This window comes from Triticum aestivum, chromosome 5A, assembly GCF_018294505.1.
Source record: "Triticum aestivum cultivar Chinese Spring chromosome 5A, IWGSC CS RefSeq v2.1, whole genome shotgun sequence".
NCBI lineage: Eukaryota > Viridiplantae > Streptophyta > Magnoliopsida > Poales > Poaceae > Triticum > Triticum aestivum.
This window is the reverse complement of record NC_057806.1, coordinates 675,024,022-675,095,256: the sequence shown is the minus strand read 5'-3', so window position 1 is coordinate 675,095,256 and position 71,235 is coordinate 675,024,022. Positions and strand designations below refer to the sequence as shown.

Genomic DNA, 71,235 nt, shown 5'->3' with positions numbered 1-71,235 from the left:
CATAATACATGTGTGAATACATAGACAAACATAGTGTCACTAGTATGCCTCTACTTGACTAGCTCATTGATCAAAGATGGTTAAGTTTCCTAACCATAGACATGAGTTGTTATTTGATCAATGGGATCACATCATTAGGAGAATGATGTGACTGACTTGACTCATTCCGTTAGCTTAGCACTTGATCGTTTGTTTACCGCTATTGCTTTCTTCATGACTTATACATGTTCTTATGACTATGAGATTATGCAACTCCCGAATACCGGAGGAACACTTTGTGTGCTACCAAATGTCACAACATAGCTGGGTGATCATAAAGGTGCTCTACATGTGTCTGCGATGGTACTTGTTGAGTTGGCATAGATCAAGATTAGGATTTTTCACTCTGATTGTCGGAGAGGTATCTCTGGGCCCTCTCGGTAATACACATCACTATAAGCCTTGCAAGCATGATAACTAATGAGTTAGTTAAGGGGTGATGTATTACGGAACGAGTAAAGAGACTTGCCGGTAATGAGATTGAACTAGGTATTGGATACCGACGATCGAATCTCGGGCAAGTAACATACCGATGACAAAGAGAACAACGTATAGTGTTGTGCGGTTTGACCGATAAAGATCTTCGTAGAATATGTAGGAACCAATATGAGCATCCAGGTTCCGCTATTGGTTATTGACCGGAGACATGTCTCGGTCATGTCTACATAGTTCTCGAACCCATAGGGTCCGCACGCTTAAAGTTCGATGACGGTTATATTATGAGTTTATGTGTTTTGATGTACCGAAGGAAGTTCAGAGTCCTGGATGTGATCACGGACATGACGAGGAGTCTCAAAATGGCCGAGACATAAAGATTGATATATTGGAAGCCTATATTTGGATATCGGAAGTGTTCCGGGTGAAATCGGGATTTTACCGGAGTACCGGGGGTTACCGGACCCCCCCCCCGGGGGTTTAATGGGCCAAGATGGGCCTTAGTTGAGAAGAGGAGGGGCGGCCAGGGCATGGACGCGCGCCCCTCTCCCTCTAGTCTGAATTGGACAAGGAGGGGGGTGGCACCCCCCTTTCCTTCCTCTCTCCCTCTTCCTTCCCACTTCTCCTACTCCAACTAGGAAAGGAGGGAGTCCTACTCCCGGTGGGGGTAGGAATCCTCCCCAGCGTGCCTCCTCCTAGCCGCCCGCCTATCCCCCTTGCTCCTTTATATACGGGGGCAGGGGGCACCTCTAGACACACAAGTTGATCGTAAAGATCTCTCCCAGCCGTGTGCGGTGCCCCCCCTCCACCATAATCCACCATGGTCATACTGTAGCGGTGTTTAGGTGAAGCCCTGCTATGGTAGCTTCATCAACATCATCACCACGCCGTCGTGCTGACGAGACTCTTCCCCGAGCTCTACTGGATCGTGAGTTCGCGGGATGTCACCGGGCTGAACGTGTGCTGAACGCGGAGGTGTCGTACGTTCAGTACTAAGGATCGGTCGATCGTGAAGACGTACGACTACATCAACCGCGTTGTCATAACACTTTCGCTTAATGGTCTACGAGGGTAAGTGGATGACACTCTCCCCTCTCGTTGATATGCATCACCATGATCCTGTGTGTGCGTAGGATTTTTTTTTTTGAAATTACTACGTTCCTCAACAGTCTCATCATAGTCAACCCCTTGAACTTGTCGATAACCCTTAGCGACAAGCCGAGCTTTATAGATGGTCACATTGCCATCCACGTCTATCTTCTTCTTAAAGATCCATTTATTTTCTATGGCTCGCCGATCATCGGGCAAGTCAGTCAAAGTCCATACATCGTTTTCATACATGGATCCTATCTCGGATATCATGGCTTCAAGCCATTTGTTGGAATCCGGGCCCGCCATCGCTTCTTCATAGCTCGAAGGTTCACCGTTGTCTAACAACATGATTTCTAGGACAGGGTTGCCGTACCACTCTGGTGCGGAATGTGTCCTTGTGGACCTACGAAGTTCAGTAGCAACTTGATCCGAAGTTTCATGATCATCATCATTAACTTCCTCTCTAGTCAGTGCAGGCACCACATAAACATTTTCTTGAGCTGCGCTACTTTCCGGTTCAAGAGGCAGTACTTCATCAAGTTCTACTTTCCTCCCACTTAATTCTTTCGAGAGAAACTCTTTCTCTAGAAAGGATCCATTCTTGGCAACAAAGATCTTGCCTTCGGATCTAAGGTAGAAGGTATACCCACTAGTTTCCTTAGGGTATCCTATGAAGACGCATTTTTCCGACTTGGGTTCGAGCTTTTCAGGTTGAAGTTTCTTGACATAAGCATCGCATCCCCAAGCTTTCAGAAACAACAGCTTAGGTTTCTTCCCGAACCATAATTCATACGGTGTCGTCTCAACGGATTTCGACGGAGCCGTATTTAAAGTGAATGCGGCAGTCTCTAAAGCATAACCCCAAAATGATAGTGGTAGATCAGCAAGAGACATCATAGATCGCACCATATCCAATAGAGTGCAATTACAACGTTCGGACACACCATTACGCTGAGGTGTTCCAGGCGGCGTGAGCTGTGAAACAATTCCACATTTCCTTAAGTGCGTGCCAAATTCGTGACTCAAATATTCTCCCCCACGATCTGATCGTAAGAACTTTATTTTCATGTCATGTTGATTCTCAACCTCATTCTGAAATTCCTTGAACTTTTCAAAGGTCTCAGACTTGTGTTTCATTAAGTAGACATACCCATATCTACTCAAGTCATCAATGAGGGTGAGAACATACCGATAGCCACTGATACGTCTCCAACGTATCTATAATTTTTTATTGTTCCATGCTATTATATTATCAACCTTGGATGTTTTATATGCATTTATATGCTATTTTATATGATTTTTGGGACTAACCTATTAAGTTAGAGCCGAGTGCCAGTTTATGTTTTTCTCCTTGTTTTAGAGTATCGCAGAAAAGGAAAATCAAACAGAGTCCAATTGACCTGAAACTTCACGGAACTTATTTTTGGACCATAAGAAGCCCAGGGAGTATCGGAGTTGGACCAGGAGTGTCCCGGGCTGCCCACGAGGGGGGGGGGCACCCCCCTGGGCGCACCCCCTGCCTCGTGGACAACCCGGAGGTCCACCGACGTACTTCTTCCTCCCATATATACCCATATACCCTAAAAACTTCGGGGAGCACATTAGATCGGGAGTTTCGCCGCCAGAAGCCTCCGTAGCCACCGGAAACCAATCTAGACCCGTTCCGGCACCCTGCCGGAGGGGGCAATCCATGTCTGGTGGCTATCTTCATCATCTCGGTGCTCTCCATGACGAGGAGGGAGTAGTTCTCCCTCGGGGCTGAGGGTATGTACCAGTAGCTATGTGTTTGATCTCTCTCTTTCTCTCTCATGTTCTTGAGGTGGCACGATCTTGATGTATCGCGAGCTTTGCTATTATAGTTGGATCTTTTGATGTTTCTCCCCTCTACTCTCTTGTAATGGATTGAGTTTTCCCTTTGAAGTTATCTTATCGGATTGAGTCTTTAAGGATTTGAGAACACTTGATGTATGTCTTGCGTGGGATACCCGTGGTGACAATGGGTATTCTATTGATCTACTTGATGTATGTTTTGGTGATCAACTTGCGGGTTCCGCCCATGAACCTATGCATAGGGGTTGGCACACGTTTTCGTCTTGACTCTCCAGTAGAAACTTTGGGGCACTCTTTGAAGTACTTTGTGTTGGTTTGAATAGATGAATCTGAGATTGTGTGATGCATATCGTATAATCATACCTGTGGATACTTGAGGTGACATTGGAGTATCTAGGTGACATTAGGGTTTTGATTGATTTGTGTCTTAAGGTGTTATTCCAGTACGAACTCTAGGATAGATTGAACAGAAAGAATAGCTTCATGTTATTTTACTACGAACTCTTGAATGGATCGATCAGAAAGAATAACTTTGAGGTGGTTTCGTACCCTACCATAATCTCTTTGTTTGTTCTCCGCTATTAGTGACTTTGGAGTGACTCTTTGTTGCATGTTGAGGGATAGTTATGTGATCCAATTATGTTATTATTGTTGAGAGAACTTGCACTAGTGAAAGTATGAACCCTAGGCCTTGTTTCAACGCATTGCACTACCGTTTACGCTCACTTTTATCATTAGTTACCTTGCTATTTTTATATGTTCATATTACAAAAACCATTATCTACTATCCATATACCACTTGTATCACCATCTCTTTGCCGAACTAGTGCACCTATACAATTTACCATTGTATTGGGTGTGTTGGGGACACAAGAGACTCTTTGTTATTTGGTTGCAGGGTTGCTTGAGAGAGACCATCTTCATCCTACGCCTCCTACGGATTGATAAACCTTAGGTCATCCACTTGAGGGAAATTTGCTACTGTTCTACAAACCTCTGCACTTGGAGGCCCAACAACGTCTACAAGAAGAAGGTTGTGTAGTAGACATCAGCCACCGCGAGCCTCAACGCTCATTGGACCGCACACATTAGTATGTATGATTTCCAATAAGTTGGTTGCTCGCTCCATTGTTCTGGAGAACGGAGTCTTGGTCATTTTTCCCATGAGGCATGGTTCACACGTGTCAAATGATTCATAATCAAGAGACTCCAAAAGTCCATTTGCATGGAGTTTCTTCATGCGTTTGACACCAATGTGACCAAGGCGGCAGTGCCACAAGTATGTGGGACTATCATTATCAACCTTACAATTCTTGGTATTCACACTATGAATATGTGTAACATCACGTTCGAGATTAAACAAGAATAAACCATTGACCTGCGGGGCATGACCATAAAACATATCTCTCATATAAATGGAACAACCATTATTCTCGGATTTAAATGAGTAGCCATCTTGCATTAAACGAGATCCATATACAATGTTCATGCTCAAAGCTGATACTAAATAACAATTATTGAGGTTTAAAACTAATCCCATAGGTAAATGTAGAGGCAGCGTGCCAACGGCGATCACATCGACCTTGGAACCATTCCCGACGTGCATCATCACCTCGTCCTTCGCCGGTCTCCGCTTATTCCGCAGCTCCTGTTTTGAGTTACAGATATGAGCAACCACACCAGTATCAAATACCCAGGAGCTACTACGAGCGCTGGTTAGGTACACATCAATAACATGTATATCACATATACCTTTGGTATTGTCGGCCTTCTTGTCCGCTAAGTACTTGGGGCAGTTCCGCTTCTAGTGACCGTTTCCCTTGCAATAAAAGCACTCAGTCTCAGGCTTGGGTCCATTCTTTGGCTTCTTCTCGGCAGCTTTCTATCGGGCGTGGCAACTCCCTTGCCGTCCTTCTTGAAGTTCTTTTTACCCTTGCCTTTCTTGAACTTCATGGTTTTATTCACCATCAACACTTGATGTTCCTTTTTGAATATACCCCAGGAATGGTCTTTTCCATCCCCTGCATATTGAAGTTCATCACAAAGCTCTTGTAGCTACGTGGGAGCGACTGAAGGATTCTGTCAACCACCGCGTCATCCGAGAGATTAACTCCCAGCTGAGACAAGCGGTTGTGCAACCCAGACATTTTGAGTATGTGCTCGCTGACAGAACTATTCTCCTCCATCTTACAACTATAGAACTTGTCGGAGACTTCATATCTCTCGGCCCGGTCATGAGCTTGGAGAACCATTTTCAGCTCTTGGAACATCTCATATGCTCCGTGCTGCTCAAAACTCTTTTGGAGCCCCGGTTCTAAGCTGTAAAGCATGCCGCACTGAACCAGGGAGTAATCATCACTAAGCGACTGCCAGGCGTTCATAATGTCTTGAGTTGCTGGGAAACAGGTGCTTCACCTAGCGGTGCTTCAAGGACATATGCTTTCTTGGCAGCTATGAGGATAATCCTCAGGTTACGTACCCAGTCCGTGTAGTTGCTACCATCGTCTTTCAGCTTGGTTTTCTCTAGGAATGCATTGAAGTTGAGGGCAACATTAGCGTGGGCCATTTGATCTATAAGACATATTGCAAAGACTTTGAGACTATGTTCATGATAATTAAGTTCATCTAATCAAATTATTTAATGAACTCCCACTCAGATAGACATCCCTCTAGTCATCTAAGTGATACATGATCCGAGTCAACTAGATCGTGTCCGATCATCACGTGAGACGGACTAGTCATCATCGGTGAACATCTTCATGTTGATCGTATCTTCTATACGACTCATGTTCGACCTTTCGGTCTTCCGTGTTCCCAGGCCATGTCTGTACATGCTAGGCTCGTCAAGTCAACCTAAGTGTATTTCGTGTGTAAATCTGGCTTACACCCGTTGTATGCGAGCGTTAGAACCTATCACACCCGATCATCACGTGGTGCTTCGGAACAACGGACCTTAGCAACGGTGCACAATTAGGGGGAACACTTTCTTGAAATTATTGTGAGGGATCATCTTATTTAAGCTACCATCGTTCTAAGCAAATAAGATGTAAAAACATGATAAACATCTCATGCAATCAAATAGTGACATGATATGGCCAATATCATTTTGCTCCTTTTGATCCCCATCTTCGGGGCGCCATGATCATCATCGTCACCGACATGACACCATGACCTCCATCATCATGATCTCCATCATCGTGTCTTCATGAAGTTGTCTCGCCAAAAATTACTTCTACTACTATGGCTAACGGTTAGCAATAAAGTAAAGTAATTACATGACGTTTATGTTGACACGCAGGTCATAAATAAATTAAGACAACTCCTATGGCTCCTGCCGGTTGTCATACTCATCGACATGCAAGTCGTGATTCCTATTACAAGAACATGATCAATCTCATACATCACATATATCATTCATCACATCCTTTTGGACATATCACATCACACGGCATATGCTGCAAGAACAAGTTAGACGTCCTCTAATTGTTGTTGCAAGTTTTTACGTGGCTGCTATAGGTTTCTAGCAAGAACGTTTCTTACCTACGCCAAAACCACAACGTGATATGCCAATTTCTATTTACCATTCATAAGGACCCTTTTCATCGAATCCGATCCGAGTAAAGTGGGAGAGACAGACACCCGCTAGCCACCTTATGCAACTAGTGCATGTCAGTCGGTGGAACCAGTCTCACGTAAGAGTACGTGTAAGGTCGGTCCAGGCCGCTTCATCCCACGATACCGCCGAATCAAGATAAGACTAGTAAACGCAAGTAAATTGACAAAATCGACGCCAACAACAACTTTTGTTCTACTCGTGCATAGAAACTACGCATAGACCTAGCTCATGATGCCACTGTTGGGGGTCGTTGCAGAAATAAAAAAAATTCTATGCATCACCAAGATCAATCTATGGAGAGACTAGCAATGAGAGAGAGGGGAGTGTATCTTCATACCCTTGAAGATCGCGAAATGGAAGCATTACAAGAACACGGATGAAGGAGTCATACACAAAGCGATTCACATCGCGGTCGAATCCGATCTAAGCACGAACAACGGTGCCTCTGCGTTCAACACACGTGCATCCCGGTGACGTCTCCCATGCCTTGATCCAGCAAGGGGAGAGGGAGAGGTTGGGGAAGACTCTGTACAGCAATAGCACGACGGTGTGTTGGTGGTGTAGGAGCGTGGCACTCCAGCAGGTCTTCGCCAAGCACTGCGAGAGACGAGGAGGGAGAGGGGTAGGGCTGCGCCAAGATAGAGGGAGAGTCATGTCTCTGGCAGCCCCAAAACCCCCACTATATATAGGGGGAGGATAGGGGCTGCGCCCCTATCTAGGGTTCCCCCCTAGGGGCGACGGCCAGCCCTAGATGCATCTAGGGGGGCGGCCAGAGGGGGGGAGAGGGGGGCGCACCCTAGGTGGGCCTTAGGCCCATCTGAGCCTAGGGTTTCCCCTTTCTCCCCTTCCCTGCGCCTTGGGCCTCTTGTGGGAGGCGCACCAGCCGACCTAGGGGCTGGTCCCTTCCCACACTTGGCCCACGCAGGCCTCCGGGGCTGGTGGCCCCTCCCGGTGGACCCTCGAACCCTTCTGGTGGTCCCGGTACGTTACCAATAACGCCCAGAACACTTCTGGTGTCCAAAGCGGGACTTCACATATATAAATCTTTACCTCCGGACCATTCCGAAACTCCTCATGACGTCCGGGATCTCATCCGGGACTCCGAACAACATTCGGTAACCACGTACATCTATTCCCTATAACCCTAGCATCATCGAACCTTAAGTGTGTAGACCCTACGGGTTCGGGAACTATGCAGACATGGCCGAGACATCTCTCCGGCCAATAACCAACAACGGGATCTGGATACCCATGTTGGCTCCCACATGTTCCATGATGATCTCATCGGATGAACCACATGTCAAGGATTCAATCAATCCCGTATACGATTCCCTTTGTCTACCGGTATAGTACTTGCCCGAGATTCGATCGTCGGTATACCGATACCTTGTTCAATCTCGTTACGGCAAGTCTCTTTACTCGTTTCGTAACACATCATCCCGTGACCAACCCCTTAGTCACATTGAGCTCATTACGATGATGTCTTACCGAGTGGGCCCAGAGATACCTCTCCGTCATACGGAGTGAGAAATCCCAATCTCAATTCGTGCCAACCCAACAAATACTTTCGGAGATACCCGTAGTGTACCTTTATAGCCACCCAGTTACGTTGTGACGTTTGGCACACCCAAAGCATTCCTACGGTATCTGGGAGTTGCACAATCTCATGGTCTAAGGAAAAGATACTTGACATTAGAAAAGCTTTAGCAGACGAACTACACGATCTTGTGCTATGCTTAGGATTGGATCTTGTCCATCACATCATTCTCCTAATGATGTGATCCCATTATCAACGACATCCAATGTCCATGGTCAGGAAACCGTAACCATCTATTGATCAACGAGCTAGTCAACTAGAGGCTCACTAGGGACATGTTGTGGTCTATGTATTCACACATGTATTATGATTTCCGGATAACACAATTATAGCATGAACAATAGACAATTATCGTGAACAAGGAAATATAATAATAACTATTTTATTATTGCCTCTAGGGCATATTTCCAACATTTTTTCCATTCTTTGATTAGCATGTCTCCACTTCTTTGAGAAATCCAGTATGGACAGTTGAGATTCGTAGGATGACCTGGATGTGTGTTCAAAACACGAAGGCTGCCATTATGATATATCAAATGAGGCACACAATCCGTCGGGATTCTCTGTTGAAAAACATAGTAATAACTTCATAGTTAGCTATGATGTACTAGTTTTAGAAGTATGCAAAATATGCACGGATGTCTTAATAGTAAAAAATCTTACCAGGGCATCTCCATGGTAGTTACCGTAGTTCAACACGTGCACTAGTGGCACGTATTGACCATAATGTTGAGGAGTTTGATTGTAGATATTGTAATTCTCAATATCAGTACAAAATCCGACCAGATGATTTTTCTCCTGATAAGTTAATTCGGAGCCATCGGTGTAGTGGGTTTTGTCTACCATCTTCTGCACATTCTTTGAAGAATGAAAATAAGCTATCAACTATTTTGAAATAAACAATATAAATTAGCTAATAACTATGTTTGAGAAACTCACATAGCGGTAGAATTGGAGGCATATCAACAAGGACCCAAATGTCCATATTGTCTTGCTCGATTTCAGGATCACCAAGATCCATGGTGACAAGCATACCCTCACCAAAACCATACATGTTGCAAAGTGCTTCCCATTTTTTGCAACCAATATGGGTTACGCTCTCAGAATTGTACAACTTTACTTCAAAATCCACACCATAATGGGTCCTTAGGTGAATTTTCTTTGTTTCAAAACTTTCATGGTCTTCAAAACCCATCCTCTCCAAGACATAGCGTCTTGCATGGCATGGGATAAGCTAGTCAAATTGTAAATGATGAAAAGTACACGTTGAAATATTTGAAGTCGTGCTTAATTACAAAAAAATAACACTTGTCGTCATTGCGTACCGTTTCAACATCAAAGGTCTCCTCCAGCTTAATGTTGAAGCGCCGATCTTTGTCCAGGTGAGGCCTGTCGCACAGACCTCGGTCATCGTGGCACCAGTCGCACTCCCCCGGGATACTTTCGTCGTCCGAGTACGACATTTCATATGTTCATAATTCAAATATTAAACGTCTACAATTAAATATATGTACTAAAAAACCTAAGTTAGATCATTATTATTCATCACGGATTGAATATCGGTCTGTCTAGTCTTTTCTTGAAAACTCTCAACACGGGAATGAAGGAGAAGCTACCCCTGTATATGGTGGAGACTCGATAGACTTAAAGTCAACCCGAGGACTCATATTATAGGACTCATACTGACATGGAGATTTGGCTGGTCTCACCTCGAGATCGAAGGGGGGTTGGTGACGGAGACGACGGCGCGGATGATGGAGGGGGCTCCTAGATTTCTGTAAAAACAAAAAACCCTATAAGCTATCAAGTAATCAAATGCATACGCCTTGCATAGTGCTCTCCAATTTTAGCATTCAAAGTAGGAGTACATTTCCAATTTGAGCATTCAATAAGCAAAACCAAATCGTCAAATAAAGTAGTATTCAAATTAGCATGCATTCAATTATAAGCAAAACTACATCATCTCTTGCGTCCGTACATCGTCGAATATTATCACTAATACTCCTCGAATACTATCATACATATAGCATCGCTAATACAGCTAGAATCGTAGCGCCCGACAGGTATCGGCGCGGGCGGTGGACACCCAAAGAGAAGGAACCATCACAGGATCATAGCTCCAGTGAGATCTCTGAAGAACCTGCCAGGTATTGTCGAATCGGCCCTCCAACACAACCATGTAGCGACGGACGTGATCGTCCTCCTCGCTGACACAGTGACGTACCACCTCCGCGGTGTCCGGAAGCCTCAGCACCGTCACTGGCCCAGGCGACCGCCACCAAACAAGGATCGGGTCAACGACGGGTTGGCTCCTCACCAACCTACGCCCCCCGGAAGGTAGCACCTCCCAATACCAGCCCGGCGGAGCCCAGTCCCGGACATGGCCCCTCTGATCAAGCCGTCCTCCTCCATCGAGTCGATGACGAGGATGCGGAATAGGCATCATCGACGCCGATGCGGGAATAATTGCTTGAACTAAAAAACAAACTATTTCTATTAATTTTCTTGCTAAAAATAAACTACTTCTATAGTAAAATAAAGTAGTTTTATTAAATCAACTAGTTGAACTACTAAGCACTTACTATAAATAAAATAAATTAGTACTTATTAAAAATAAACTACTTCTATATATATAGTAAAATAAAGTAGTTTTATTAAATCAACTAGTTCAACTACTAATTAAGCACTTACTATAAATAAAGTAGTTTTATTAAATCAACTAGTTCAACTACTAATTAAGCATTTACTATAAATAAACTAGTTTAACTAGTTCAACTACTAATTAACCACCTCCGCGGTGTCTGGAATAAGAAAAAAAAAGCGGAGAAGAAGAAAGGATTAATAGAGGAGAAGATCGAAGAAAAAAAGAAGAAGAAAAAGAGGAGAAGAAGAAAGGAATAGAGGAGAAGAAGAAAGGAATAGAGGAGAAGAAGGAAAAATAGAAAATATTCTATTTTTTCTTCTTCTCCTCATTTTTCTTCTTCTTTTTTCCTCTTCTTATTTATTTCTCCTCTTTTTTCCTATTCTTCCTCTCCTCTTCTTATCCTTCTTCTTCTCCTTCTTCCTCTCCTTCTTTTTCTTCTTCTTCTTCTTCCTTCTTTCCTTCTTCATCTTTTCTTCCTTTTCCTTATTTTACTTTTTCCTCTACACTAACCTAAAATTGATATCTACTAACAACCTAAATAAAAAATTAATACACATATGAAAAAAACATATATAAACAAAAAAAATGCTATGAACATTATATTCATACATACATAGCCACATCCATTGATCATATAGCTACCACATACATATATACATTATATATATGAAAAAATGTAATGAACAAAAAAATAATACAAATTATATGAAAAAATGAACAGAGCCGTGGCGGCGTCAGCTCACATCGAGGGCGGCCGGCGAGGGTGACGGCGGGGGCGGCGGAGGGCGACGGCGATGGCAGCGGGGGGGGGGGGCGGAGGGCGACGACGATAGTGACGGGGGCGGCAGAGGGCGACGACGGCGGGGGGCGTAGGGCGACGGGAGACAATGTGGGCCGCGGACGGCGTCGGCGTGGGCTCGGGGGCACGGGCAATGGCGACGGCGGCGGGGCAGCCTGGCGGCGTCGAGCTCACGGCGTCGTCGGGCGGGGGGCAACTGGCGATGAAAACTAGAAATTTTCACAAGTGTTTCTTATATAGTCGAAGCATTGGTCTCGGTTCGTGGCACCAACCGGGACTAATGCCACCCTTTAGTCTCGGTTGGTGACATCAACCGGGACCAAAGGTTTCTTTTCAGAAGGGCGAGAAGCAGAGGCCTTTGGTCCCGGTTGGTGGCACCAACCGAGACTAAAGGTGCGCATTGGTACCGGTTCGTGGTACCAACCGGGACCAAAGGCCTTGCACATCAGCGTGGTGGTGGGAGTTTAGTCCCACCTCGCTAGTTGAGAGGGGAGCGCAGTGGTTTATAAGCCCCACTGCCGCACCCCTCTCGAGCTCCTCTCCATTGCAGGCTTACGGGCCTAATTATGACTGCTATGCTTGATGGGCCTACTGGGCCTTCTGCGGGCCTGAATCCTGGCCCATGGATGGGTTTCTAGTCGTATTCAGGCCGTGGTGGCCAAGTAGGTGGCATATTTTTAATTTTTTTCCTGTTTTTTGCTTTATTTATTTTGTTTTGTTTCTACTTACAACAAAAAACTTATTTATTTTACTTTATGATAATTCTTTTTGCTATTAAAGTTTCTAACAAAAAAAGTTCTTTATGAAAATTCTTTTTGCTTTTAATGATTTTGAACAGAAAATACTTTGATAATTTTAGTTGCATCCATTTTATATAACCTTAGTTTCAATAATACTAGAGGTTGCTTATAATGTTTTGAACAGAAAATACTTTGATAATTTTAGTTTCATAAATTTTATTTATGTTATTAAAGTTTATTTTATTTTGTTTCTACTTATATATTTTATTAAATTTTATATTATTTTGTTTATAATTACTTATTTATTTTATGATAATTCGTTTTGCTATTAAAGTTTGTAACAAAAAAGTTCTTTATGAAAATTCTGTGAACTCCTGACTGTTTGTGTGTTCAAAATGCACCATTCAAAGCCACATCATCAATTTTTAACCCTTTCTGACTTCATTTGTTATTTTTCATGCATTTACTGACTATTTTGAGCTATAAGACCCTGAAATTGAAAAGCATTTCAAATGAACTCTGAAAAGGTTGAAAGTTGGCATGGTATCATCATTTCATCCACATAGCATGTGCAAGAAAGTTGAGACGGTTACGTGAAAAACTGGATGCATTTCATGTACAAAACGGACAATCTCTTTCGAAGTATCAGGATTTCATACGGAAACTCGTCTGTTACAAAGGGATTTCATTCTTTAAAACTTATGTGAACTCCTGACTTTTTGTGTGTTCAAAATGCACCATTCAAAGCCACATCTTCAATTTTCAACCCTTTATGACTTCATTTATTATTTTTCATGCATTTACTAATTATTTTGAGCTAGAAGTCCCTGAAATTGAAAAGCATTTCAAATGAACTCTGAAAAGGTTGAAAGTTGGCATGGTATCATCATTTCATCCACATAGCATGTGCAAGAAAGTTGAGAGGGTTACGGGAAAAACTGGATGCACTTCCTGTACAAAACGGACAATCTCTTTCGAAGTATCAGGATTTCATACGGAAACTTGTCTGTTACTACAGGCATTTCAAATGAACTACGAAAAGGTTGAAAGTTAGCATGGTATCATCATAATAGTTGTGGAGAGAAAGTCTTCACTTTTTCTTCGCTTGTGTCCTTTCCTTATTGCGCCGTAACCATGGATAATCTTCATTATTTATCAGGATGCTTGGGTCAGCCTTGACTTTGAAGGGAGGAATTTCATGAAACTTTTCATAATCTTCGGACATGTCTGTCTTGCCCTCCACTCCCACGATGTCCCTTTTTCCTGAAAGAACTATGTGGCGCTTTGGCTCATCGTATGATGTATTCGCTTCCTTATCTTTTCTTTTTCTCGGTTTGGTAGACATGTCCTTCACATAGATAACCTGTGCCACATCATTGGCTAGGACAAATGGTTCGTCAATGTACCCAAGATTGTTCAGATCCACTGTTGTCATTCCGTACTATGGGTCTACCTGTACCCCGCCTCCTGACAGATTGACCCATTGGCACTTAAACATAGGGACCTTAAAATCATGTCCATAGTCAAGTTCCCATATGTCCACTATGTAACCATAATATGTGTCCTTTCCCCTCTCGGTTGCTGCATCAAAGCGGACACCGCTGTTTTGGTTGGTGCTCTTTTGATCTTGGGCGATCGTGCAAAATGTATTCCCATTTATCTCGTATCCTTTGTAAGTCAATACGGTCGAAGATGGTCCCCTTGACAACGAGTACAGATCATCACAAACAGTGTTGTCACCTCTGAGACGTGTTTCCAACCAACTGCTGAAAGTCCTGATGTGTTCACATGTAATCCAGTCGTCGCACTGCTCCGGGTGTTTGGAGCGCAGAATGTTCTTGTGTTCATCGACATACGGGGTCACCAAGGTAGAGTTCTGTAGAACTGTGTAGTGTGCTTGAGACCAAGAATATCCGTCCCTGCATATTATTCAGTCCCCTCCAAGCGTGCCTTTCCAATCAGTCTCCCCTCATACCGCGATTTAGGGAGACCTATCTTCTTAAGGCCAGGAATGAAGTCAACACAAAACCCAATGACAGCCTCTGTTTGATGGCCCATGGAGATGCTTCCTTCTGGCCTAGCGCGGTTACGGACATATTTCTTTAGGACTCCCATGAACCTCTCAAAGGGGTACATATTGTGTAGAAATACGGGGCCCAGAATAACAATCTCGTCAACTAGATGAACTAGGACATGTGTCATGATATTGAAGAAGGATGGTGGGAACACCAGCTCGAAACTGACAAGACATTGCACCACATCACTCCTTAGCCTTGGTATGATTTCTAGATCGATCACCTTCTGAGAGATTACATTGAGGATTGCACATAGCTTCATAATGGCTAATCGGATGTTTTTCGGTAGAAGCCCCCTCAATGCAACCGGAAGCACTTGCGTCATAATCACGTGGCAGTCATGAGACTTTAGGTTCTGCAACTTTTTCTCTGGCATATTTATCATTCCCTTTATATTCAACGAGAAGCCAGTCAGGACCTTCATACTAAGCAGGCATTCAAAGAAGATTTCCTTCTCTTCTTTGGTAAGAGCGTAGATGGCAGGACCTTCATACTGCTTTGGAGGCATGCCGTCTTTTTCGTGCAAACGTTGCAGGTCCTCCCATGCCTCAGCTGTATCTTTTGTCTTCCCATACACGCCTAAGAAGCCTAGCAGGTTCACGCAAAGGTTCTTCATCACGTGCATCATGTCGATCGAAGAGCGGGCCTCTAGGTCTTTCCAGTAGGGTAGGTCCCAAAATATAGATTTCTTCTTCCACATGGGTGCGCGTCCCTCAGCATCATTCGGAGCAGCTAGTCCGCCGGGACCCTTTCCAAAGATTACGTGTAAATCATTTACCATAGCAGGTACGTGATCACCGATATGCATGGCGGGCTTCTTCCGGTGATCTGCCTCGCCTTTGAAATGTTTGTCTTTCTTTCGACGTTGATGGTTGGTCGGAAGAAATCGACGATGGCCCAGGTACACATTCTTCCTGCATTTGTCCAGGTATATACTTTCGGTGTCAGCTAAACAGTGTGTGCATGCGTGGTATCCCTTGTTTGTCTGTCCTGAAAGGTTACTGAGAGCGGGCCAATCGTTGATGGTTACAAACAGCAACGCGTGTAGATTAAATTCCTCCTGTTTGTGCTCATCCCACGCACGTACACTGTTTCCATTCCACAGATGTAAAAGTTCTTCAACTAATGGCCTTAGGTACACATCAATGTCGTTGACGGGTTGCTTAGGGCCTTGGATGAGAACTGGCATCATAATGAACTTCCGCTTCATGCACATCCAAGGAGGAAGGTCATACATACATAGAGTCACGGGCCAGGTGCTATGATTGCTGCTCTGCTTCCGGAAAGGATTAATGCCATCCGCGCTTAAACCAAACCATATGTTCCTTGGGTTACGTGCAAACTCAACCCAGTACTCTCTCTCGAGTTTTCTCCACTGCGACCCGTCAGCGGGTGCTCTCAACTTCTCGTCTTTCTTACGGTCCTCACTGTGCCATCGCATCAACTTGGCATGCTCTTTGTTTCTGAACAGTCATTTCAACCATGGTATTATAGGAGCATACCACATCACCTTTGCAGGAACCCTCTTCCTGCGGGGCTCGCCGTCAACATCACCAGGGTCATCCCGTCTGATCTTATACCGCAATTCACCGCATACCGGGCATGCGTTCAAATCCTCGTACGCACCCCGGTAGAGGATGCAGTCATTAGGGCATGCATGTATCTTCTGCACCTCCAATCCTAGAGGGCATACGACCTTCTTTGTTGCGTACGTACTGTTGAGCAATTCGTTATCCTTTGGAAGCTTCTTCTTTAATATTTTCAGTAGCTTCTCAAATCCTTTGTCAGGCACAACATTCTCTGCCTTCCACTGTAGCAATTCCAGTACGATACCGAGCTTTGTGTTGCCATCTTCGCAATTGGGGTACAAACCTTTTTTGTGATCCTCTAACATGCAGTCGAACTTCAGCTTCTCCTTTTGACTTTCGCATTGCGTCCTTGCATCGACAATGACCCGGCGGAGATCATCATCATTAGGCATATCGTCTGGTTCCTCTTGATCTTCAGCAGCTTCCCCCGTTGCAGCATCACCATATTCAGGGGGCACATAGTTGTCATCGTCCTCTTCTTCTTCGCTGTCTTCCATCATAACCCCTATTTCTCCGTGCTTCGTCCAAACATTATAGTGTGGCATGAAACCCTTATAAAGCAGGTGGGTGTGAAGGATTTTCCGGTTAGAGTAAGACTTTGTATTTTCACATATAGGGCATGGACAACACATAAAACTATTCTGCTTGTTTGCCTCAGCCACTTCGAGAAAATTATGCACGCCCTTAATGTACTCGGAGGTGTGTGTGTCACCATACATCCATTGTCGGTTCATCTGCGTGCATTATATATAATTATGTGTGTCAAAAGTAAGAAAATCAGACAAGTATCTATCTAAAGTAAGAAAATCAGACAAGTGCCTATCTAAAGTAAAAAAACAGAAAGAAGATAAGAACAAGAGGCTCACCATGGTGGTGTCGGCGACGAGATCGGCGCAGGTGATCGACGGCGGTGAAAACGGGGATGAGGCGTGACGGACCGCTAAATCTAGACAAATCTCGGGAAAAATGGAGCTTCGAGGTCGAGCTTCGAGAGGAGAAAGCTTAACTAGTGTGGCTCGGGCATTTCATCGAACACCTCATGTGCATAGGAGGTGAGCTAGAGCACCCAAATGCCCTCCCCTCGCCGGCTAGAAAAAACAGAGCATTGTGGAGTGCTCTGCCGCGGCGACGGGTATATATAAGCAACTTATTTGTCCCGGTTCGTGACAGGAACCGGGACTAAAGCCCCCCTTTTGTACCGGTTCTAGGCACGAACTGGTACCAATGGCTGTGGGCCAGGAGCGCAGCCCATTGGCCCGGTTCCTGCCTAGAACCGAAACAAATGGATCCATACGAACCGGGACCAATGCCCACGAGGCCCCGGCCGCCCCCCTGGGCTCATGAACCGGGACTAATGCCCCCCACGGGTCCCGGTTCGTGAAGAACCAAGACTAATGGGCTGGCCAGGCCCGAACCAAAGCCATGTTTTCTACTAGTGGTTTTTGCCACGGCCCAAACCGAGCTTTCCGTACGAGGTGATTTGGGAGTCACATGAATCCCGGCGTGACACCATTAGTTCAGGATGGAACGAACATCAAGGCAGCCAAGGAGTCGAAGCAATTCACAGAAAACTAGAGTTGCTGTCAAAGAACCTCACGACATGGAATGACGAAAACTTTGGGAGTGTTAGAAAGGAAATCAAGAAGGCAAAAGCAGAACTAGAAAGGATCTGAAGTGTTCCATCAAGGACTTCTCCAAATCATCTTGAGCTGAAGCTGAATGAACGACTGGTTGAGCTTTATCATAGGGAGGAGATTATGTGGAGATAGAGATCCAGAATACAGTGGCTAGCTGCGGGTGATCGAAACACAAATTTTTTCCACATGAGAGCAAACATGAGGAGGAAGAAGAACATGATCCGAGCTCTATATAATGCGCTGGGCATACGTGTAGACAACAAGGCTGAGATGGAACAACTCGTGACAGATTTCTATAGAACTTTGTACACGACGGAAGGAGTGCAGGGGACGGATGACGTGCTACAGCATGTGCCTCGTAAAGTAACACCATAGATGAATGCTTCACTTTGCGCCCCTTACACAAATGAGGAGGTGAAGCAGGCCCTATTTCAGATATTTCCCATGAAGGCCTCAGGCCCAGATGGTTTCCCCGCACACTTCTATTCGCGTCACTGGGATATTTGTGGGGACGAAATCACTGATGTGGTGCTTCGGATTGTCCGTGGAGAGGAGAGTGCAGCCAGTATTAATGATACGGTCCTTGTGTTGATACCCAAGGTACAAAACCCCGCACTTCTTACCCAGTTTAGGCCTATTAGCCTGTGCAATGTGATTTATAAAATTGCTTCTAAAGTGGTAGCGAATAGATTAAAGTTGATATTGCCAGATATTATCTCAAAGGAGCAACCAACCTTTGTCCAAGGGAGGTTAATCACGGATAACATCATATGTGCTTATGAATGTTTGCACTTTATGAAGAGAAACAGATCCAAGACAAACAGTTTTTGTGCACTCAAGCTTGACATGATGAAGGCGTATGACAGATTAGAATGGCCTTACTTAAAGGCAATTATGGGTAAGCTTGGGTTTGATCCAGAATGGATCCATACAGTGATGAGCATGATTACTTCTGTTTCGTTCTCGGTTTTGTTTAATGGAGAGAAATTGGAGAGCTTCTCACCATCCAGAGGTATCAGGCAGGGTGATCCTATTTCCCCTTACTTATTATTGATTGCAGCGGAGGGCCTTTCATGCATTTTAAAACACAGTTCTCAGTCATTAGTGCTCGGTGTCATAAAGGTGGCACCCACGGCTCCGGCAGTGAATCACCTTTTGTTTGCAAATGACAGCCTACTGCTTTTCAAGTCTAGTGTCCAGGGGGCAAATGAGGTATCAAACCTACTTGATGCATACTGCTTGGCTTCAGGTAAAAGGGTAAACTATGATAAATCGTCCATCTTCTTCAGTAAGGGGTGCCCAGAGACCCTTAGAGTGGAGATAAAGAATATACTAAATGTGCAGAATGAATCTCTGAGTGAAAAGTATTTGGGTCTGCCGACTGATGTGGGACAGTCAAAAATGGCAGTTTCAAATATTTACGAGACAGAGTGTGGGAAAGGATAAAGGGATGGATGGAGAAACTTTTATCTGTTGCCGGAAAGGAGGTTCTAATAAAATCTGTGGCTCAAGCTATACCAGTTTTTCGATGTCATGCTTCAGACTACCTCGAGGCCTTTGTGAAAGTATTACTTCACTTATCCGTCAGTTTTGGTGGGGGGGTAAGAGAGGCAAGAGGAAACCATGTTGGGTATCTTGGGATTTGGTGACTCGACTGAAAAGTTTGGGAGGACTTGGTTTTCGGGGCATAGAGATCTTCAACTTGGCACTTTTGTCTCGGCAAGTATGGAGATTACTGAATGATCCCTCCTCTCTTAGTGCACAAATTCTTAAAGCAGCATATTTTCCACAATGCTCTGTTCTAGAAGCTCAACTAGGCCCACATCCTTCTCAGATTTGGCATTCTATACTGGATGGGAGGGATATTATCACCCAAGGAGCGATCAGACGAGTTGGAGACGGTACGTCCACGCACATATGGAAACACAATTGGATTCCATGGAACAGACTAATGAGGCCGATTACATCTTTAATTGATGAACCACCGCAGCTGGTCTCAGAGTTGATCGATCACACCAAGGCTGAGTGGCGGGAGGACCTGGTTAGACAGGTTTTCATACCTCTTGACGCGGAGGCTATTTTATAGATCTCGTTATGTACGTGGCAGGTGGAAGATTTTTGGGCATGGAATGATGATCCAAAGGGAAGCTTCTCTGTACGGTCAGCTTATAAAATGATTGTCAGAATCAAGATCGGGCGTGAGGCATGGCTGGAGGACAGGGAGGATCCTTCTAACTCCGAAGCTGAGAGGAGGGGATGGAACTCGCTTTGGAAGATGACAGTGCCACCGAAGCTGCGACTTGGCGAATGGCGCAGCACTCGCTCCCCACGGGCGATGTTCTACGCCATCGTCACATGGCTACTTCGAGTGTTTGCCCACTCTGTGGAGGGCAGGACAGCTGGCGTCATTCCTTGCTGGATTGTAATGCGTCTCGGTGCATGTGGGCATTGTCAGAGGCCGAGTTGGTCGACCACATGTTGGCAACATCGGAACCAGATGCAAGGCTATGGCTTTTTGCTATGAGCGAGTCACTTCCAATGGAGCAATTTACGCTGATGATCATCACCTTGTGGGCTATCTGGAGTGCACGACGGAAAGCCATACATGAAGACATCTTCCAGACCCCATTTGCCACTGACAACTTCATCAAATCCTACTTGTCAGACATAGAATTCTTGAAGAAGAAGGAGAAATCACAGCTGATAGCGATACCGCGATAGAGGACGTGGGTGCCGCCACCCACGGACCACTTCAAGTTTAATGTGGACGCTGATGTGTCCCGCTCGGGCATCTTTGGCGCAGTTGGAGTGGTTTGCAGGGATGAAAGGGGTTTGTTCATGGGAGCTTCGGCCCTCGTTTTCAGGGGACTCCGTGACCCCCAGGTGCTAGAAGCACTAGCTGTACGGGAGGCATTGGCACTTTCAGAAGATCTCTACCTCAACCAAATATTGGTGGCCTCGGATTGTAAGGTGGTGATTGATGTGGTCAGAGAAGGAAGCTCAGCAAACTTTGGTGCCATTGTTCAAGAGATCAAGGCTAGAGCAACTACCTTTATTTCATGTTCGTTTAGTCATGAGTATAGGACCTCCAATACGGAGGCCCATAATCTCGCAAAGTATGCTTTATCTTTAGGGTTTGGCCGTCACACCTGGCTAGGCCAGCCCGGCGATCTTGTCTTTGTACCGATGAACATTCTGAATCAGTAATAAAGCTTTGCGAGATTCTAAAAAAAACTAGGAGCAGGGAGTTTTTTTTGTGAAAAGTACATTAAGTGGCTTGGGATCCCTCCACTCTAATTTAACCATCCATTCTATATTGTACCACAAGGTCAGATTCTATTGTAGTTGCTCCTAGTTTGTCCTACCAATCGGGTGCAAAGGGCAACTTAGGAATTTCATGTGGGCCCCACCTAACAGGGGCAAAAAATCAAAGTGCAAAGTAAAAAGTGCGGAAAGATCAACTACTTCAATGTAAGTAGTGGCAAATTGTCAAAATATGAAATAACAAGTGGCAAAAATCAAATTGCCCCGGTAAGAGATGTCTGGAGGCGGAGAGGGAGGAACTCACCTCGTCGCGGCATGTCGCAACTCGCCTCCACGGGGAAGAGGCGGTGAAGCGAAGGGGGAGGGAGAGAAGGGTTTAGAGTTTCCTTTTTTTAGGGTGTGTCTAGGGCACATCTAGATGTGCTCTAGTTATTGCACATCTAAATGAGTGAATCAAACATAAAGCGGAAAAGAAAAAAGAAAAAGAAAATATCCACACGGATCTCAACGTAAGATCGATGACATAGAACTTAGCTGTGCAATACTTATGGCACATCTAGATGTGCTTTAGCAAAACTATTTTTTTTATTCCGAATATATTCCCCTCTCACCTTGTTTTTGCTCCGAGGTCGCTCTGACCAGAGTACCCCTTTGGCTCCGTATGCTGCTATGTAACTAATCATCCATTGGTTTCCTAGAAAAACATCCATCGGTGTTCTATTCCTTTCTTTGAGATTTGCACTGTGCATTTCGATCCCTTCTCTCTTCGCTAGCGAGCACTTCTTGAGATGCCCGCCGCCACGGCCCGCTGCCCCTTCCTCCTCGAGCAGAGCCTTCTCTTCCTCCTCCAGAATGTAGCCTGTGCTCGCAACCACGGGGGACGGGGGCCGGTGACCGGCTTACGGTGGGCTGCTGCTCGACGCCGGTCGCATGCCACTGCAGTTGGTGCAGCCGGTCGCCGAGACGTACGCGCACTCGGCGTCCATATGTCCATACAGCGTCCATACGGAATTTGGTTTGCAACTTCGACAAATCAAAAGGACGCGGAATAACAAATAAGTTTTAAACACAAGCCGGAGAAAAAATCATGCAGAGGATATCAGGGCAATTTTTCCTTTTCAGATAAGGTGTATGTCACAATGGCACAAATATTCACCACGTTCACATGAACACTTTGAACTAGCAGTAAAAGTTTGGAACAGAGCAGGACAATCTCAACGTTTTTTTTTTTTGCGGGGGGTATCACAGTGGGAGCTGACCACTAGCTGCACCTGCACGGAGCCCAGAGAAGAGAACAGAGCATAATAATTACATGCCCCCTTTACAAAGTCGTCTGAAACAATGGCTGTACAGGAATACAGACGACACAGTTTTCCTTTTCTTTTGTATGATTGGCCTTCATCGAGCAATCGGACTAGTAAAAAGAAGACGATGCCCGGCTTGAAGAATAATTCCGACATATATACCGTGAAAACTTCGGACCGAGCTCACCGGAACGACCACTGTATCTCCTCTAGAGTTCTTCCCTTCGTCTCCGGCACCCAGAGGATGATGAACACGAGGGTGAACGCGCTCACGAGCGTGTAGCACGCAAAGGTACCTGTCGAGATCGTAAACAAACATAAATGATCTCCGTCAGGTCCGTGCCGTGGGTCCATAATTCTACTTGAGGGAAGAGGGAAGAGCGTGAACCTCCAGCACTCCAGCTGAGCAGCAAGTTTGCTGTCATTGTTATCCCGAAGGAGGTCAGCCAGTTGGCGAGCGTCGCGAAGCTTCCCGCGAGGCTCTTGATGCTAACCGGCAGGATCTACAAACACATAAAATGTACAGATGTATGGTTATGTGAATGCTCCAGTGACATGCCTAAACCACATTAATTATGAGATATGGTTCTATACGCAGTGTGCAGATTCACTATATTACCTCAGACATTATGACCCATGGAATGGCGCCCATACCGAAGGAGAAGGTGATCACATAAGCCTGAACAAGTGTCAGGTTAGTATCTCGGGCATAGCTCGTGGATTTGCGATGTAATTTTTCAGACTAAACAATCTAGTTGGCGGATGGACATACCACAATAGCAAACAAGGAGACCATGCTTAATATGTAATACATGTCAGAATCTTGTGAAACGTTGTCCTGGAACAAATAAATCATGGTAATATAAGAAAAATATTCAGCAGAAGAGGCTCTGTGATAATATCACGAGTAACAAAAATCCCCGATCAACGTAATAGACTATTATAAGGGTGTGGTGTATGTATTCTGTATTTTATTTATACCGGTACCCTATACTAAAGAAACCTGAACATACCTTGAGAAAAAATATGACGGCAATTGCAAGAAGGCTTAGGGTCGTTCCGGCAGAAGAGATCTGGAAGTTGAAGCGAGAGGTAAATTATAGTTACAGACAACTCCAGTAACAGACTGGTTTCAAAGAGAGGAGGAAAGTTACAATAAGTAGGATCCGCCGGCCAGCTCTGTCTAGCAACCAGGTTGTAGCTCCAGTGGCAAGAAGCTGATGATAAATGCTGTCAGCACCTTAATGTGAACTACTAAGAGACAAGAAAAGATATATATCAAGTTACACACCCCAATAACTCCAACTCCACATGCGGCCAAGTTGCTGTTTGTAACACCTGAAGAGCTTTTCATGTTAAATATAGAAGCTGAAATCGACTATAACATAACACTATAGTATTGCACTGAAGGAAATTTAATGACCAAATTGTACAGCTTGCCTGCAGCTTTGAAGATGCTGCCTGCATAAAACAGTATGGCGTTGATCCCACTTAGCTGTTGTAGTACAAGCAGGCCAATTCCAAGCTGCCAAGTTGCACCACAATCACGATTACTGAATGCAATTGCGAATTTTGGTATGAAATAAACCAGCAAGTCAAGGAAGTTACTGTCAAGGGCATGCGGAATTTCTTTTGGTTTAACTCTTGGAAACGAATCGCCGTCATTTTGTTTGCTGATGCTACTGCTGTCTGCATAATGTTAAAGCAAACATTGGTGACTACGCTGAAAGTACATCAGATAGAAAGATTTGTAGTTAGTTAGTCTAGAAGGAAAAAAAAAGGCAGGTGCTTGCCTTTATATCATTCACTTCTGAGGTGATGTCAGTCTCAGATCCTCTCAAAACTTGTAGGGAGGCTTCGAAATCATCCATCTTGTTCATCTTTGCCTAGAGATTGATGCACAACAGTGGTTAATAAAAAATTCAGAATGATGCAGCACTTTGTATACATTTGCTCATACAGACCAGCCATCTTGGAGATTCTGGAATGAAGAGTAGGCCAGGTATCAATATTGTGCATGGCAAGGTTCCTAGAAGAATGACAGCCCAGTGATTTGAATCAGAAATAGTCAGAGGTTCAGAAACCAGATGCATACACATTCGCTTAAGCCCAAAGTACTAGCGAAATCAGCGGAGATTGCTGACACGGTAACTTTTCCTTCAAAAGCTTGAACGGAAATATTAGCCAAAGGATATCCCAGGTTATAGTCATACATTTGTCAACATGGCATTTACTGTTACTGATCTTGTGAACTTAAATATCAGAGGTTAAGTGAAAACTGATGGTGAAAATAAAAAAGTTCAGTAACGCGTCGGCACTTCATCATGTTACCTATCACCGCAAGCATCCTCCAAGGAACAAGCATGCCGAGCACATAGGCCAACACCATCCCAAGAGTTACAGACAACTGCGAAATGAACAATTGCATGATGAGTCCAGCATAAACAAGCTAATACGTGTTTGCTTGACAAGAAGACAAGATGCTTAGGAGGATAGGCCTACCGGGTTCACGCAACCTAGAGCGCCCCTCTTGTTCCGAGGAGAAATCTCTGCTATGTATACGGGCACCTATTATCACACAATTCACAGACCAAGACTAAGTATTTTAACTAGTCCAAGATTCTTTTGACAACAAATAAGCTTCACAGCGGGATGGTCAACTTTTTCCCACATTAGTGACATCATGTTGATTTTTTTTTCTGAACTTATTAAGCAGATACACCTGTGTGCATAGATCTTGTATGCAAAGAATAAGCAGGTAGAGAGTGTTGTTAAACGAACCGTGTAGGATATGATACCAACACCAAATCCTTCAAGCAATCGCCCCGTATACAGAAACGTAGTGTCCTGTAAAGCGAACACCAACAAGTGTCAAGTTCAGAAGCAGCAAGCGGTGAAACTTAAGGTCAGGAAAAAGGTATCGTCATACTTTTGCCAAGGAGATGGCGAGCCAGCCGAGGATGTTAGGAATGGCAGCGATCATCAACGCCTGGAAAACCAATTCACAGCTTGTTAGAGCTCAACAGAAGATTGTTGGTTCGGTTAGGTACTGAATCATTGCAAAGATACGACCAACATACTGAAGTTTGGCACAACAACAAGAGAAATTAGCAATAAACCGCCGCGACTGGGATCGACTTGGCACAAAAGAACTTCCTTTTTTCTTCGGCGAAAAACCACCGGTCTACCATAATCTTTTTTTTTTTTTTTGCAAGAAGCACTGATTGCTCGCTGAACGGTATGTGGTGTGGTGTTCTTTCTGACGCGAGGGGCGACGATGGCCCAGACCAAATAGCCGTCAGGCATTCTCACGAACACCTCGCGTGCGCACCAGCGCCAGCGCCTGGGAGGGACACCGGATGAATCCCGGACGAGGGCATCCTGCTGAACGGAAATCACGCCCCTCCGTCACCGCAGCAAGCTCCGGCACGGTGGAGCGGCTGTGGCTGGCTGCTGTCAGGAGGAGCAATCCTGTCCCGCACTGCCTCGGCAGCGGCGACCACGTCGTCCTCGTCCTGGGATACTTCGGAGCCTTTGGCCCAGGAATGTGTCAGTGAAGGGTGGATCCGAACCCCAGTCATTTTGAAAGGGGCAAATTATCAAATGTGAAGCCTTTTTGGACGATCAATCAAATGGGAAAGTAAAGCATGACAAATGATTCAATTTCTGGTTCGCCGGTATTTATGGTTCGGGCGGCCAAGTCATAATGTTTTTGAGAAATGCTCGGCACTACTGCTCCATCTTTTTCTAGAATATATGCACGAGCGTGCATATCATATATTGATAGAAGAAGAAGGGATAGAGCCCTCCACCACTATTGCTTCATCTTCATCCACTGCTTCCTTGACCACACCATCTCTTCATCACCTACCCCGTCATAAGAAATTCCACCTTGCGACCGACTATTTTGTATGGGATATGGTTATTTTTTTCCTTCTTTGCAAAAATGATTGTATGCGATATGGTTGTTGTCTAGTTATTTTTAAACTAGGCTTAAACTAGTTGTAGATGGCATGCTAATTTTGTTTTGTATGTATGCTATATTAATTTTGGTAGACCCATCTATGCCACCCTTATCATTGACTAGATTCTTAATTTTATTTAGTGGTAACTTACACATGATTTTTAGCATATACAAGTGTTAACCCCATGAACCTCAACAGGTGAAACTCCAATGTAGCGGATCGTGGAAGCAAAGCACCACCTTCTGGAGCCCATAATCTCGCTTTAGCCAAAGGAAAAGTGGCCAACGTTTGATGTGCGAAATTCCTCCCACTTGCACGATGAGACTTACCAAGTTGGCTTGTGGGTAGGATCTTAGGGACAGGGATAGCATCGAGAACAAAGGACTTCAATATAAATCTGACGAAAGGCTATTATCGGGTACGTCGTATCCCGATCGAACATATGGCAATTAATCGCTGCAGTATGATAACTTTTTGGTTGATCTTTTACGCTACATGGCAATTTTTACTATAAGAACATGGAAGTCGCACACACAAGCATGACAATTTTATCTGTTTTCGCATGGCAAATCTGATCGTCTAAAAATCTAACGTCGGACTTCTAGCATTTCTGAGAACAAAAGTCCTTTCTCCATTTTCAAGTTTTTTCTCTCTCTTCAACTTGGCATCACTTATTGTTTATGTCTCCACCAATCATTTCATGAGAAATGCTTGGCCAAGAATTAAATCTGAACATTATTGCTCGCACCTAATCTTTGTGCTCTCTTCCTCGGCCTACGTACCTCATCATCGATGCTATTGAAGTGTCACATCATGACACGATATAGCCTCCGTACGTACATGCTCATCAAGATATATATAAGCAACTACTAGTTGCTTGTACTATGTTCATTAAAAATGCTAAAAGCTGTACTAGATATAAGCAACTATGGTTGTTTGTATGTATTTTCATTTTAAAATGCATTATTTCCTTCCCTCACGGCGTCGCCTTCGGCAACAGTGCAACTCCGGCAGCGGTGGCCGGCCAAGTCGCCCATCTCTGTTCCACCGTACACTGCGGATCCTCAGTGATTGGCACCCTCCTCCAGCAATAATTCAACTTTTTTGGAGAAATAATTCATTGGCGCTGTCCTGCAACCTACTCCCTCTGTAAACTAATATAAGAGCGTTTAGATTAGTGATCTAAACGCTCTTATATTAGTTTACGGAGGGAGTATCTACCAGGCACAGTAAGTGCAGGATTAATTGTCTAGCCCAGTGGTAACATGCATGCAGCAGTACGTGTGGGCCGCGTGCATGCATGCATGCCACACTGTTGTTTCTGGTGCAGCTCGTGAGAGACCGTCTTGGACACTGGTCGACCTCCACATAATTTATTTGTGTTGATGATTAATTTATTTGTGTTGATGACTGATACATCTCATACATTTTGTTCTTTTTGCTGCTGCTCTAAATGGTAAAAAATAGATGGATTGCACGCAAGAGTGCATTGCTATTTGGGATGGGAGTGTCTATCAACAAAAGGGAATGACACTGACCCTTTAATTGTGAGGGGACAAGTCGCAAACCGGTCGATCTCGCAATGAAATGCTGCTTGCAACCAGCAATAATAGCTGCGTAGAAAAAGATATATGGAGTGCAAGAAGGCCAGGCGGAAATATCTGTGTAGCGTGCTCTAAATAGGAAGGTTGGACACCTCTTTTTGGATCGTACTTCAAGACGTATTTGCGAGAAGGCGATGACGACTGTTTTTTGTGCATGGTAATACATGTTGAGGCCTTGAGGGGGCGATGATGACTCTATTGGATGCATTTTTTGCACCCCTCAAAGCTTCATGTTGGGAGTTATTATGAAAGGCCGAGGCATGCATATACGGCGAGGCGACTCTGCTAGGGTTGTTCTTAACTTTGACTTTGAGGCAGACGGGTGGATTTCACATTGAAATACTATTTTCTTCGTCCAAAAAAGCTTAGTGCTAGATATATCCATTTAAGGGACAAGCTTTGGGACAAGTTTTATCAAATGGAGGGAGTACGTGCGTATAGCGTAGAAAAAGACGGACAGGCTAAGGAAGGAAAAAATCTCACCCCTTTGTGGCCAACGTGCTCCACCATCTGGCCGCTGGCGATGGCGCCCACCATGGCGCCGATGTTGGAGAGCGAGCCGAACACCGAGAACTGCAAGTAGCCAGCGTCGTCGGTCAGTCACGAGGATTCCGGGCATTGCCAGGCCAGCGAGGCCGGCAACAACAGTAAAAAAAGACGGCGGGCGATGGAAGGATGGTGACCTCGGAGATGGAGAGGCTGAGGTCGCGGGTGATGGCGTCCTGCGTCGGCGAGGAGAAGCCGCCGGTGAAGCCGAACTGGATGGGGCCGAGCGCCACGACGAGCGTGCAGAGGAGTGCGGAGACGTGGGACTCGCGCATCATGGCCATGGAGGAGGACGCCGTGAGGCTGGACCCCATCTTGTACCAGCTTCCCGTGTTCACCAGCAGTGGCTTCCGCATGTCCATGTCGTCGTCGCTCCCGCCGCTCTCGTGCCCTCCTCCGCCGTCTCCGCCCTTGCCGTTCATGGTGGCCCTCGCAGAGAGAGAGAGAGAGAGAGAGAGAGAGAGAGAGAGAGAGAGAGCGGGGGGAGAAGAAGAGGATGTCGAGGTGGTGGGATGGGATGGGCTCGTCTCTAGGTAGCTTGTTTGCAGACGTACATCTACAACGTATGGTTGCTCGGCTTCCGTCCTTCCAGAAGGCGCGGCAGGGTACATGTGCGCTGCAGTGCAGGGCTCAAAAGTCAAAAGCCTACCTACGGTAAGGTCTTCTCCTTCAGTTGGGCTTGGGAATAGCATTATTCCCGCCCTCGTGATATTCTGCACCGCAGGCATTATTCCACTACCCATTTCTGTGTCAATCGGGTCAACCCCTCCCTCCTGATGGGACAATTAGTTGAGTACGAGAACCTGTTCTGATCACATCGTCTTTTCTTGTAGTACTACATACTAAATACATCAATTTGAGCGACAAATACACGCAGACGATTGTACACTGTACACTATAGTGTTTCTTGCTTTCTACGGAGAAGAAGGGATAGAGTGTACGCGATGGTCTCGTTATTTTTTGACAGGTAAGCGATGATCTTGCTTGCTTCTAAGTAGAAGGAATGTGCTAAGTGATTGTCCTTATTTTTCTTGTTAGTGGGTGTGATCTTACTTACAGGTCTCGCCAGTAGCCTTATTATAGACATGGTCTAATATCTCTCTATTGAGAACCCCACATGGACTCCCCCAGGCAACCATTGACCATTCCTATTGTTTTCAAGTTTCGATTGGCTAACTGGAAAAGCAATCATATGCATGTTTGCTCTTCCATGTTCTATGCGCAACGTATGTTAGACTGACGATGTGGTGACGATTGCTTTGACACTCACTAGCCTTTCTTATTAACCGTTGTGATTGGCAGTTTGAATCTTTGGGAAGGCATTATCTCAGGGCGGCGGTACACTTGGGCTAATAATAGTTTGGTGCCGACATACGAGAAACTCGATCGGGTAGAATGAAAATTGAAGTTTCCTCTCGTGAATGTGTGTGTGCGCGCCCTAAAGCGTATTGAGACAATTTATGACCATGTGCCCATCTATCATTCCTGATTCTAACTCTACTAGCTCCCTGCTACTCGCCGCTCATTCAAATTTGAATTGAGATGGTTACAACGGAATGATTTTGCAGACTTAATTAAGAATGTATGGGAGAGGCCCACCATTGTTGAACTCTTATTCAGAGATGGAATTTTAAAATCGCGACCACTAGGCAATTCCTATCTGGATGGGAGAAACACACTAGTGGTATGTCAAAAGAAGCAACACCTTACCACTATTATTGATGACCTCGATAACAATATGCGAGTGCACGTCTATTGAGACATGCATTTTGTCTCATCAAGAGATTAATATAAAAAATTAATCCAATGAGCAGATTGCACGTCTATTGCGAGAAGAGGAAGTCAAATGGTACCAAAGATCCAAACCCTATTCATTTCTTTAGTGAAATAACAATACATGATGTTTTCATATGGCCAATGGGCGGCATAGGAATAAGTATATTCTTAACCTGGATGTGGAATGGATCGAGGATCAGGCAGAGTTGAAACTATAAGTCTCTATCCGGGATTTCAGATGGAGGGCACTTCACAGTCGACGAGACCCAAACGCATGATGTCTCATAAGTTACGATAGATGAGAATGATATCCTCACGTACCTATGTGAAAGCATAGGAGAATGATATCCTAGCCTCAAAAGCTGAAAGACAATGTTATGCATCTTTTTATGGAAGATGACCATGATAAGGCTAGGAATTCGAAACTCTTGCTTTCAGATTTTGAGCAAATGTCAGGTCTCAAGATTAACTCTCATAAAAGTGAGTTCTTCTGTTTTGGAGAAGTCAAAGAGGCGGATACACAATATGCTGACCTAATTGGTTGCGCACAAGGTCAATTCCCGATTAAATATTTGAGAATTCTCATTCATTATCGTCCTCTCACTAATACGGAGTGAGAACATGTCCTTGAGTGCTTAGAGAAACAATTGAGCAGTTGGAAAGGCAAAGGCGCTCTTCGCTGGAGGTCGTCAATTTTGATCAACCCTATTAATTAGTTGTAGGCAGTAAATTATGTTTCCGCTTAGGTACGCTTGGCTAACATGGTCTATTCATGGAGTCATCAAACTCTGCTCTCTCCTATTAATTATCTCATCACATCATATTTTTTTCCTTTATTTGGAAGATTTAATTGCATTTATACAAGGTGGGAGTATATTTAGAATTCTATTAACGGTAGTATACGCTTGATTTTCGTCGTACACAAGTGTCGACCTCGTGAACCTCAAAAGGTTAAACTCCAACGTAGCAGATCGTGCAAGCAAAGCACCACCTTCTGGAGCCCATAATTTCCCTTTAGCGAAAGAAAAACGTCCAGCTTTGATGTGCAAAATCCCACCCACTTTATTCAACCACGCTTTATTCAGCTTGAGCTGTAGATAGGTGGTGTTTCCCCCCCTCTTCAACTTACTATCTCTCGGTATTGTTTAATATGTTTCCACCAATATATTCATGAAAACTGTTTCACCAAGAAATAAAAAGATCTAAACATTATGCCTCGCATCCAAACTTCCTTGACCTGCCTCATGTATGAATCATGATTGGCGTTATTTAATGTCACATCGATCGCATCATGACGCTATAGGCTTGAGTACGTACATGCTAGTTATAGATAACTAGTTAGTTGTTTATATGCCCGTTTTAAAATGATTAACTAACTACTTATTCATATGTTCATGTTTTAAAAATGTCAAAACACTCTCTTTCTATTATTATTTCGTTCGCTCACCGGCACCGCGTCGCCTTCCGCAACAGTGCAACTCCGGGAGAGAGCGGCGGTGCGTCCGCCCAGGTCGATTCTCGGCCGGTCTCTATTCTATGGCACAATGTGGTTTTGACGTCTCCTCCTCTTGGCGAGCGACCTGCGGAGTGCGGACCCGGCGTGATGGCAGCATCCTCACCAATAATTCATTTGCTGCAGCAGCAGCGCCTGCTGGCTGCTGCTCATGAAACCATCTTGGCTTTGGACATTGGTCCAGTCGACCGTGATACCGAGAAGAAGAAACTAAGTCTAATATACTGTATATGGTACTAGTACCTTCTTGGACCGACCGACCGCGTCTATGCCCGGCCTTATCTAACATAACAATATACTACATGATCTAACGTAGGAGTATGTCACATGAGGTATGTGGAGACAGCTGGCTGTCTAATTTATCTGTGTTGATAAGAACCTCCGCCGTTGAGATGTTAACATGATTATGTCTATATTGAGCAACCTCATCCACTTTTTCTGTTGCTTTAAATGGTAAAAGTTGATAGATTGCTCAAAAGGCTGCACTGCTGATTGTTACATGGAATGGAAGTATCGATCAACAAAAAGGATTGACGCCGACCCTTCTTAATTATGGGGGGACAAGTGGCAAACCGGTCGATCTCGCAATGAAATACCACTTACAACTAACAGTAGCTGCTTAATTAGAACAAGACAAACAGGCCAAGGAAAAATATCCATGGAGGGTCCTCTAGACATAAAGGTTGAACCCTTTTGGAGTGTTCTTCAAAACATATGGAGCGCGAGAAGGCGATAATGACTCTGCTACGTTCTCTTTTGCCCCCTTGAAACTTCATATTGGCAGTTCTTATGGAACGCGGCAAGTTGCTTGTGTTTTTTTAACGCAATACAGACGCAAACGCTCATATATACGCACATGCACTCATCCTTATGAATGCACACAGGTACATAATGGAAATTGAAGTTTCCTTTTGTGACCATGTGTGTGGTGTGTCCTAGAGCGTATTGAGATACTTTATGACCATGTGTCCATTATTCCTGATACTAACTCTACTCGGTCCCCTGCCACTCGCCGCTCATTCAAATTTGAATTGGGATAGTTACAATAGGATGACTTTGCAGACTTAATTAAGAATGTATGCGAGAGACCCACCGTTGTTGATCGCCTATCCATAGATGAAATTACAAAATTGGGAACACTAGGCAATTCCTATATCGATGAGCGAAACTCACTATTATTGATGACCTCGATAACATTGGTGAGACATGCATTTTTGTCTCATCAGGAGATTGATATGAAAAATCAATCCAATAAGCAGATTGCACGTCTATTGCGAGAAGAGGAAATCAAATGGTACCAAAGATCCAAAGCCCATTCTTTTTTAGTAAGATAACAACACACGATGTTTCGATATGGTCGCCAATGGGCGGCACGGGAAGAAGTATATTTTTAACCTGGATGCGGGGCAGATCGAGGGTTGGGCTGAGTTGAAACGATATATCACCGCGGATACTATAAGTCTCTCGGTGCTTCAGATGGAGGGACCTTCACAATCGACGAGACAAAAACAGATGATATCTCATAAGTTACCACGGATGAGAATGATATCCTCGCGAATGATATGCTTCTTTTTATGGGACATGACCTTGATAAGGTTAGGAATCTGAAACTCTTGCTTTCTACCCTATACTGGTAGAAACTTCTTGCAAAAAAAAACCCCACAAAAAACGTTTCACCAAGAATTAATTTGTTTAAACATTATGCCACAAATTCAAACTTTGTGTTCTCTTTTTTTTTTTGCGAATACTCTCTGTTCTCTTCCTTGACCTGCCTCATGATTGAAGTTATTGAGTATCAGATCACATCATGAATATATAGGCCTCCGTACGTACATGCTAGTCATAGATATAACCAGCTAGTTGTTTATATTACCATTTTTAAAATGATTAGCTAACTACTTATTCGTATGTTCATTTAAAAAAGTGCTAAAACTCTCTATCTCTCTTTCTCTTGTTATTATTATTTGTGGGTGTGTCTAGGGCACATTTAGATGTGCTTTAGTTATTGCACATCTAAGTGAGTGAATCAAGCATAAAAAAAAAGAGAAAGAAGTGTAAGATTAATAACATATGACTTAGATGTGCAATACTTATGGCACATCTAGATGTGCTTTAGCAAAACTGTTATTTTATTTTCTTTACTCAAAAGCGTGGTGGTCCGTTCGGCCACGTCGATCTCGGGCCGTCTCTATACTATCGTACAATGTGGTCTTGACGTCTCGCTCGTTCCCTTGGCAAAGGACATGCCGTCCCCCGGTGATGGCAACATCCTCCGCAATAATTCCTTTTTCTTTGCGGAAAGTCAGCAATAATTCAGTGAAGCTGCTGCGGCACAGCAGCCCATATCCACCTACTACTGTAGCACACAAATTCCGGCCGTAGGATTGATTTTACACTTTACTATTATATTGTAGGCTAGCTAGTAACATGCTGCAGCAGTAGTGCGCGCATGTATGCATGCAATAAAAATACACAGCAGAGTTGTATCGTTTTCCTCAAAAATAAAATACCGTCTTGGACCGACCGATCGACCGCGTCCATGTTCTTGTCTTAACATTATTACATGAGGGATGTGGAATGTGGTGGCAGCTGGCTGTCTAATTTATCTTTGTTGATAAGAACCTCCACCATTGAGATGTTAACATGATTAAGTCTGTCTTGATTGAGGAATCTTATCCATTTTTTGTGTTGCTTTAAATGGTAAAAATAGACCGATTGCTCAAAAGATTGCACTGCTATCTGATCTGTTACATGGTGTTGGTGTATGAGTACTGTAATTAGGTGACTTTTTAGGAACTAAAATGTAAATTGTACAAACAAATATAAATAAGTACAGAGAGAAGGGATCAGTGTGGAACGATCCAGAGTTTCCCCCAAATCCTCTTCTTCATGCTCCCTCAAATCCCTAGCTCAAATCACTCAAATCTCATATGATTTTCAACATGGCATCGGAGCAGGTTAATCTTCTCTGTTTTTTGCTGTGATTTCAACCTATTGCGGTGCTGTGTCACCGTGATTTGCGGCTATCGGTGGTGATTGCTGCGCACTCGAGCTGCTGCCGGGACCTGCGAGGTTATCTCAAAGCTGCGGCAAGGAGCGCCGCGACCGGTCTACTGCTGCCTGTTGCGTGTCGACCGCCGTCCGGCGTGGCTGAGCGTACTCCTGGTATTTGCCGTACTCTGACGCTGGGAAACTGCTTGGTGCGACTGTTGGGCTGTTCCTGCCGAAGGAGTAAGCTGGCTTGTTGTTGCTGATTGTGGTTGTTTTTGGTCAACTGTGATTAGTGTTGCCGTATATCTCATCTCTGCTTGGTGGCCGGATTAAAATACTTCTGCTGCTTGTGTGCATTGGAGAGTACTAGTACATTTAGTTGACATCAACTCTGCTAGTACTCTGCTTTTGTGCTGCCTGTGTGTTGTTGCTGGTGGAGTGCTGCAAAAGAAGTCCTGTGTGACTGGCTCTTTTGGTGGTGGTAAATCATGGCAGATCCAAGCAAGGAGAAGTCAGGGGATAGTAGTGTGGATAAGTTATATGAAATTTTTAGCAAAGTATTTGAGCAGCAACAACAACTCAAATTGGTTCCTGAAGCAGTCAAGTATGCGCTTGAGCCTAATCCGGTAAAGTTGGCTGGACCGGGCAATTACATTAGTTGGGCACGACATGCTCAGTTAATCCTGAGTTCTCATGGTTACGAAGAATTACTTAGTGCTGATGAAAGTGGCACTAGCACAAAACAGATCAATGACAGAGTGTTGGTCTGGTTATTAGGAAGCATGGAACCATCAATTCGAGAGCAAGTTGAGACTATGACCACTGTATCTGAAGTGTGGAGAGCTTTGGAGAAGCAATTCTCAGGAAAATCAAATAAGATGCAGGCTACTCGCATCATGCAGGAGTTGACTCACTTAAAGCAAGGCTCAAAATCAGTGACTGAGTATGCTGGTGAGATAAAGAGATTGTACAGGGAGTTGCATTATTACCATCCATTTCAACCTGTTGACAAGAATGACATGGCTATTCACCATACCTGGTTTGAACCATTTGTGGGCAAGCTCTTCCTTGATGGCCTGAATCAGGAATTTGACCTCCGTCGTCAGCTAATATTCTCCAAAACTGAATGGCTAAGCCTTGACGATATCATCTCTAGTGTGATTGAGGAGGAGACTCGTCTTATTCAACCCAAGGAGCGTGGTCAGGAAAATTCAGATGCACGTGCAGCCCTATCCATACAAGCTCGTCATGCTCCAAGGCCGTTTGGTAAAATAGATAAAAGCAAACTATTTTGCAACCATTGCAAAAGGACAGGACACGCAAAGGATATGTGTTTTGAGCTGCATGGCTATCCATCTTGGTGGGAAAAAGGGAAGTCTCGGCCAGGGGGAGTTCAGGGAGCAAGTAAAAGACATGCTAATCTCACTACATCCACCAGTGAGCTGCCAGTGGTAGATGTGCGAGCTCTTGAGGATTTCACTTCCAAGCTTAGACTCTCAGAAGGCTCCTCTTCCTCTCAAGGTTCATCTAAAGTTGAGTCTAGCCTTCATGTCACTTCTGACCAAGGTATGCCAAATCATCAGGTCCACACTTCTCGAGCACAACCAAAATCTTGGATTATTGATACAGGAGCTACTAACCACATGACAGGAGTCTCGAATTTATTCACTTCCTATACACCTTGTTCTGGTAAGGACAAGGTACGTGTAGCTGATGGATCCATGGCACCTATTACAGGACGTGGATCTGTCAGGTGCACTAAGGCATTGTCCTTATCCCCTGTCCTACATGTTCCAAAATTTCCAGTCAATCTCTTGTCCATTAGCTCTATTACTCAATCCCTTAATTGTAGATGTTGGTTTGATCCTACCTGTTGTGCTTTTCAGGAGATAGACACAGGGAGATTGTTGGCGACTGGGACCGTGCATGATGGACTCTACTATCTTGATGAAGGAAGTGATGAAGTTGCTTTTGCATCATGTCTGTCTCCTGGTCAAGAACTACTACTACACCATCGCAGGCTCAGACATCTTTCTTTTGTGGCATTATCTCGTATTTACCCTTCTCTTTTTAAGCTGTCTCCCAGGGAGCTCCTGGTATGTGATGCTTGTGAATTGGCTAAACATACAAGGGGTTCCTATCCTAGTATAGGTTTAAGGAGTGACAAACCATTTGAAATGATTCACTCTGATGTTTGGGGACCCTGTGAGGTTCACTCCATTTCTGGACATCGATGGTTTGTAACTTTTATAGATTGCTTTAGTCGTTACACTTGGCTTTATTTTTTGAAGCGTAAGAGTGACGTGTTCTCGATTTTTAAAGATCTATGTGCTCTTATTAAAAATAAACATGGGGCAACTATTAAAACTTTGCGTTCAGATAACGGAACTGAATATGTCAACCAAGAATTTGGACAGTTCCTTGCCTCAAATGGCATTGAACATCAAACGACCTGTGTTAACACTCCAGAGCAAAATGGTGTTGCAGAGCGTAAAAACAGACATCTGCTTGAGGTTGCACGCTCACTTATGTTTACAATGAATGTGCCTAAATTTCTTTGGGGGGAAGCAATAAAAACTGCAACATATTTGATAAACCGTATGCCTCTTCGGGTTCTTGGTCATAAGACTCCTGTTGAGTGTCTCTTGAAATCTAATGATTTTGTAGTTCCTCCGAAGGTCTTTGGGTGTGTTTGCTTTGTGCACGACTATAGGAACTCTGTTGGAAAATTAGACCCCCGTGCTCTCAAATGTGTTTTCATGGGTTATTCTGCCTCCCAAAAGGGTTATAGATGTTGGTGTCCTTCGGAGCGTCGTTTTTTTGTGACCATGGATGTGACGTTCCGTGAACATGAATCATATTATGGACCAACAAATGACACTGGCATTGCCTTATCCCCACCTGAAGTGCAACAAGAGGGGGAGAGTGATGATGGAGGCCCTCCATTAAGCCCTATTCTTGTTTCCACTTCAGGTGGTTTACCCATTCCTGATAATGCTCAAAATCAGGGGGAGGAGACAAATAATGATGGGTGTATTAATGGTTCTGGTCATGGAGACGTACAAGATACAATGGAAAATACTTCACTTCCTTCTCAAGAGGGTGAGCTTACCATGCATGAGGACCCAGGTACTAACACTAACTCTTCTAGTTCCATTGCTCCTATTAGCACCGCAGGGCAAAGTGATAGCCAATTATCTACTCATACTCCTCAAGATGATCAACCTATTGCTTTGAGGAAACCAATTAGAAATCGAAACATCCCAGGACACCTCAAAGATTTTGTTGGACCTAAACATGACATAGCGAATTTCATTTCCTATGATTACTGTAGTCTACCATTCAAAAGCTTTATTGCCTCTTTAGACTCTGTGTCCACACCATCTAATTGGAAAACTGCTATAGAGGACCCAAAATGGAAGGAAGCAATGCTTGATGAGATGAAAGCCTTGGAGAAGAATGAGACTTGGGAGCTCGTGGATCTACCACTAGGCAAGCAACCTGTAGGATGTAAGTGGGTCTTCACTATTAAGCACACTCCTGAGGGTAAGGTGGAGAGATATAAAGCACGCCTTGTTGCAAAGGGCTACACACAAACATATGGAATCGATTATGAAGAGACCTTCGCACCAGTGGCAAAGATGAATTCAATAAGGACGCTAATATCATGTGCTGTAAACCTAGGTTGGGATATTTATCAGATGGATGTGAAGAATGTTTTCCTTCATGGTGATCTTCAAGAGGAGGTATATATGCATATTCCACCTGGGTTTGAGTCGAGTCAAACCATTGGAAAGGTGATGCGCTTGCATCGCTCTTTGTATGGCTTAAAGCAGTCACCACGAGCTTGGTTTGATCGGTTTAGACAAGCCATGCTAAAAAGGGGTTATCTTCAAAGCAATGCCGATCATACCCTATTTTATAATTACACTGATGGCAGAGTGGCAATCTTTATAGTGTATGTAGATGACATTGTGGTTACTGGAGATGATTCCAAAGAAGTTGCAGGTCTGAAACATCACCTTGCACAGGAGTTTGAAGTGAAAGACTTGGGACAACTAAGATACTTTCTTGGTATAGAGGTCTCACGAGGATCAAAGGGTATCTTCCTCTCACAACGGAAGTATATCTTGGATCTACTCAAGGAAACAGGTATGCTTGGTTGTCGACCTGTAGCTACACCTATTGAACAAAATCATAGGTTAAGTAGTGATGCAGGGACACCGGTTGATCGGGAACGCTACCAAAGACTTGTTGGAAGGTTGATATATCTGTCTCATACCCGTCCAGATATTGCCTTTGCTGTGAGTGTAGTTAGCCAATATATGAATGACCCAAAGTCAGCTCATATGGAAGCTGTGATTAGGATACTGCGATATCTTAAGGGGTGCCCAGGAAAAGGCCTCTTATATACGAGACAAGGGGACCTGCAAGTTGAATGCTATACTCATGCCGATTGGGCAGGTTCTCTTGATGATCGGCGCTCAACGTCAGGTTACTGCACATTTGTTGGAGGGAACCTAGTTTCATGGCGAAGCAAAAAACAAAGTGTAGTGGCTCGATCTATTGCGGAGGCTGAGTTTAGATCCATGGCTCATGGCATATGTGAGTTATTATGGTTGCAGATTCTCTTAGCAGAGTTGAGGTTGTACAGGTACAAGCCTCTGATGCTATACTGTGACAACAAAGCTGCTATTGACATTGCTAATAACCCTGTTCAGCATGATCGGACCAAGCACATAGAGATTGATCGTCACTTCATCAAGGAGAAGCTTGATAGGGGAGTCGTTTGCCTTCCATATGTAACTTCAGCAAGTCAAGTAGCAGATGTTCTTACCAAAGGACTCCCAGAAAAAATATTTTCCATGTTTTGTAGCAAGATGGGTCTGTACGATATATTTGCCCCATTTTGAGGGGGAGTGTTGGTGTATGAATACTGTAATTAGGTGACTTCTTAGGGACTAAAATGTAAATTGTACAAACAAATATAAATAAGTACAGAGAGAAGGGATCGGTGTGGAACGATCCAGAGTTTCCCCCAAATCCTCTTTTTTATGCTCCCTCAAATCCCTAGCTCAAATCACTCAAATCTCATATGATTTTCAACACATGGAATGGAAGTATCCATCAACAGACAGGATTGACACCGACCCTTCTAAAATGTGATGTGAGGGGACAAGTGGCAAACCAGTCGATCTCGCAATGTAATACTGCTTACAACTAAACAAAAGATGCCTAGAAAAAGACAAGCAGGTCAAGGGGAAAAATAATATCTATGAAGGGTCCTCTAGATACGAAGGGTGAAACCCTATTTTTGGGGCGTTCTTCAAAGCATACGGAGTGTGAGAATGCTGCTGTAGTAAGCGTGTTTTTGCCCCCTCAAACTTCATATTAATTGACAGTTATTATGAAAGGCCGGGGCATTACGGTGACTTTGCTAGAGTTGCTATTAGCTTAAATTTGAGGCAAACACGGTGCAAACGGGTGGATCTCACAATGAAATACTACTACGTGCGGCAAACATTTACTTGCGTAGAAAAAGGACGGACAGGCTATGTAAAAAAATCTGACCCCTTTGTGGCCGACGTGCTCCACCATCTGGCCGCTGGCGATGGCGCCCACCATGGCGCCGATGTTGGAGAGCGAGCAGAACACCGAGAACTGTAGGTTGCCAACGTCGTCAGTCACCAAGGCAGCGAAGGCGGCGACAAGAGTAAACAAAGACGGGCGATGGGATTAAGGATGATGATGACCTCGGAGATGGAGAGGGTGAGGTCGCGGGTGATGGCGTCCTGGGTCGGCGAGGAGAAGCCGCCGGTGAAGCCGAACTGGATGGGGCCGAGCGCCACGGCGAGCGTGCAGAGCAAGGCGGAGACGTGGGACTTGCGTATCGCGTACCACCAGCTCCCCGTGCTCACCAGCAGCGGCTTCCGCATGTCGTCGTCGTGGTCGCTCCCGCCGCTCTCCTGCCCTCCGCCGTCTCCGCCCTTGCCGTTCATGGCGGCCTCGCCAATGGACGAAAGAGGAGAAGAAGAAGAAGAAGAAGAAGAGGAGGTCGACTATGAAGTTTGAAATGGGGAGGGGTGGGTGGTATGGGGTCGGCTCGTCTCTGGTTTGCAGACGTACAACGTATATGTTCTTAGCTTCCTTCCACAAGGCGCAACAGAGAGTATATATGCGCTGGGCTGAAAAGTCAAAAGCTTACAGTCTCTAGAGCAAGAAAGTTCTTCTCTTTCGGTTGTGCATTATTCCCTAGTGCTATATGCTACCCCCTCCGTCCCATAATCGTATATTATGGAACGGCTGCGACTTCAGTGCTTGTGCCCAACTAACCCATTTCCCTCTTGATGGGACAATTGCAGGTGCAGAGTACAAGAAGTTGTTCTGATCACCATCGTCCTCCCAAGTACCGGATTTGCTTTCCTACGGCTACAATCCTTCACTGGTACGTACGTACTTAGTGCATCTTTAGCAATGAGTACACTTGGCAGTACGGTTACTACATATACTATACTACTATGACGTTTTCTTGCTTCTACAGAGAAGAAGGGCTAGAGTGTACGCCATTGCCTCATCATTCTTTGACAGGTACGTACGCGACGATCTTACTCGCTTCTAAGGAGAAGCAAGGGCCAAGGGCTTGAGTCTACGTGATGGTCCTTATTTTATTTTAGGCATATGACATTTTCTTGTTAGTCGGTGTGATCTTACTTGCGGGTTTCCTCGGTCGCCTAAAATATTTTAGGCATATGGTGTTCCATAAGTAATGGCCGCCACATCCACATGGACTTATCTCCGAAAACCCACATGGACTCCTCCTGGCAATAGTTGACCATTCGTATTGTTTTTAGGTTTTGAATGGTTTACAAGAGAAAGGGATCATATGCATGTTTGCTCTATGATCTTCGTGCAATATGTTTTAAAGGAGTACTCGTTTTAGACTGTCGGTACAACCGACAATGCTTTTTAGTGGGGAGTTTGTTTTCTGTCTTTACTCGTTTCAATTTTTTTTTCTGTCTTTAGGCCAAGATAAAGCCCGTATACTCGGAAAAAGGAGAGTTGAATTACATGATGGCCACACAACCAACGCCCAGTGGCGACCCCGGCAGGAAACAAGTAGAGTGGTAAATCTTCTCAAGTTGCAAAGACTAATTTACAAAATTTAGAAAACCAAAGGGGTGTCATAGAAAAGTTGTGGAGTCATCCAACCCAAAGCTCCCCCCCCCCCCCCCCCCCCCCCCGCCAACACACACACCGATGCTGCCAACATGCAATGACAACCGTCACCGACAACAACACTCGAACTGTGAGAAAAGCGCTTCAACAACGACGCCTCTAAGAAAGAAACAACGCGTGAGCACCAACATTGCCATATCTACCTACGGAGGCTAGATCAAGAGTTTCGAGCCCAAAGAGGGAGTTCGAGCAAACTCTGGACAACGCCTCCGACAAGGAGATGATGTGAAGCACCAACACTGTTAGGAATAACCAGAGCATGTCACACCTAGAATTTTCGCTCCGGAGGTCGAGACTCTATGATCAAAAGCACCACCAAACTAGAGTCATCGTGTAATGTTGCCCCCATTTTCAATAATGAAAAGTCCATGCTGCAAGCTAGAGTGTCTCACCTTGACAACAGTACATGCTCACAACTCTGATGTGTACCGAGCATACCAAGTATATGTGGAGTAGATCAATGCACACCCAACAACATCAACAAGGTCACCGCCACCGCCGCCAAGAACCCGCTTAACGGTCCAACCAGTGTTGAATAAACCATGATTTAAACTATGGCATGGAAGTCTCCCTCGCCGCCTTCAGACATAGTGGAACTCCGTTAGCTGTCCCCAACTCGCCGATGTTGATCTCAACCTATTCTACCATCGTCCCATACACTATGGCTTGGTGCCCTATTCTCTTGACGGGCGACCTACGGACCCTCAATGATCGCCTATGTTAGCATCCGCAATCCATTGACGCTTCAGTAGTATATTCACTATAACACACTATGTAGGATCAATTGTAGGCTAAGGTCATATCCAAGGCTATCCCCTAAATCAATGTACACCCCCATTTTTCCATGGACAAACCTAATGCTAGCCCCCATTTTATTTCCAGTTTAAAGATTTTATTAAACTTAGATTCGATATATTATATGGAACTTAATTTTTATTTAGGAAACTTAGCTAAAAACTACTCCAAGTCTACCTATCTAGACGGGCGTGGATCTCGAGAACCGGATCTCCACCATTGTCGTCATTGTTGCTCCAATCGTGGGTGCTGACCTAGCCATCACATCATCCATCCTGGGAAGCGGCAGAGCACTGCCTTTGCCTTTAGGCGGGTGTTGCGCTCGTATTTCAGGAGCCCTTCCAATGTTACCCAGCGGCGGGCATCTAACTCCTTGGTCGTCTTCGACCAGTCGTGCACCCAGGGAGTGGCGAACTCTGAGTCGATGAGGATGTGCGGTGCCAGCATGCTCGATTTGGGACCGGACTACCGTGCTGACGTGACAGATAGTCCGGACTCCCCTACGACCTACTTGATTTGGGATCGGATTAAAGGATTCCAAATAATTCGAGTCGAAAAGGGGGAGCCCATTGAACAACCAATTAACTACAGATTGTCCGGTCCGAACAAGTAGATGTGGCAAGGGGAATACCCTTTGGTGCAACTATGGGGGGGGGGGGGGGGGTAAGGGCATCTCCAACGCGGATCACCAAACGGACGTCACCAAATGTCTGCAGACACGTCCGGGCGTGTCCGTAGATAGTCTAACCATCTCATCGTATCCCTAAATCTGCATTGTGGGCTATGACTAAAAGTGGGCGAGATGGACCGAGAGGGAACAGAGAGGAGTGTGAGACGTGGGCTATTGGGAGAAGTGGTCTAACTGGCAGTGTACCGAACAACCGTCCACACTCTCTCAAAGCTCCCCCAAGTTTGAGACGGATTTTGTGAGATTTCAGACATGTGGACTGGTCCGATCCAATTTGATGATCCATATTGAATGGCTAAATGCATATGGATGGTTAGGTGGAAACAATTGGCGGAGACATTTGAGTGTTTTGATGATCCGCGTTGAAAATGCCACGAGGCGCGCATACATGTCACACTGTTGTTTCTAGTTCAGCAGCAGCAACCATCTTGGACAATAGTGGACGGTGATCCCGAGAAGAAAGTCTCGACACGGCACATCATAAAAAGATTGCACTGCTATTGGTTACATGGATCTATCAATGAAAAATCAAAGATTTGACACTGACCCTTCTTAACTGTGAGGTCACCGGTCGATCTCGCACAGGATAATTACGTGCGGCTAACAGTACCTGCCTATAGAAGGTTCAAAAGAGGAAAAAGAAAACTGCCTAGAAGATAACCAATTATGCTACATTTACAAGCAGGTTAAGGAAAAAAAAACTCACCCCTTTGTGGCCGACGTGCTCCACCATATTCCCGCTGGCCAAGGCCCCAACCATGGCGCCGATGTTGGAGAGCGAGCCGAACACCGAGAACTGCGCACAGCGTCGTCAATCACTAATTCAGATGCCGGGGCAAGGCAGCGACGCGACAACGGTAGACGGGCACGGGCAATGAAAGGGTCGACGATGACCTCGGAGATGGAGAGGCTGAGGTCGCCGGTGATGGCGTACTGCGTGGGCCAGGAGAAGCCACCCGTGAAGCCGAACTGGACGGGGCCGACTGCGACGACGAGCGTGCAGAGCAGAGCGGAGACGTGGGACTTGCGTGTGGCGTACCACCAGCTCCCCGTGTTCGCCAGCAGCGGCTTCCGCATGGCCATGTCGTCGTGGTCGCTCTGGCCGTTCATGGCGGTCGCCGGCAGTTGGATGGAGAAGAAGAGGATGCGACGGTTGAAATGTGGAGAGGTCCTCTGTTGCAATTCGTAGCTGCAGATGGTTGCTTCCCTACCACAAGGAATTAAAGCCGACAGAGAGCATTATTATTCAGTCTACTGGGCTGGATCATATACTGTAGGATAAGAAAGCAGGCCTCATAATTCAAAAGCCTATTCTCTATTATCTAAAAAAAGAAGAAGACGTGCTTTTAATCGAATATATTCCCTCCTGCTTTTCTGCAGGCTGCTACCTTTTAGTGTTTATTATGCCTAACTAAACTAACCATTTCGACTCCTCTTCGTGATGCCACGCCATAATTGGACAATTACAGAATGTGCTATTTGTTCGGCCGGCGACGAAGGGATGATTATAGGGGCACATTTTCGTCTCGCTTCAATAATTGTTGTTGTTGCTAGGTTGTTCATGAATCTGATTGTAATTTTTTTGTTATTTATGATATTATCTATACTGTCATGATAGATGATGAATAGATCAAAAGGTTCTCTAAAAAAAATTAACATGCTCTCATCACTTCATTGTTCGCTGCAAGCTTTATCTTCCCTATTATGGATCTTAAGGCATCTCCAAAGGAGACCCGCAAAGCTCCGGTATATGTCTGGTCAGACATATTTGTTTACTTTTGCAATCTAATGAGGACTCATATTGGTCCGCAAAGCGGTTCGAACGTCCGTTTTTCGGCAAAGTGAAGACAAACATGAGCGAGATGTACCGGAGTTCAGACATTCACTCACCAACCAAAAGCCTCCGTGTGGTTCTCCTCTCTTCTCTCTCTCTGCACATCATTGTCCCCCTCTCCCCTCTCTCCTCCTAATCGGAAACCCCACCATAATATTTCACCATATGCATAGTCCCATCTCTTTTTTTCCTCCCAGTCGGATACTTTGTAATTAGCGTTGGACGGCTCACTCCCGTATCATGTCCGCGGAGCATGTCCGGACATAAAAATGGACATATACAAGAGGAATTTGCATGTTGGTGTTGGAGATGCCCTTATGCCCAATGCTTCGTTGGTATGCGTACTATTGTACTTTCAAGCAATACTGTTTTTCTTGTTAGTGCATTCCAAGCAAAACGAGTACCCGTGGCAGTACATTTACTACTTATAGTATTCTTTTGATACCATGCAGAAGAACAGCTAGAGTGTACCCCTCCGTTTTTGAAATAACGTACTTTCAGTTTTGTTGGAGAATCAAATTATCTCAAAGTTCGATGGAGTTGTGCAAAAATATATTCATGCTTGTGAAATCAAATAGGTATATGATGAAAATATATGTTATCATGAATCTAATGTTACTAATTTGATTACATTATTGGTATATCTCTACTCCTAATGGACGAATTGGTTGAATAGTCCCCCCACTTTCAACCGGTTTATTTTCAACCGGTTTTTCTTCGTCCCACCTCCCACCAGCCCCTCCCACCGGTTTTTCTCTTTTCTCGTCTGACCGGCAATACCCAACGTATTTATGGTAATCAATTATAATTAATCCACGTATAGTAATAAATCAATCCAGGTATGGTAAGGTCATAACTCAGGAAATTTTGAATATGGTAATTATATGGTAATAAATTAATTACCCCAAAGGCTATCAATCCAGGTATGGTAAGGCCATAACTCGGGAAATATCGAATATGGTAATAAATTTAAATTACCACCAGGTATGGTAAGGCTATCCACGTATAGTAATAAATCATATAGTAATAAATCATAATTAATCCACGTATAGTAATAAATCAATCCAGGTATGGTAAGGTCATAACTCATGAAATTTTGAATATGATAATTATATGGTAATAAATTTAAATTACCCCAAAGGCTATCAATCCAGGTATGGTAAGGCCATAACTCGGGAAATATCGAATATGGTAATAAATTTAAATTACCACCAGGTATGGTAAGGCTATCCACGTATAGTAATAAATCATATAGTAATAAATAATAATTAATCCACGTAAAGTAATAAATCAATCTAGGTATGGTAAGGTCATAACTCAGGAAATTTTGAATATGATAATTATATGGTAATAAATTTAAATTACCCCAAAGGCTATCAATCCAGGTATGGTAAGGCCATAACTCGGGAAATATCGAATATGGTAATAAATTTAAATTACCACCAGGTATGGTAAGGCTATCCACGTATAGTAATAAATCATATAGTAATAAATCATAATTAATCCACGTACAGTAATAAATCAATCCAGGTATGGTAAGGTCATAACTCAGGAAATTTTGAATATGGTAATTATATGGTAATAAATTTAAATTACCCCAAAGGCTATCAATCCAGGTATGGTAAGGCCATAACTCGGGAAATATCGAATATGGTAATAAATTTAAATTACCACCAGGTATGGTAAGGCTATCGATCCAGGTATGGCACGCCCTCACCTGATCACCTATCACAATCTCCAGCCCCACGCACGCACCAAAGAACCCACCCGGCACCAAACGCAGCTCCTCTCGATCCCCTCGAGTAAACGCCGCTGCTGTCGTGCGATCTTCCTGACACAGACGCCGTCGCCGCCTCCTTCCCACCTACGGCGTCCCCCACGTCCATGGTGACGGCGCTCGCGTCCTACACTGACCCTCCGCCTCATATAGGTTGGTCGTTGATGGAGTGGGATGTGCCGCTGCGGTTTGGGGAGGCGCAATCACGATCTGGTTGGGATCTCAGTGTGGACTCGTTCTCTGCGATGAAGGATGGCGCTGCCTCCCTGGCAAATGGGATCGGAGGAAGGGGCTCTACGTCGTGAATGTCGGCGAGGCAGCGGCCGAAGGCGAGCCCGACGGTGAGCACGGGTGTTCGTCCCATGAAATAGGCGGCCACGGAGGGCGGATCTGAGGCCACCCCAATCGCCGGTGGCCCTTCCTCCCATCGCTCATCGCCTCCATTCTCTCTCTCCTCTAAATCTTTGTCGCCCCTGCCTGATTCTGGCCGACGCCATCCGGCTCTCGCATCGACCACCACCAGCACGGCTGCGGACGAGGCGCAACCGCAGACGCCGCCGCCGCCATCCTCATCCACCTCCTCCACCATCCTTCCCAGCCGTCGTCGGGGGCACCCGCCATCTGCGCTCTAGCCCACCCGCTCCCTCCTATCCCCTCCCCCTGCCTGCCAGCCCCGTGATCCATCGCACAGATGGCAGGTACTACAGCGACCTCCTCCCCAGCGGATCCGGCCTCCTCCGATGGAGATCCATCCTGGGCACCGCCTTATTCTCATGCGTGCACGTCTATATCAACGTCTCATTCCACCTCACCTGAGCCTTTACCTTCCCACCTCTGCTTCAGATCCACATCACTTTGCAAGGTATGTGCTTGATTGTTCCGAACTGGATCGATGGATTGTGCAAGGTACTTTGGGTGTCGTCATTGACGGCAATTGTCACGCCATGCTACCATCGGAGGGGTCCCTCATCGATGATTAGGGTCTTCCGAACTGCACGAGCTCCATTGAGAAGGATGTTTTTAATTCTGGTTTTGCCTACATGCTTTCTTTGCCTGTATCTACTTAGCTAATGTCTTCTTATAGATAGTAGCTGCTGAAGTGGTGATCAAAGTTGTTCACTATAAGGAAACAACCATGATAACAAAAGTGTATATTCCCTGACCTTTGACCTGAAGTACTTTTTCATTAGAAACTTGCAACAGCCAGGCATTGAAATTAGCAACAGCTTCGTACGTACTGAACTAATTTGCAGCAACACGTACTGAACTAAGTTAGGTTATGCTCATCGTTCCAACATGCTTAGTGATAACCACCTAGCAAGCTGATCAAACATGAAAAAATTGAAGTGCTACTGCTAATCGTACTATTTTGAATGTGAAAATCTATTTAATTGGCTCTTCTCTAATTGTACACTTGCATAAATCTCAGATCTTGCAAATTACAGTATAACCATAAAAGTCATGCTTTGAGTCCTATAGGGCCTTTTGCACTTTAATATGACTAATAATTTGCCTTAATATCTTAGATTGTATTACTACCTTTCTAAGTGAATGACATTCGAGAAGGTCATTAAATAAAATCAAGAAATCCTTCTGGTATTGGAGTGTAGGAAAGTTGAGACTATAAAACCAAAAGGTTATATTTACGTTTATTAGAGAAGGTTCTTTACTTTTTATAGGAAAACACAAAATGTTGCGATGTAGAGTCTAGGTGGTGGGCCTCCTTGATCCACTTGGTGGATGAGGGCGACTCCGGTCCTGGCCTGAATATAGCTCTAGCAGACGTATGCGGCTTGCGCATCGAGCTTGGTCGTCTCGAGCATGGAGATAGGCGAGTTGTAGACCAAGAGCTGGTACAGAGATAGGCGAGTTGTAGACAAGAGCTGGTGGGCAGCAAGAAACGCATGCACACCAAAGAACAAATCTGAGTCACATGCCTACTTCGTTTGGTTTCTACAAAGAGCGGCTAGCTTAGATCTTAGACCAGTCGGTCACTGTCGAGGTCGCCAAGGTGATCTTACAGCACCGCCGTGGGGATTTCTCATGATTTTATGTAGGCAAGCCGCAAGCGGTGGTGGTGATTGGCTGGGTGGTGTCGCTGCCTTGGGAAGAGACGAAGTGATGGTAAAAGTAAGCAGGATCCGATGATTCTTCCGTGGGGATAGCCAAAGTCAAGATGTCGACTACAGACTCGTCGCAGACTTGCAGTGAACCTGGATGCGGCGAGCCTGATTTGTGGATCGATGGCGGGTCTTGACTTTGTTAGGCTGGGATTGGATGGTTGCGGAGGGTGGTGTGCTTGGTTGGGTTCCCATGGAAGAATGTGGCCTCCTCGTGGATCTGGTCATGCCCATCCTAGAGAACATTGTGTCCCTAGCTCCCTCGAGGAGCAAGGACAGTGCAAGCGGCAGCAGGGGGTAGGGGTAGATGTGGGGAGGGATGTCGGCGGCTGCTCGAGATCATCATGATGAAACCCTTGACGTCCCATCTTTATCAATGGAAGTGGAAGAGCACGAAGTCGAGATTGGATAGGAGTTTGAGTTCTTTTTGGCACCGATCGGTTCCCCACTTTAGAGATGTATTTTTTTTTGCGTGCGAGCAAACAGTGGGTTGATTCTAAAAGGGATAGGCACTTTTCAACGGAAGTACATGACGGACCAAAAATATGACCTCATTTTATTCGTTTGATAGATATCGTATTATTCGTTGTTGTTCGTTCGGTGAAATTTCCTAATATTTGATTGTTGTGTTTTTAATTAGAGCACCCCATAATCACCCAATATGAGGGGATGATAAATGAAAGATACTGATTATAAATTTTGAAGAGCCCGTGGCAACGCACGGGCGTTATACTAGTTATTATATAAATACGGTCAAATATGAAAAAATTAACTTTCCAAGTACACTCTTTTAAAAATGGAAGGAGTATGCCATGATTTTGATTTTATTTGACAGGTATGCGATGGAAGGGCCTTAGTCTACGCGATGGTCCTTGTCTTAGCCACAAGACATTTTCTTGTCAGTCGGTGCGATCTTACTTACACGTCTCGCCGGTAGCCTTATTTTAGGCATATGATATTCCATAGATAATGGCCACCTCCTGTACTCCTCCCGGCAACCGTTGACCATTCTTACTATTTTTAGGTTTCGATTGGCCAACTGAACAAGCAATCATATGCTTCTTTTTCTCTTTCATGATGCTCAATGTATGTTAAGACTGCCAATAACACCCCCCCCTCCCCCAAGCCAACTGAACAAGCAATTATATGCTTCTTTTTCTCTTTCATGATCTATGCTCAATGTATGTTAAGACTGGGAATAACCCCCCCCCCTCCCCCCCTCCATGTCCCGGTCGATGCTAAATCTGTGAGATTTTACGTTGAGATTTGTGTAAAAAAATCAGTCTCTCTTGCATATTATGTCACTTGACTAAGACTTGATTAAATCTCAGTCGACTGAGATCTTGCCACACCCTTTAGTTTTTTTTGGAAAGGAGAACCGGATTATATGATGGCAGTGCCACTCTAGATACCAGCTACGAAGTGAAACAGCCCCGCGCCTCCTCCCCGCGAGACTGCGCAAACCCTAGCTGCCGTCGGATACCAACCCCTCCTTCGCTCCTCCTCACCCGCTGCCGCTGACAAGCGCCGTCGGGTAAAGTCCGCATGAGAAGGGGCGAGATAGCATGCAAGTGATAAGCTGGTTCTTTAACCTTGATTCAGAAGGAAAAACACCGTATAGCCCCCAAGGGAGTTTTCGAACAAAACTTCTTGCGATGGCGCTTCGGTCTGGCGACCCGGGGGGCGACTCGGGGGGCGACGCCGCCCGCGGCCCCGCGGCGGAGGCGGACGGCTGGACGGAGGTGCGGCCCGCTCCGGGGTGCCCGTGGCGGCGCTCGCCGCCTAGGGCGGGGCCCCCTGCCCCGTCCCTCTCCGGCAGCAGGTTCTGGGCTCTGGTGGGGTGCGATTCCGACGACGACGACGACGAGGTAAGGAGTGAGGTAAGTGCAGGTGGCGGTGGTGGTTCGCCGAGGCCCCGTGCGGGGTGCTCGGTGGGTGACTTTGTCGCCCGAGCGGAGGAGCTGGGGGGCTCTCTCATGGCAGGTCGCCGGCGCGCGTTCGCCCCTGGTGGACGCGGCGGCCGTGGACTGGCCCCGTGGATCTGGCGCCCGCCAAGGGTGTGGACGCGGGCCCGGAGGGGCGCTCGAATGCCCGGCCGGCGGTGGCGCGCCTCGATCTGACGTTGGTCGCGCCGCCAGCAGGTGCGGCGTGCTCGCCGGAGTCGACAGGGGTCGACGACGGCGGCGGGGCGGACTCTGCAAGGGAGACGCAGCCCGCGGCTAGGGTTTCGGCGTTGGCAGCGCCCGGGCCGGACGCCTTGCTGGGCTTGTCGGAATGGCCCAGTTTGCCTGTTAGCGGGCCGGGAGGCCCAGTGGTCGAACCTAGTGTGCCAGCGCCAGCAGGGTCGCAGGGGCGCCCCCCTGTGCTTGGGCCTGGTCGGCCTGGCCCGGCCGCCTCAGGCCCGCAAGGGAAGAGGCCTGGGCCCATCGCGACGGGGGATGAGCGGCCGCCCCAGCCTATTTATAGGTGGCTGTGGCTGCCGAAGGGTGCCCTAGATCTGTCGCTAGGGTTTCCCGCATCCCCCTCGCAGGTGCGGCGGCTCGGGCATCGCGCGCGTCGCCTGCGCCGCTCCGCCTCTCCACCTCCACTCACTCGCTCGTTCGCCACCGCGGTGAGGATGGGCTCCCGCCGCGTGGAGAAGCCACCCATGTCGCCTCCGATCCCGGCGGCGGAGAGGCAACGCGAGCAAGATCTGCGGGCGAAGGCGCTCGCCAAGGTCTCGTCGCCGCCGGCGGGCGAGGCGGGCTGGGGGCCGCCGCCTCCCTGGTGGCTCGCGGAGCAAGAGCGGAAGAAGGAGGAAGAGCGTGAGCGCAAAAGGAAGAAGAAAGAGGAGTACCGGCGCCGTGGGCTTGAACAGAAGAAGGAGCTCAAGAGGAAGGAATCCCTCCTTCCTCTGAGCGGCGAGCGGGCTGGGGATCCTCTCGCCAAGAAGCAGAAGCAGAAGGGGGCAGGCTCGGCGCTCCCACTGCTGGCTGCCGGGCCGTCGGCGTCGAAGGGCTCGGCTGACGCCCCGATCCCAGTGGAGGAACTCGATGGGCCAGAGTGCTTCAAATGCGGGAGGGTGGGCCATTACCAGAATATGTGCCATTTCAAGCCTCTGTGCGTCGTCTGCCACGAGGAGGGGCACGCATCGGCACACTGCCCCACGCGCGGTCGGCCTCTGCAGATGCAGATCATGGGCAACGCCATCCCCGGCGAGGGCTTCTTCTGCCTGCCCTTCGTGGAGTCGGCGGGCGAGGAGGTCAGTGCCCCGGCGGTGGCGGACGCGGCGCTCATCTCGGCGGCACCTGGGCAAGCTGTCAGTCTCGATCTTGGAGGCGGAACTCCCCCACCTCTTCGAAGGGGATTGGGACTGGCAGGTGGTGGACGTCGGGGACGACTTGTTCTCCGTCGTCTTCCCCGACAAGGCCATGCTGCGAATGGCGACGCGCAGTGGCAAGCTGTACCTCTCCCTCAACGACATCATGGCAGAGATCAAGGAAGCTGTTCTGGAGACTCCCAAGGCCGAAATCATGCCGGATGTGTGGGTCAAACTTTGGGGAGTGCCACCCAAGCATCGCCGCGTGGACCGTCTCATGGCGGGGACTGTGATGATCGGGCGCCCGATGGAAGTGGACAAGGCGTCGTTGGCGGGGCTGGGTCCTGTGCGGATGCGTTTTGCGTGTCGCTCCCCGGCCAAGATCAAAGGGTTTGTTCAAATCTGGTTCAACAGCGAGGGCTTTACCATCCGGATGGAGGCCGAGGCGGGTGGCAGGCTGGGAGGTGCCCCCCCTCCCCCTCCCCCGGCTAGCAAGGACAAGGGCCCTGATGACATGGACAAGGACATGGACAAGGAGAAGGACGCGAGCATGGGGGATGACTCCATTGACACTGCGACTTGGGATAAGCTGGGCCTCAAGGACAAGACTTCGAAGGCCGTGGCCCCGTCTGCGGGGGCTGCGAAGGACCTGGAGGAGCGTCAAGTTGGTGTGGGCAGCAACGAAACGGGCTTCAATCAATACGGCTCCAACATGTCCCTCGGCCTCGACCTCGACAAGGGCACCTCGGCTTCGTGCGACTCGGAGGGCCGTTCCATGCTCATCTCCCCGGCTGCGGAAGAAGGCGGGCTTCCCACGCCCGTACGCGGTCTGGCGATTGGTGGGGGGCGGCTCCATAAGAAGACGGCGGGCCGCAAGACCCCCCCGGTGGCGCCAACGAGTCCCCCCTCGGTGCGGGCGGGCACGCCCGTTTCGCACCGGACGGCGGTGATGGCGTTGGCTTCCCCTGGCGGTGCGGTCGGGGGGCACGGGCCGACGGATCCCCCGCCTCCCTCCGACTCTCTCCGGGCGGAGGTGACCAAGGCGGCTCCCATCTCCACGGCCAAGCGCTCCAAGGCGGTGGTGACGACCCCGGTGGCGCAGGAACGGGTCAACTCCCGGCCAAAGGGCGCCAAGGGCAACCTCCCTGCTCTCCAACGCGCGCAACTCTTTCTGGCCCAGAAGAACATGGAGACCGAAGGTAACCCCTACCCCGTTTTACGATTTTCGACGATTACTCGGATGAGTGCCTTGGTAGTATTTTAGGGGATAGTGGGGTTGATCTGTCTGATGAGGGAGAGGCCCGAGAGCTCCTGTCTCTCATTCGCTCTAAGGAGATCGCGCAGGCCGCGCTTGCCCAGGCGGCGGCGGCACGCGCTGCGACGGCACCAGAAGAGGCAGGGGCTTCTCTGGTCCCGGTCGCCCGGCCCGATCGGGCGGACATAGCAGCAGGGGCTGCACTGTCCCCCCCAGCCCGTGGTCCTGTGAGGACTCGACGAGTGGCCAAGGCGGTTACCACTCGTGGTATCCGCCTCCGCAATCGCATAATCTAACTGCGTTTCCTCTTCTGGAACATCCGAGGCTACGGCCACGTTGGGAGGCGGACCCAGCTTAACGAGTTCATTCGCGGCGAAAACATCAATGTAGTTGGTCTGCAGGAAACCATCAAGGCTGATTTCTCTCACCGAGACCTGCTCGCCATCGACCCGCTCGAACGCTTCGTGTGGCACTGGGTGCCAGCGATTGGCCACTCTGGGGGTATGCTACTTGGCATCAGCCATGTGTGCTGCGAGGTGGTGGCTTGGGACGCCGGCCGGTTTTTCGTGTCGGCTCACGTCCGCCATCGTGCGTCTCTCCGCGAGTGGGAGATTATAGTGGTCTACGGCCCGGCAGATCATTCACACTCGCATGAGTTCTTGGGGGAACTTCAGGAAAAGGTTGCGGCCTTGGGTGTTCGCAACCTACCCCTCATCGTGGGAGGGGATTTTAACCTTATCCGTTCGGGAGCGGATAAGAACAACGGGATTATTAACTGGACAAGGGTGTCCATGTTCAATAATGCGATTGCTTCTATGGCCCTTAGGGAAGTGGCCCGCGTGGGCGCACGATATACCTGGACAAACAAGCAACTCTCACCGGTCCGGTCTGTGCTGGACCGTGTTTTTATGTCCGCGGAGTGGGAGATGCTCTTTCCCTATGTGCTCACTTCACGCTGAAACGAGGATCGGGTCGGATCACGTCCCTCTAATCCTCTCCTCGGGGGAGGACCGGTTAAAACGAAGCCCACGGTTTTTCTTTGAAACTGCTTGGTTTGAAAACCCGGAATTTGAACAAATCTTCCTCTCCAAATGGGAGTCCTGTGTGGCCCGGATCCGGCACGCGAGAGGGCCCATGGATTTCTGGATTTCCGCAGGGGCGGGGTTGCGCGCGGCCCTCAAAGGTTGGGGGGCCAACCAGGGTCGAGAGGATAAGCTGCTCCGAGCCCGTTTGGTGACGGACCTCGCCCGTATGGACGCGGCTGCGGACGTACGGGTTTTCTCGGAGCAAGAATGGGCCGAGCGGTACGCGGTTGAGGCCCAGGTTGAGGCCCTCCTCCGTGCCGAGGAGGAGTACTGGCGTAGGAGGGGCGGAATAAAGTGGACGCTCAAAGGGGACGCAAACACAAAATACTTCCATGCTTATGCCAACGGCCGGCGTCGTAAGTGTGCCATTCTGAGGTTGCAATCGGAGCAGGGGCTCCTATTGCGCCAACAGGACATAGTCCGGCACATTTACGATTTCTACATCGAGCTGCTGGGCTCCAGGGAGGAGTCCAGGGCTCGCCTACGGGCGGATATCTGGGATCCCGCTCTGCAGGTCTCGGATGAAGAGAACGAAGGCTTGGGCCTCGCCTTCCTTCCTCAGGAAATCGACCAGGCGATCCTGGGGATGAAATCTGACACGGCACCCGGCCCGGATGGGTGGCCGGTGGCGATGTTCAAAAATGTTGGCAAGTCCTCAAGGGCCCAATTTTCGAGGTGTGTAACGGGTTTATGCGTGGCACTGTAGACATCTCGCGCCTTAACTTTGGGGTTCTTTCGCTTATCCCCAAAGTTCAGGGCGCGGACAATATTAGACTTTTCCGCCCCATAGCGCTTATCAACGTCCCGTTCAAAATCTGCTCTAAGGCTTGTTCTTCGCGCTTGTCTCCGGTGGCCCATCGTATTATTAGTAGGAATCAAACGGCGTTTATTCGTGGTCGCAACATTTTGGAGGGCCCGTTGGCCCTCCAAGAGATCGTTCACTCGCTCAAGCGTAGCCGCCAGCCGGCAATACTTCTGAAATTAGATTTCGAGAAGGCGTACGACCGAGTGAACTGGGAGTTTCTCCGACAAATCCTTCTGGATCGAGGGTTTTCGGCAGTGTGGGTTCACCGTATGATGCAATTGGTCTCGGGAGGCCAAACGGCGATTGCGGTGAACGGAGAAGTAGGGAACTTCTTCCGCAACAAGCGTGGGCTGCGTCAAGGGGACCCAGCCTCACCGTTGCTTTTCAACTTTGTGGCAGATGCATTGGGTGTCATGCTAGACAAAGCTCGCGTTGCTGGCCACATCAGGGGAGTGGTCGGCAATCTGATCCCTGGAGGGGTGTCGCACCTTCAATATGCCGATGACACCCTACTCCTTTTTGAGCCGGACACTCACAGCATAGCAACGGTTAAGGCCATCTTGTTATGTTTTGAACTAATGTCCGGACTAAAAATTAACTTCCACAAGTGTGAAGTGGTGTCCATAGGGCTGGGCGCGGCCGAAAGCGAACGGGTGGCCAACTTGCTAAATTGCAAGCTTGGAAAGTTCCCGTTCACCTACCTTGGCCTCCCGATCGCAGAGAAGAAATGCTCGATTGCCGATTGGGAACCTCTCAACACTAAGGTGGCGGACCGGGTATGTCCATGGAGAGGTCGATTTATGTCATCAGGGGCACGACTAATCCTTACTAACTCTAGCCTCTCGTCCCTACCCATGTTCGCCATGGGTATGTTCTTGTTGGCGGATGGAGTCCATAAGAAAATGGACACTCCCCGGGCACGTTTCTTTTAGGAAGGTGCGGGCCCTAAACGGAAGTACCACATGGTTAAGTGGCATGCCGTTTGTAGACCTAAAACCCAGGGGGGTCTCGGGGTCATCAACTCTAAGCTGATGAACATTGCACTTATGTGCAAGTGGATCTGGAAGCTGTCCCAGGGAGGGACCGGCCTCTGGATTGACCTCCTTCGTGCCAAGTACTTCCCACATGGGAATTTCTTTGAGGCGTCTCCTCACGGGTCACCTTTCTGGACCTCCATCCAATCCCTTAAACCATACTTCGCCAGGGGAGCGAGGTTTACGGTTAACAACGGCCGCTCCACCCGGTTTTGGCACGACGTGTGGATTGGCCAGCAACCCCTTTGGTCGGAGTTCCCCCACCTCTACGCCATCGCGGTTGAGCCCAATCAACTGGTGGCGTCGGCCCTCAGTGCCTCCCCGCCCCCCATATACTTCAGAAGGGAGCTTGTGGGACCGGAGCGGGCCGAGTGGGATCACGTGCGGGCTTTGACTGCGACCGTCCGCTTATCGGACCCCGCAGACGAGGTCTCTTGGAGACTCTCGGGCTCTGGCAAGTTCACTGTCAAGTCAATGTACAGGAGTTGTGCCGCGGGCATGCCCCTATGGCAGCCTCGGGGCTTTGGAAGGCGCGAATCCCGCTAAAAATTAAGGTCTTTCTTTGGCAATTATGTCAGGATCGCCTTCCTACCTCTATTAATATAGCCAAGCGCAATGGCCCTGCTTCCGGACCGTGCGCTTTGTGTCATAACGCGGAAGATGCTGACCACGCGTTTTTTCGCTGCCCTTTGGCGCGGTTTGCTTGGAGTGCGGCCAGGGAGGCCGCTGGGGTGGATTGGGATCCACGCTCACGCTCTGAGCTTGTGTCTTACTTATCTGCGATCCCGGGCTCTTTGCGCCGGATAATGTGGACGTGTGCTTCGGCCTTGCTATGGGCCTTATGGCATATTCGTAACAAGTTTACTATTGAGGGAGCGTTTCCCTCTCACCCTGCTGATGTTATCTTCAAATGCATCTTATTCTTGCAGCAGTGGGCTACGCTGGGAAGGCAACAGGATGCTGATCTCCATCGACATGCCATCGCTCGGCTCCGCACAGTCTACTCGGTGTCCCGGGCCCCGTCGCCTCCTCCGTCTGCTGCCTTATAGGGATAGGCGGCCCTTTTGGTCCTGCTTTCTTTGAGCCTGCGTGCTCGCTCTTCTGGCTAGCTATGCCATGTAACGCACTTATCACCGGTCTCGCCTTTTGGCTCTGCTTCGAAACTTGGCTGTCTAGCTTCGGTTCCGTTTAGTTTGGTCTTGATACTTTGTTTGCACGCTGCCTATTGTTGTGGGCTTTATTAATTTAAAGCCGGACGTCTCTGATGTCTATGTTCTAAAAAAAAGTCCGCATGAAGGCGGCAGCGGCAAACCTTCCGTACACCGCTCACATGGTAGAATGTGCGGGGTGGTTTCATCGGGCGTTGATGCGGGTAGCCGTGGCGTGTAGCCAAAATTTGTTCGGCGTTGGCCCACGTGCCAGACTCGCGTGGAGAAGCGTGTGTCTGTGTGCCATGGGCGCGTGGTGAGCGCAGGCACCACGACACCCCATGTGCTGACCTCGTTGCCGCCGCGGTCACCGGCCTCTATCGCAGTGTCAGGGGTCCTCTGGCTCTCTTCTACACAGACGGTGGAGCCTTGGAACCTGAGCGGCGGCCCATGAACTTCTAGGTGTTGGCGACTGTCTACGACCATGCGGATTGGTGTGGCGGTCGATGTGATGTTGGGCGGCTGTAGCTTCGGCTTGGTCCGTGATCAACCCAAGGCGGGTGCCGTAATTTATATCTTATTGCTAGTTGTGGGCGTGTTTTTGTTTATTTTAGTTAGTGTTGATTATGTGCATTTTAAGAGTATCTTCAGCCGTTGGCCCTTTAGGAGGGGCTAAAAATCGCCCTCTGAAAACGCACCGGCGCTAAATCGCGCACTGGGGGCGTGATGCCCCCAGTCGTGGCGCCCACATTTTTTTTGAAAAAGTTAAATATGGTGCAAACACGGCTCAAATTTAACGCAAAAACATCGGTGAGTTCGTTCAAATTTAAACATATTTTATAAAAAAGGAAAAAACTACTACGGGCTGCCCCCGCCGTCTCCATCGCCGCTCCTCGCCGTCTACCTCTCCGCTCCCCGCCGCCCGCCGCCCGCCTTTGCAGTTCTACATGTCGAGGAGGCGGTAGAACCCCGTGTAGTCGCCGCCGTCGGCGTCCCCGCCTCCGCCGCCGCCGTCCCTGCTGCATCCCTCCCCCGGTTGGCACGGCGGGTTGGACGGTCCGGGGGCGTCCTCGTCGTCGTCATTGTCGAGGATCATGATGCCGTGCTCGTCCTCGCGCCCACGCTTGCGGGCGGCGATCTCCTCCAGGGCCCGGCCTGCTGGACCATCTCGTCGCGGAGGTAGTCGTCCCACACCCACTGCAGGGCGTCCTCGTCGTAGAAGCCGCGTCGGGCTATCTCCTCGTACTCCGTGGGGAGGCCGGGCTCCGGCTTGGGCTCGACGAGGACGAAGCGACCGGAGGGGGGTGGAGTCGCTGATGCGGACGCCGGAGCTGCGGGTGCGAGCATTGACAGGCGTGTCCTGGGGCTCCGGCTTGACGGGGCGGAGGCAGGGAGAGCCTGACGACCGGCCGGACGAGGAGGAGGACGCCCCGGGCCGCTCCATGCGCCTCAGCGTCCAGGAGCTCCCACGGCGGCGTGAGAAGGATGGGGGAGCGGGGTACTCGAGGTGCGGCGTGTTGCCGCCCTCGATGTACTCGAGGACGGCTTCCAACGTGCGGCCGGGCACGCCCCACCACCGACGCCGGCCCTCGAAGTTGAGCCTGCCGGTGGGCACGACGCCATTCGTGGCCTCGAGCTGCTCGGCGTGATGGAGGCGGAAGTAGGGCTCCCAGAGCGGGCTGTCGGGGACGTAACGTGGCCCCTCCCTCGCCGCCCGCGGTAGGGACGGCGGATACGTGCGATCTCCGCACGCCGCGCCGCCTCGATGGGTGGTGGTGGCACCGGCACGCCACCGGCGCTGATCCTCCAAGCCCCGGGCACCCGCATGTCCGGCGGGACTGGGTACTCGGCCTCGAAAAGGAGGCGAGCCTCGTCCTCGTGAAGATGGCGGCGCCCAAAGCCATTCGCCGCCGCGCCATCGCCTGGGAAACGCTCGGCCATTCTTCTGAACTGGAGACGGCGAGAGGAGGAAGGGGGGAGAAATGGGCGCGTCGGCGGTGGAGTATCCGTGCGTGTCTCCGACGCGCTGGTGGTCGGCTTATATAGGCGGAGGCGCCACGTGGTAGGCTTGGCCGGCGCGTTACGCGTGGCGTGGTGGCATGGTGGGCGAGGGGAAGCGCGTTGCCCGGCCTTCACTGCGCCGCCCGTGAGGCATCAATGGAGGCTGATCGGCGCGGCAGCGCGCGCAGCTTTGGCATTGAATCGTCGCGGGAAACGAGGCGATGAGGACGACGAAGCGGCGAGAAGAGAGTCGAGTCACTGACGCGGCTGGCCCGCGGCCCTTCTTGCCAAAAACGATTCGCCCGGCGCCCCCGAGCGACCCCCAGCGCGCCGGGTTCGGGTTGGGTCCGCCGACGCCAATTTCGGCCCGAGTCGGCGAAAACTGGGTCCTTGGGGGCGCGACTGAGCCGATTTTTTGGCGTCGACGGCCGAAAAATCGTTTGAAGGGCCTTCTTGGAGGTGCGGCTGGAGATGCTCTAACTATGTAGGGGTCGGTTGTGTGCTCATGGTGGTTTATCATCTTGATGCTTTATTTGGGGCCAATAAAACCCACCCTTTGTGAAGAAAAAGTGTCACTTTAGAGTTCTGTGAAAGATCATAAGACCATGACCGACATACATGGTTGTTTCAGCCAAGAGCAACTCTAGCAGAGTCTTCAAAAGGTCTAGAATTGCCGATAGTAATCGTCAATATGGATGCAGGGGCTAAAAATCCATTCTATGAAACTGTTTTTCTTTGGCCATTTTTGCTTCGATACAACCCCATAAACACATCAATAAAGCAGATCTCTCTACCTCCTTTTATAATAAATAATAGGATGGTCTCTTATAAAAGTACATCACCTGCATCGAGCGCGTCAATATGCGACTTTTGTACGTACCTCCCGTACACGACCCGGGGTACATGGCATACTAAGCGCTGGGCCTACCCATTTTAAGTTTCTTATTCTGTTAACTTGAAAAAAGCGTGTGTGACGTGATTCAAACACACGACCTCTGTGTTAGGCCAACTCCACCGCATGACCCCAAACAGACGTCCGGATTGGTCCGAATCTGTCCCTTTGGGGCGCTGATGGGTACGCCCGTGTCCGGCTGTGTCCATTAGGTTGTGCGTGCGCCCACCGCGCGGCCGCACCCCAAATCGTGTCCGGGGTGGACGGGATTAAAAATAATAATTAAATAACTAAAAAAGCAAATAAACGCATTTTAAAAAAACATAAAACATATATATGGGTTGGCCACAAAACGGCCCAGTTTCAACAGCCATTTAAAAGGCCCGGATTCATAATTAACATAATAAGAAAATAAAAAAACTCCTCCCGCGCCCGTCGGTGCCGTGGCCGTCGCCGTCTTCACTGGCCGCCGGTGTCGTCGTTGTCGCTGACGAGGTCGACGTAGTCCGGCGGCGTCCAGAGGTGGGCCGAAGGTGCGTGGTGGACGGGCGCCGGCTGGACGGCTGGAGGTGCCTGCACCACCTCCTCCCGTGGCGAGGCCTCCCGCTCCGGTCACGGCGGCGGAGTGGGGCACCAGTTCACGCCCAGGCCGGCGTCCATCTCCGGAGCAGTGCAGGACCAGCCCCACTCCTGGCCCAGCAGCTGCTGGAACGCGGCCGGCGGGTCCTCCCTCCTCTCCTCCTCGACGGGGAAGGCGACGTCCCCGGCGGCAGAGAGGGCCATGGCCTCCTCCAGGCCGTCCCACTACCGCTCGTCATGCGTGTACATGGAGTCGTCCATGACACGCTGCAAGAGACGGGCCTCCTCCTCGTCTGTCATGCGAGGAGGTGGAGGGGGCGACGGAGACGGCGACGGCGTGGGCGTGACGCCGTGGACCCGCCTACGCCCGTGCTCCTGGGCGCGCTCCCGTGGCCGCCGCGGCCCCGTCGAGGTGCCGGCGAAGAAGGAGGCGCGCCTGGTGTCGTGCTCATCATGAAACCAGGTGTCCCACAGCGGGGAGTCGGGGGCGTACCTGGCGTCATAGAAAAGGTCGTCGGGGAGGAGGCGGCGGCGGCGCTCGATCTCCTCGGCGCGCGCATGGCCGCTCTTCGGGACCGGCGGGATGGGGACCCGATCGGCGGAGAGGTGCCAGTCATTGGGGAGATGGGCGTCGCTCCAGGGGAGCGGCGTCCTTGTCTCCCAATAACGGCGGCAGACGGACGCCCGGACGTAATGCCGGTCGCGCTCGCCGGCGGACGTGGGCGCGATGGAGAAGGCGGGAGGCGCGGGGGCCCGGCGTGGTGGCGATGGCGAGGCGGGCTCCTCCTTCTTCACCGAGCCACGGCGGCGTCCCGACGAGGAGCCGGCCTCGCGGTCGTGCCTACCTTTGCGGCCGTAGTTCCAGAGGCCCATGGCTGCGGGCGGCTGGCCGGCGAGGTCTAGGCTAGGGTTTGGGACGTGGTCGCCGCTGTCGGGTTTCGAGGAGGCCGTGGGGTGGCGTGGGGCAGTGTGGACGACGACCCGTCCACGCTTCCCACTTAAAGAAGGACGGCGACCGCTCGACGCGCGGATGACAGGTGGGGCCGTCCGCTCGTGCGCATTGATGTGGGCGGGTGGGAGGTAGGTGGCCGCCTGCCACGCGGCCCCGACGCGGACGAGCGCGCGTCCGTTTGGTGTCCGCCGCGACCCAAATCCAGCGCAAGTTTGCGCTCGAAATGGGTCGGCCCGAACACAAAACGGACAAGATGGGTCCGGGCCGTCGCGTGCTGGGCCGTCTCCTTTACCCGTTTTACCCCAAACGGACAGGGCCGGACAGGATAGGGTCGCGCGGTGGAGTTGGCCTTACCCTAGCCGCCTTCTATCAATGCCGCCGCCTCTTCCCTCATGCACGACGGTATCCAGCCGCCGGCGACCGCGAGATTGCCCACGTCCAGCCCTCTCCTTCCCCTACAATCTCCGCCCTAAATTTGGTAGAACCCTAATTTCTACTAGACGCTCTTTCTGAAGGAAGTGGGTGACGATGGCTTAGGCCAAATATCTGTTAGACATTTTCACGAGCATCTCACGTGTGTGCCAGCGCCTCCCTCTGTCAGATCGGCGAAAGACCACCGGTCTACCATAGTCTTTTTTGCAAGAAGCACTGATGGATTGCTAAACGCCTGTGATGCTCCTTCTCACGCGAGGGGCGACGATGGCTTGGGCCAAATAGCCGTTAGACATTTTCACGAACAACTCGCGTGCGTGCCACCGCAATCCTGGCTGCTGCCGGCCGGAACCCAGCGCGGCGCAGCTTGTCCGTCGGCGGCGGCAAGCTCATCCTGGCAGCGTCCCACGGGAGGCTGGAGCGTCGTGTCTTGTCGCCGCGTCCCATGTCTGCCCGACAAGGGCGCCGGCTCGGTCCGCCTGCTCGACTCTGGTGGTCCACGTCGTCCGAGTGCTCGCTTCCCCTCCCTGAGGCCGTGGCGACGCCGTGCTGCTCCCACCTCCGGCGGCAGCACCCCGTACACTCAACGCACCCGCATCCGCACCCGGACGAGGGCATGCCTGTCCGTCACCGCAACGAGCTGGCTGGCTGCTGTCGGGACTCGGGAACACGTCGTTCTCCTCCTCGGCGTTTCAGTAACTAGGATTAGTCTCGTTGGTATTCCCTCCGTTCCTAAATACTCCCTCCGTTTTTTTACTTTGCATATAAGATTTCGTCAAATTCAAACTTTATCAACTTTGACTAAGATTATAAAAAAATATATCAAGATTCACAATATGTAATCAATATTGTTAGATGCGTCATGAAATCAATTTTCATATCATATAGCTTTAGTATTGTAGATGTCGATATTTTTTCAATAAAGTTGGTCAAACTTTACCAAGTTTGACTTTCACCAAATCTTATATACAGACTAAAAAGAAATGAAGGAAGTATAAGTCTTTGTAGAAATTCCACTATAGACCATATAGGATGTATATAGATGCATTTTAAATGTAGATTCATTCATTTTGCTCCGTATATAGTTCATCTAGTAGAAACTCTACAAAGACTTATATTTAGGAACAGAGGGAGTACATGTCATGCTTCTATGCCATCCTTGTCATTGAGTGGATTCAGAGTTGTATAAGTGGTAACCTACGCCTGATTTTTCAACATATATTAGTGTTAGGGCATCTTCAGAGGAGACCCTCAAAACTCCAGTACATGTCCTTTGCAGGAGTTCAAACAATTTTTTTTGTTATCCAATACCAAACATCCTCTCTCTCTCCTGAACGGCAACATGCACATGCATAGAGGAACATTTAGGGAACATGGATGGATTGCCGGCTCACGCATCATTGTCCGCGGCCACTTTCAGACATAAAAAGAAACATTTGTGGTGTCCGTTTAGAGGCCAACGTTGGAGATGCCCTTAACCTCCAGTGTAGTGTAGCAAACAAAGCACAATGCTATTGCTTGGTAGCCCATGTGCCACCATGAGGCCTTCAGGACAAGCGCGACGAGATCAGAACTCCGAATCTGGATCGGGGCACTGTCATGCCAGAGACAGAGAGCGCGCCCGAGCCACCCGTCGCCCCATCTCTTACAGCCCATACAACCAAGAGGGAAAGCCACCACTTCCATCATGGTGCCCGTCGAAGAGCCAACCATACGGACCGTCATCCAGGGCTGCCGCCACGACATCCATGTCCGAAACACCACCACCCGCCCACATCCCTGTGCACCCACCAGGTTAGGAGGAGTAAAAGGTGTTTCCTTTCACTCCTAGCCTGACATCAGCCACGGAGTCTGGTTCAACGTCTCCACGGTAGGAGGCACCGATGCCCGCGTCTCCAGCCAATCATGTGGACCGGGGGAGACATAACCCAATGGCTAACAACGACCGTCGTCGAGCAGGCTCGCATGACGCCATGTTCGAGGTCTTCGACACCGTTCCGCCCGACAAAGTGATGAGGTCCCGACCACCACCAACTACCATAGCACCTGCCTGGAGAGGGACTTGAGCCTGCGAGCACCACCCGGGTCGAGCCCAATATCACCCCCTCCCCCCACCCCCCGGTGCAACCGCACCGACCTGCCTCGGGCCTAAATTTGGCCCACCTGAGCGCGAGCCCTAAGACAAAGACACCACCGTCGCGCATGCGGCAAGCTTGGCCTCGTTGCCGACAATCGTCCAGCCCCGTGCGTCACCGACTCGAACCCAGGAGAAGGGAGAGCGCCTCTGGGACCTGCGCCACCTACATATGAGTAGCTTTCGGGAAAAAATTTGGATTAGAACAATACATGAACAAAAATTGTGAGACAATCTTTTCTATTGCTTGCTTTTCACTCTCTATCTAGATAGCATAGAGAACAACAGTTGTCTCTCTGGTCTCACTCCATTTCAAAATAAGTTTCGTGGTTTTAGTTCATTTTGGATGGAGTTTCCTCCTCTTCAACTCGTTGTATCATACTTTCCACCAATATTTTCATGCGAAATTGTTCACCAAGAATTAAATCTAAGCATTACGACTAGCTTGACTGTACTTTTCCTTGACCCACCTCATTATTGATATTGTTGCAGTGCCTCATCATGATGCAATTGGCTTCTGTTTTTTCTTGAGAAGAAAGTTCTCATCTACCTAGTTGTTTGTTGTTTTAATGTTTATTTTAAACATGATTTTTTTGCATGGTAGATAATTTGGTGTGTGAGGTGCGTTTCAAATTTCAGATCATTTGGACATATGAGTAGCTCTCAGCAAAACAGTCATATGCCTCCACTAAGTCCCTGACTATTCATCGTAAAACATCTAGAGAACCCTAAAGTGAATTTCAGATTCTCTACTCTCTCTGCCCTGATCTTGGTTTCCATCACAAAGAGAAGGGCGGGACCTTCTTGCTTCACCACATTGTGAAGCTCACGAACTACTTCGGGGTTCCCAAGCCCCCGGCAGTTCCAGCTTAAGCAAATAATTGACCCTGGCAGGGCTGACTCGCAGCCGCTGCCGAATTTTCAGAGTTCGTTGGGGTTGGTTTCTTTTTCTTTGGTTCTCTAACTGTGTCGTCATCTTCAACTCCATCCCCATCAACAACCAGCTCCCGTCCGGTTGTTTTGCCCTCCCCCTCATTTGCTATGTGGTTCATCAGCAAGGGCATCTCCACCTTCCTGTACACCTGAGTCGGCGGCCCTCCCTTGCGTTTAGGTGCCTTATTCCTCTTCTTCGTTCAATTCACCTCAGTACCTCCATCAGTTGCCGTACTTGAGTTCATCGATTCTTGCTTACTATTTTTTGCTTGTTGGTTCTTAGACGACGAACTATCTGACGATAGGGCCCCCTTTTTCTCCTTCGGCGGCTGGAGTCCCTTGCCAAACGGCATATCACCATGCTCATCACTCGTTCCCGACGTCGGATAGAACAAATCCGAGTGGCCCAACTGGCCACAAGAGAAGCAGAAGTGGGGGATGTTCTTATACTGTATGTCATAAGGATCGGTTTGCCCCCTCCTTGCCGATTCAATCAAAATCCACCTCCTCAATGGTTTGGCCACATCCAGGGTTACTCGAGCACACAAGTAGCCTCCATCATGGTCGAAGTGAATAAGAGTTGCGTTCTTGTCAATCTGTTTAGCAATTGCCTTGCTCCACCTCTCATCCCTCAGATTAAACGGGAGATTCACAACTCTAGCCCAAACTTGCAATTTATCAAAACTGAGTTCCGACGGCCTCATGCAATCATCGAACTCTGCCAAGATCACCGGGTGCTTGCTGATGTGCCATGGGCTCCCATCCCACATGCAATCGTGATCCCTCTTTGTGGCGAACTCCGCCACAAATATGTTTTCTCCGACTACACGGAAGAACAATCCTTTAGGGTTACCCCATGCGGGACGTAGGGCGTTGGAGATTGTCTGGGTGTGCAGTATGTTTCGATGCAGTACCTTCCCCACAATCATCTCTGTCATCGAGAACCAGCGGTGTTGCCTCTTCCTCCAAGATGTCTAGTTTCCCCAACTATTCCTTGAGACGAGCACAGCAGACTTGGGCGAGAGTCCCCCCCTCCCTTGCTGCCATCGCTGCCCGATGCATCCATCTCTAGCCGGCGATCTCGAGCACGCCCCGTCGATCGAGTCCACGGGCACCGCCAAGATTCGCAAAACCCTAGTCGCCCCAATCGCCTTAGGAGGACCAAGGTTTCCGGAATACTTCGTGTTGTGGCTAACTTTTTTACAGACCTCAAATTTGTATTTTTTGCTGAGAGCTACTTGGATGTCCAAATAATCTGAAATTGTGAGCGCATCTCACGCATCAAATTATCTACCATGCAAAAACAAATTGGAGTTTTTTAAATTTCTTAGTACTTATTTTGAATTTTTCTTCGATGCGGATGCTAACGAGGCTGGGCACCAAATCGCTGTTCTCCCCCGGCCGAGTAAATTGCACAGAAATACCACAATTGGGGCATTGGAAGCAGATTGGTACCAAGTTTGGTAATTTTTACGTGTCAGTACCAAGTCTGGGGCTAGACGTTGCAAAAAGGTCTAAATCGCGTATAAACGCGTATTGACGGTGTATCTGACCGGCGGGGCCCGCATGTCAGCTGCCGGTGTGGCATTCTTTTTGCAGAAAGCCCCTTGCTTCGCCGACGCTACTGTTCATCGTCTCCACGCACGGCGGCGCCCGATCTAGATCGAGGGGAGGAGCCCCTCGAGCCCGAGCTCCTTCGCCTCCCGTAACCGCCGCCCCGCCCCGGCCTCCACCTCGCCTCGCGTGCTTGCAACCGAAGCAGGAGAGGCAGCGGGACTTGGCGTAACTCCGGCGGCAGGGAGCGGTGTAGGGCGCGTGAACCGATGGATCTGGACGGCGACTCACGCGGCGGAGGGCAGGAGGGGCGGCGCTGGTCCTCTGTTCATACAACAGAGATGGAGGAAACAGGGAGGCCGCGAGGGGACCTGGTCGCCGGTGATGGCTGCTCTCGCGAGGCGCGTGGGGCGGGGTCGACAAGACGCTAGGGCGGAGGCGACTGGAAGGAGGAGCCCGGGCACGAGGAGGCGGTGGCGTGCTAGTGAGCTCGGGAGGAGGCGCGAGGGGTCCTCGTGGCTGCTGCTGCTCGCCGGCGACGGCTGGGGGCGGGGTCGGCGAGACCCTCGGGCGGAGGCGGCTGGGAGGAGGAGCCCAGGCACGAGGAGGCGGCGGCGCGCTGGTGAGCGAGCTGGGGAGCTCGGGAGGAGGCGTGAGGGGTCCTCGTGGCTGCTGCTGCTCGCCGGCGACGGCTGGATCGACTGGTTTTCTGCGCGCGCGGGGGGGGGGGGGGGGGGGGGAGGGGTGTTTATGCAAAAAAAAATGCCACGTCGGCACCGGACAGGCGGCCCCACCGGTCAGATACACCGTCAATACGTGTTTATACGCGATTTAGACCTTTTTGTAACGGCTAGCCCCAGACTTGATACTGACACGTAAAAATTACCAAACTTGGTATTAATCTGCTTCCAATGCCCCAATTATGGTACTTCTGTACAATTAACTCCCCGGCCCGTCTCTATTCTACCGTACACTGTGGTCTGACGTGTCGTTCTCCCGGCAAGCGCCCTGTGGACCCTCAGTGATGGCCCATATTAACATCCTCAACAATAATTCACTTTTGGTTTTGCGGGGCTGAGCAATAATTCATTCACGCTGCAGCAACCGATCTACCTACACCGCAGCTGATACTCAAAAAAAATACCTACTACCCCAGCACACCGTGTAGGATCAATTGTAGGCTAGCTATGCTAAAATAAAATAGGCCTCCTTTGGTTCATAGGATTGGAAAATCATAGGATTAGGAAAGTCATAGAAAATGAGATGACATGCATCTCAAATCCTATACATAGGAATAGAAAAAGAGATGCCCTTTGATTCATACCATAGGATTTTTCCATTGAGTCCAGCCTAATGTTTGTTTTCCTATGAAATGTGGAGGATAGGAAGAATTCCTCCATAGGAATAGAATTTCATTCCTACAAACCAAAAAGCTCTGAAGGAATTTTTCCTATAGAAATCCTATCCTATGAAAATCCTACAAAATTCCTCCAAACCAAAGGAGGCCTAAAATTGTAGGCTAGCTAGCTGGTACGTGTTGGCGCATGCATGCCACACTTCTCTATCTAGCGCAGCACTGCAGCAGGTGGTCGACTGTGATGCCGAGTAGAAGAAAGCCTCAAACTAAAACAGCGATATTTATTTTGAAATGAAAGGAGTGTTAGCTTGGACCACGTTCATGTATTATTACGTGAAATATGTGATGCATGGTTGGCTGTCTGATTCGTTTGTGTTAATAACATAATTAAGTTTAGAATGATAAATCATACTCTCTTCGTTTCGAATTACTTGTTCGTGGAAACGGATAAAAATTGATGTATCTAAACTAATACGTCTAGATGCATCTATTTCTGTGAAAAGTAACTCCTATCAGAGAGAGTATCCCCTTATGTTTTATTTTGCATAAAATGGTAAAAATAGATGGATTGCCCAGAAGCTTTGCATTGCTATTTAATTTGTTGGATGCGATGGGACTATCGATCAGCAAAAGGACTGACATTGACCCTTCTTAAGTGCGAGGCAACAGGTAACGAACCGGTCGACCTCGCAATGGCGTGGTAGAGGAAGACAAGCAGCATGCTAAAGGGAAAAATCTCACCCCTTTGTGGCCAACGTGCTCCACCATCTCGCCGCTGGCGATGGCTCCCATCATGGCGCCGATGTTGGAGAGCGAGCCGAACACCGAGAACTGCAAGTAGCCAGCGTCGTCAGTCAGTCACTAGGATTCCGGGCATTGCCAGGCCAGCGAGGCCGGCAACAACAGTAAACAAAGACGACGGGCGATGGAATGGAAGGATGGTGACCTCGGAGATGGAGAGGCTGAGGTCGCGGGTGATGGCGTCCTGGGTCGGCGAGGAGAAGCCGCCGGTGAAGCCGAACTGGATGGGGCCGAGCGCCACGATGAGCGTGCAGAGGAGTGCGGAGACGTGGGACTTGCGTATGGCGTACCACCAGCTCCCCGTGTTCACCAGCAGCGGCTTCCGCATGTCGTCGTCGTGGTCGCTTCCGCCGCTCTCGTGCCCTCGGCCGTCTCCGTTCATGGCGCCTGCAGGCCCTCGCTCGCTTGCTGATGGACGAGAGAGAAAGAGGGGAGGGGAGAAGAAGAGGATGTCTGACTTTGAGATGGGGAAGAGGTCGCGGGATGGGGCTCGTCTCTTGCGGTCTTGCCTGCAGACGTATATATGCTTCGCTTCCACAAGGCGCGACCAAGTATATATAAAGGAGAGAATTCTTTATTTAACACTAGCTTAAAATTTTGTGCCTTATTTAACACTGGTAAAAAATTTCTTCCTTATCTAACACCAATTTTAAAATTTGTTCCCTTTCTAACACTTCCATCCATTTTGAGTACTAATGGTGTTAAATGACACGTGAGAAGACGATTTTACCCCTGGCGCAAATTATGACCAAAATTGTTCACATACTAAAAAGCAATAACTTTTTCTGTTATTAAATGCAAGATTAGGCAGAACCTCCCCTGTAAACATGCAAAATTCCATATCTGGATTTAAATTATTTTGATATTTAGTTCAAAAATTGGGCAGAACCTCCTCTGTAATTTGATGCATATCCGATCACACAATTCACATATACATATTTTGCAACATTAATAGAAATAAAGTAAAGTGTTAATCTTGTTGTGATCACAGCCAAGCAAACTAACTCCTCCATTACAAACATTGCTAGACAATCTGATCATTACTAACTGATCATTAACTAGATGGTCAGTACTCCTAGCTGCTACCAACATTGCGTTCAAATGAGCCTCTGTATTGCTACTACTAACATTGCATTCCCAGGAGTGCCATTTAGCCACCTGAACAAGCCCATGTGGCTGCGCCCGGTCTGAAGCTGTTGCCGATGCCAACTTGGGGACACCCTGATAGGAACCTCCAGCCAACTCGGGTGCCCTGGCCTGATGCCACTGCAGCCGAGGCACCGCCTTTGCCAGGCGCTGGTCGACCGCACCGCAGCCCGACGCTGGCCTGACCTCACCGCTGCACCGCCATCGTCATCGGTCAACGCTGGATCCACAGCCGCGTCAAGGCCTGAGCCGTCCGCAGTCGCGCCCTGGCCGTCGTCCGCGGCGCCATCTCCTTCCGCACTCCGCAGCACCGTCGCCGCCGC

At 48.2% G+C, this 71,235-nt stretch overlaps 3 protein-coding genes across 9 annotated transcripts; 1 reads left to right on the top strand and 2 right to left on the bottom strand.

The window, feature by feature from the left end:
• Window positions 1-22,456: 22,456 nt before the first annotated feature.
• LOC123105894 (sugar transporter ERD6-like 4) lies at window positions 22,457-41,625 on the bottom strand. 6 transcript variants are annotated; one of them, XM_044528072.1, is made up of 17 exons: window positions 40,810-41,495; window positions 40,628-40,717; window positions 25,591-25,650; window positions 25,443-25,508; window positions 25,164-25,229; window positions 24,993-25,068; window positions 24,626-24,690; window positions 24,455-24,547; window positions 24,270-24,350; window positions 24,102-24,186; window positions 23,953-23,999; window positions 23,816-23,878; window positions 23,675-23,734; window positions 23,434-23,499; window positions 23,281-23,340; window positions 23,050-23,164; window positions 22,457-22,957 (listed from the first exon to the last, which is right to left on the bottom strand). In XM_044528072.1, the coding sequence occupies exons 1-17, from the start codon at window positions 41,053-41,055 to the stop codon at window positions 22,845-22,847; spliced, it is 1,452 nt and encodes a 483-aa protein (XP_044384007.1). In that variant the 5' UTR covers window positions 41,056-41,495; the 3' UTR covers window positions 22,457-22,844. The 6 variants fall into 6 exon arrangements, with proteins under 6 accessions (XP_044384007.1, XP_044384003.1, XP_044384006.1 ...); XM_044528068.1 differs by lacking the exons at window positions 40,628-40,717; window positions 40,810-41,495 and adding exons at window positions 28,714-28,803; window positions 28,914-34,932; XM_044528071.1 differs by lacking the exon at window positions 40,628-40,717 and adding an exon at window positions 28,714-28,803 and having other exon boundaries at window positions 22,457-23,164; window positions 40,810-41,625.
• LOC123105896 (uncharacterized) lies at window positions 34,953-37,337 on the top strand. The gene is made up of 2 exons (XM_044528073.1): window positions 34,953-36,622; window positions 36,943-37,337. The coding sequence occupies exons 1-2, from the start codon at window positions 35,545-35,547 to the stop codon at window positions 36,984-36,986; spliced, it is 1,122 nt and encodes a 373-aa protein (XP_044384008.1). The 5' UTR covers window positions 34,953-35,544; the 3' UTR covers window positions 36,987-37,337.
• A 2,906-nt stretch (window positions 41,626-44,531) lies between the features above and the next one.
• LOC123105897 (sugar transporter ERD6-like 4) lies at window positions 44,532-70,270 on the bottom strand. 2 transcript variants are annotated; one of them, XM_044528074.1, is made up of 3 exons: window positions 69,912-70,270; window positions 69,707-69,796; window positions 44,532-44,982 (listed from the first exon to the last, which is right to left on the bottom strand). In XM_044528074.1, the coding sequence occupies exons 1-3, from the start codon at window positions 70,146-70,148 to the stop codon at window positions 44,599-44,601; spliced, it is 711 nt and encodes a 236-aa protein (XP_044384009.1). In that variant the 5' UTR covers window positions 70,149-70,270; the 3' UTR covers window positions 44,532-44,598. The 2 variants fall into 2 exon arrangements, with proteins under 2 accessions (XP_044384009.1, XP_044384010.1); XM_044528075.1 differs by lacking the exon at window positions 44,532-44,982 and having other exon boundaries at window positions 68,516-69,796.
• Window positions 70,271-71,235: the final 965 nt, after the last annotated feature.

Coding starts and splice junctions, on each gene's coding strand:
- LOC123105896 (XM_044528073.1), top strand. CDS start 35,545: ATGGCAGATCCAAGCAAGGAGAAGTCAGGGGATAGTAGTGTGGATAAG. Junction 36,623..36,942: donor TCATGTCACTTCTGACCAAG/GTATGCCAAATC, acceptor TGTGCTTTTCAG/GAGATAGACACAGGGAGATT.
- LOC123105897 (XM_044528074.1), bottom strand. CDS start 70,148: ATGAACGGAGACGGCCGAGGGCACGAGAGCGGCGGAAGCGACCACGAC. Junction 69,797..69,911: donor TCAGCCTCTCCATCTCCGAG/GTCACCATCCTT, acceptor GGCTACTTGCAG/TTCTCGGTGTTCGGCTCGCT. Junction 44,983..69,706: donor AGCACGTTGGCCACAAAGGG/GTGAGATTTTTC, acceptor TCCTTGTGGTAG/GGAAGCAACCATCTGCAGCT.
- LOC123105894 (XM_044528067.1), bottom strand. CDS start 29,519: ATGGGTAGTGGAATAATGCCTGCGGTGCAGAATATCACGAGGGCGGGA. Junction 28,804..28,913: donor TCAGCCTCTCCATCTCCGAG/GTCACCATCCTT, acceptor GGCTACTTGCAG/TTCTCGGTGTTCGGCTCGCT. Junction 23,879..23,952: donor GTGGAGTTGGAGTTATTGGG/GTGTGTAACTTG, acceptor ATTTATCATCAG/CTTCTTGCCACTGGAGCTAC.